General features: G+C 39.9%; 1 pseudogene; it reads left to right on the top strand.

Moving 5' to 3' along the window:
- The first annotated feature begins 30,211 nt into the window (after positions 1 to 30,211).
- Positions 30,212 to 61,162, top strand: LOC142145728 (fructose-bisphosphate aldolase C-like; annotated as a pseudogene).
- Positions 61,163 to 72,089: the final 10,927 nt, after the last annotated feature.

Below are 72,089 nucleotides of genomic sequence, written 5' to 3'. Positions count from 1 at the left end.
AAGACTCAGATCTCCATGCTCACAGGTTAGATAGATGAATCCTACCTGGATAACAGTCTAAATAGCAGTCCCCAAAGAGGGAATAGATCCCAAAATAAGCAGATAATACTGCATCAAAGAATGGAGAGCCCAAAAATCCTCCTCCCTGTGATCGCGGTATTATGTGAATAACTTTGCCTGCTAGCAATCTGGGGGGCGGACCAGGGAGAGAACTATTACAGCAGAAAGGTGGTGCAGCAAGGTGAGACACCAATGCGCGTTTCGCTTCAAAGCTTTTTCAAGGCAAAGCGGGAAACAGGAGGCGATTAATAGAGAACTCAACTATTAAAATATCCTCCCTTAACTCCTCTAAAAGCTGTAGCTGGCACAGGTCTCTACAGCGCCCCTGGAACTGTACAATGCTGTGCCAGAGGCTAAAACGCAGCCATATAAAGCAGCGCACCTTAGTGTATGCCTGCAGGTTCCTCTCATGAGATGTAACTGTCCATGGCTTCTGCCAGGCCTCGCAGCTCACATCTTGCAAAGGTGGTGGCTCTCATTTTGGAAAAGCTATACTTTCAAATAATCTGCTCTATGATAATCTGACTCCATCTTTTCCATACTTGTCTGAAAAATGTCAGCTTGTCATTCATTCCTCGGGTCCTAGCAACGGGGGCGTGACGAAACTATGTGAAGTGTATACCACTATTCGCAATTACAGGCACTTGCTAACAGGAATCTGGCCCTCTAGGTCTCAGCATGGCCATGCAGACATTGAGTATTCTTACCCTTGTAGTACTAGTGCTATTTTGATTAAAACTGCCCATCCTGGGACCTAGAGTGGACCAGTTAACTTTTACTTACATGGAATATTGTTATACCACTGTCACGGTTCCACACGAGGAGTCAAGCTGTAGAAGCGAATCCTAGGGTTCGTACAGTTTTGCACTACTTCTAGCAGGGCGCGGAGTCTAACAAGGAGATGGTGTTCACCAGGAACCGCCGCAAAGCAGTATGGTCTTAGCTGCGTCTGACTCGCAGGTCGCGGCCCCCACCAGGAGTACTGAACGGAAGTCCCTGGATGGCTTAAGGAGACAGAACTGAAGGCGAGTAGTAGCGGCCCTGATAGATAGCTAGCCAATCCGGAAAAGGAGGTGGAGCGTCAGCTCTGCAGTCTAGCCGGGTACCACACCGAGAGGGAGTGGAGGGGAACAGCCTAGAACAACTGTAGAGGGTCAGCTCTTTAGAAAACGGAGTAGTAGTAGTAGCTGTGGATGGAGCGTCAGCTCTGCAGGCACAGGAGAAATAGATGTAGCAGATGAAGCGTCAGCTCTTCAGACAATGGATATCACGGATGAAGCATCAGCTCTTTAGGCCAACGGATACCACGGATGAAACTTCAGCTCTTTAGGCAAACGGATACCACGGATGAAGTGTCAGCTCCTTAGGCAAACGGAAACCACGGATGAAGTGTCAGCTCTTTAGGCAAACGGATACCACAGATGAAGCATCAGCTCTTTAGGCAAATGGATACCACAGATGAAGCGTCAGCTCTTTAGGCAAATGAATACCACAGTTCAAGCGTCAGCTCTACAGGCACAGGAGAAATAAATGAAGCAGATGAAGCATCAGCTCTTCAGACAAACAGAGTAACAGATGTCACAGGACACACAGGGAAGCCACTTCTTATCGTCAGGAATGACTCAAAGAACAGGCACCTTAGGTATGGAGGAAGTGCCTTTTAAACTGAGCGCCATTAGGATTCACCAATGAGAGAAGAAGAGGGGTTTTAAAGTAGCCGGCGGGTCTGCGATTTCAAGATGGCGGCACTCAGGATGGAGCGGAGCGCCAGAGACAGGTAAGTCTGCCGGGTGTCGGGTGCACTGCCCGATCATCCGGCGTGTGACACCCACTCACACACTGTTTAGTTAGCGGATATATTATTTTCATATCATGGATGGACCACCTTATGTACGGGGGGGGGGGTAAGCTAGTAGCACATCACCCTAGGAAATGCAGGCCAGTGCAGACTAATCAAGGCTTGCTTGCCATTAGAGATGCTCACTGACCCCCGTGTTTGGTTTTGGTTTAGGTTTTGGATCTGGATTACCGTTGTGTTTTGGTTTTGGTTTTGCTAAACCGCCATTGCATGTTTTGGTTTTGGTTTTGTTTGGTTTTGTTTTGCTATTTTGTTCAAAAATCAATGTTTTTGGACATAAAATAACCACATTTAGTGCTCCACCTGTTTCTTGGATAAGTATTGTAGTTGTAAAGCTAATAAATTATCAAAAAAACAGCTTAATTCCTGGTAGGCCTTCATTAATTCGACACACAAACCAGATTGTCTTCCTCTCCATCTATGCATATTGGCAATGCAGCCATCGTCTTTGGATGTATATTACACCCTACACTTATAGTTAAATATGTAAAGAAATGAACAAAGGCAGTTTGGTTTCTGTCTCTATAGCCCCCCCCCCCCTCCATTTGTCAAAAATACCAAAAAATTCAGCCATTATAGACTGTACAATATTAATTGTAATGGAGAGAGCCAGTTTGGTTTCTGTCTCTCTAGGCTCCCCTCCACTTGTAGAAAATACAAAAAAAATTCAGCCGTTATAGACTGTACAATATTAATAAAAATGGACAAAGCCAGTTTGGGGTCACTGTGTGTATGACACCCTACCCTTAAGGAGAAATTGCCCAAACAGCAGCCTTTCAAGACGGTACGTGATATGGAAATGCCCCAAGTCCCTTTCCTCTTTGGGGGTTTATTTCACCCTACACTTAAATAGAAAGTTTTAAAAAGATGTTATCGTCATCATCTTCAGCTTCATCCTCACCCTCATCAGTGTGTACGTCATCATCACAGACTATCAACTCATCGCCGCTTGAATCCGCCATTAGAGAACAGTCAGTGCTTGGATGTCTTGGGTGGTGAAGGCCTTCCTCGTGAAAGATGTAGTTCATTTTTATAAACATAATTTTCTCCACATTTTTGGGAAATAACCTTCTATGGCGATCACTAAGTTCCCTGCTGTGCTGAACACTCGTTCAGAGTACACACTGGAGGGTGGGCAACTTAAGTATTGCAAAGCAAGTTTGTACATGGGTTTCCAAATGGCCTGCTTTTCTTCCCAGTAAGGAAAGGGACTGTCTGACATTTCCATATCAATTACCTCTTGAAAATAATCCTCCAAAATATTGTATTAGATAGATACTGCTGACAAATATGACTTTTGACAGCCAGAAAAATTACTGTAAAACACTGGGGAATATGGGACACCCCAAAAGCACTTGTAGTGCTAAATATTGTTTTAGATACTGCTGACAAATATGACTTTTGACAGCCACAAAAAAATTACTTCAAAACAATGGGGAAAAAGGGACACTAGGAGTGCCAGAAATAAAAAAAAAACCCTCCTCTATCCTACTTTTACTGCTGTAACAATTTGTATTAATATTAGAATTGTATAGAATAAAAACAATAATGTGTCCAATTATTGCTCTGTCCCTGCACTGATATAGCCTGTGACCTAACCCTGCTCTCTCCCTCTGTCAAATGGTGATGGATTGCTGTGGAGGCTGGTATTTATGCTTTTCAAATCTCACAAGAACTGAGCTCAGAAACACGAATACGTCACAATGATGTTTTGCCTTGATTTCGATCCCGAATGGGCGGGAGAGTACCGAGCCTGCTCGGCTCAGTACTCAGATAGGCAAAATTCGGATGGGTTCGGATCTCGGGGAACCGAGCCCGCCCATCTCTACTTCTCATTGCGGCAGGGGGACACTATGCTGTTGGAGGCAAAGCAAGTTGCTGATTATTAGTGAAATTGGCCGATCCAAATTTAGAATATACTGTTTGGAATATCCTTTTGGACAGTTGTTTAGGCTCTAGGAGGTATAATATTAAACTTTGTTGGACCTTTTTCTGTACGAATGTATTTTTTTTATTCATGGTAGGCTTTATTAATGGATACCTGCTGTCCTTATTACAAACTTACTGAGGATTTAAATTTTAAGCAACACAGAGGATATAGTGGTGCTATTGACAGTGAGTGAGATTGGAGGCCAGTTGGTGACTCTGGCATGAGGGACAATAACAATCCCTGTTTAGAACCTGTTTAGCTTTAGATATCATTGTGACATCCATGGGAGATTGCAGAAAGACAGTGGTTTACAACAGATAGTACAGAAAGAAATAGGTCAGAGAAAGCAATGTACATTTGGGTGTCCTGAGCATAGAGGTGGTATTGGAGGCCAAATGACCAAATTAGTACCCCAAGACAAGAGATGTATAATATTAAAGTACAACATTTAGGGGAAAAAAAAATAGCCTTGTCAGACTTCAAAAGAGTGAAGTCGAAGGGAGAATGTGCCAGAAAAGTCAGTATGATGTGCATACTGATAGATATGCAACATGTTCATAAACAAAACACAAACATTAACAGACACCAATAGTATAAAGTCCAAATGTACCTAGGCGAGATAATGGCTGTGTTAGGGGTGGGTCGCTGCCGGTATCAATTCGACCCACCCCAACCAGAGACTCCTCTGAAATGGCAATACTTGATCATTCCACAAGTGGCATTGAGATGAGGTCCTGTGGTGGTTCACCACCCATTCCTTGAGTGTGCCTCCTTGCCTCTATAAGTTCTTAAAAAAAATGTTGTTTATAGTCAGCCCAGGTGTACAAGAGAGAAAAATATATTAATTTAAATACTTTTAAAATAAAAACCAGGGAACATAACATTGTTATGTTACAATTAACACCCCAAAAAACACACTCACACACACACTGCTAAATGTGTGTTCCTTGGCCTGGGTCGCTAATTGCTTGAAAGTAAGCTGTAAATTTGTGCAAGTACTCTACACTACAATGTACATTTCCTAGGTACAAATCTGGCCTTCAAATACAAATTACTTACACTGGTAAAATATGTGACAAGGTAATAGTCATCAGTCTTGTACTATGTTTAGGGTAATTTCTATTTTTTTGGGGCAACCTAATAATTTTACAGTTTCTTTACTTCATTGGGCATCAGCCAACAAGGAGCGATGGCGTTCACTTGTTGAGTGATTTCTTCCCAATGCCGGCTTTGTTCTATGGCCGATATACGCCAGGTGTGCAAATGCAATTTATCAATGGTAATTTCCACCGAGATTTCTATTTCACTGCCGCTAAAATTATGTTGCCGCCAGCTCATGTTGCCCATGAGTGCTTTGCGCAGCATCAGACATCTTTTGCTATAATATAAAGAGAGTTGAAAAAATGTTAAAGCAACAACAAATGTAAAACATTTACATTGTTTGATCTCCCTAAATCTCATTTATTGCATGCTTTGCGCAAAACAAAGCATTCCTCAAGCTCCTACATAGTTTGCAAATACATGAACATTAGTATACAAATGCTTATGCATTTGAATTATAGACCTGTAACGTTTCCCAAAGTGGATTTTCAAAAGTCAGAGATTCACCTTTTTACAAGCACTACAAAGAAACATTTTACATTACATTGTAATCCACCCCCAGATAGTTTGAAAATTCCAAACTTATATATTGGCAAATGCAACATCACCAAATAGGAAAGGAGAGAATAACCTATACAGCATCAGTACAAAAATGTAAGCCAAAAAGTATTCAAACATTATCCATACAGGTGTATGTAATTGAAAATAATGCTATTCACTTCTCATCCATCAGTAACGGCCCTCAACCCCCTTCTGAAGACCTGATAAATGAAAGAAAAGCAGACAGATTCCATTCCTATAACTATTTCATCTGCATTGTTTATGGCACAGAGTACTCACCAATATACAAATCCTGGGCCTGAGCACCAAAAATCCAAATATAATATTTGGAATTAACGGGGAAAGAATCTAAGGAGAGGGCAAAAGAGAGGTGTAAGGATTATTTATATTGCTGTGGATATGTAACTTTTTTTGGGGGGGTCAAAAGATATTCATTAAAGACATTTAAAAGATTCATACAATGCTATAGAGTGTGTACACCTGGAATGTGTGTGGGAAACCCATAAGCAGAGTGTAGCTCTAAATGTGACACTTTCACCAGCATATATAGAAATAAACGACTCATGTAAAGTGACAAATTACACTTACATTGCTTGATGTATAAACAGTTAATTTCCTATTACTAACCAGCTATGTAATATCATGCACATATTGTTTTCACTTGCATGTTGCCTAAGTGGTTAAACAATCCACCTTTCAAGAGTGGAGACCTGAGTTCTAATCCACATCCCATGCCCTTATCTCTCTGGAATTTGTAAAGCCTCACCATGTTTGTGTGAATTTTCTATGTGTCTCTTATGCAAAAATACTCTTGGTTTAAGTTTGCACAATTTAGCCAAACAATTTTAACAAATTAAGCTGTTATGCTTCATATTATTATTAGCGCAATATAAGCCATTTTTTTTTACAAATAACAACTAACTGTTAGACACATCAACCACTTTACATTGCTATTTATTACAACTGTGTTAGTCATTAAAAAAGGTTGTTTTTAGAAAAAAAAAAATTGTTATCCAATATCTCTTAAGACATAGCAAATAGTACTCACAGCAATAATGTCTTCCAAGTGTACAAGAAACAGTGGTTAGTCAATCCACCTTCGAACAATGGAGTCAGGAGTTCGATTCCTGACTCACGCCCTTCCTCTGTGTGGAGGTTGTATGTACTCTCCTATGTATCGATTATGGAAGGATATGCTACACATTTTGTAACGGTAAGGATACAATATTTTTAGCATATATTATTTTTTTATTATTAATATGCATATTTATTTATGCCAACGAATTAAATGCATTTGTATCCACATGTGTTCAGTTCAACTCAATCACAAACACATTACACAATCTTTCATATAGGTTAATAAGAAGGCGTGTTGATTTAGCTCATTAAAAACATTGCGTAAAGGACTGAAGTTGGGCATGTATTTGAACTTTTCGTTGCTTATTGTTTTGCAAATTTGTTATCTCTCCGCTTGTTCTTAAAATACTCATCGCAATTTCTGCACAAGATAAGATTGCTAATGAATCAGGCCCTATATTATTAATAGGTGACAATAATTTAATCTTTTTTTATTCTCTCTGCATTCTCTTTTACTTTATATTCCACATATGTTTTGGACATATTCTACAGTGTATTATGTCTGTGAAAGAAGAGTGCACATAGACCCACATTCAACAAAAGACATTTCTTCAGATCTGCTTACACTTGAATATGAAGGTCGAAATTACATTAAAAAAAAACGCACAATGCGTTTGTTTTGCCTGCCTTAATGAATCAGGCCCATTGTTTCTAAAAAAGGAAAATAAATATAATTCTAACACAAGAAGAGTTAGTAGAACACTTAAAGAATGGGGTATTCAATAAGGCAATAAAGATAACTGGAACTGCCTATTCAGGCTTTGCATTCTGCTTTAAGTCTTCCATTAGAAAATTGGATAGAGGCCCAGCTGTCTGCGCAATGGATAACTTAATATTTTATGAGTATTATTTGACAAAAATCCATATTTATCCATTACATGAGTCACTTAGGAGGGCTTAGAATTCTCATCTTTAAAGACAGATTGAGTTGCAAAAATATAAGTGCACAAAACTTGCCATGTTAGGTTTCCATTTGTATCATTACATTAATTGCTTATTTCTTTCACAGGCTTTATAATAGTCTTCAAACACTGGTATTAAACTAAAAAATGGTTTGTGTATGTGGAACACCATTGACAATTATTATGACATATATCCAAATTAAAAACAAAACATAAGTAGTTGAGAGATTCCTATATTTCTTTCTTAATAGATGAGCAGTATCTTCCCCTAGGGATGTGTATTTTTAAAAATTGAGGAGTTGGAAATACCGTAAGTGGGTATTGTTTTGAGCACATTCCCAGAACAATAAATCGCTATTTAGATGTAGGGGGGCCTTAGCTTTTCATTGCTGGATGTGTGTGCTTCAGGTTCACTATAACTACTACTAATTTAAGGTGATTTTCTGTTTTCGGCATTGGTTTCATTTTTTTCATGAAAGATAGGGCTTTCTTCTAGTACCATGTAAGAGTAAATATATTTTCAATTTATTGGTATAATGTGGGGTAAGCGCTGCAATTTTTAAAAATAAACTCTTCCACGATTATTCCCTATCCTTAATTAGTTTAACAAAATTAATTCACTCCAATAAATATACCTCACATTTTATTTTGTAATATCTATCATCACACTGACACATAGAAAAAAAATAGAATCAATACAAAAACTCTGTTTAACAATGTCCGTGTTGTAATATGTTAACCACATGTACATGCATTGTGCACATTCTTAAATTATGTCACGTAGAGTCATATATATATATATATATATATATATATTTAGATTATTCTTGCATTGTCATTCTCAACTCCCAGTAAATGAATGGTAAAAACCCTAAGGTTTCACTCCAAGAAATTGCGACAAATCTCTGAAGAAGAAAGGACATCGAAATGCACCCGGTTGTCAACCACAGAAGCTGCTTCTGTGTTATCTGCTGAAGGAACACATTCAAGCATTGCAAGTCATCACCCCAGAGTTCCACCATCAAAGGAGAAGTTTCTTGGTGGGTCAAGTTTCCTAGAAAATCTGTAAACCTGCTACTCAGGCTGATGCTTATTGCACCAATGCCCACAGGGAAAGGCTCCAAAACCCATAGAACCCAGAGCACCAGTAAAATATTTTAGTTCCCCACTGTTTTCTGCACACCAAACAAACAGCTATTGTAATGAGTCAAGAATTTAAGACAAACACACAAATTCTTCTTCTTCTTCTCCTCCTCAATCACCCTCACCAAATGATCTTTCTTTCTCTTGTGCGCGGGGGTCTAAAACATCTGAATAAGACCTATCAACAAACAGAAAATTGTTTAACTAATGAAGCATGTGTAAAGTTAACTGGCTTGCATAGGTTACAGAAATACACAGGAGAGCATTCCAAAGACTGGATTAAAAAAAAATAGCACCAACAAACGCAATGATGAAGGACACAGGCCAGCTGCCGGTCATTCAGTGCCAAAAACGAACCCATGAGGATACTGGAGATCAATAATAGGAGTCAATGAGTCAAGAACAAGATCAAAACAGGCCAAGGTCAGTAATGGGAAGCAGAAATGGATGTGGTGGTTGTAGGCATCATAATAATCTGACAATGTGTCAGCGGACATCTTAAAGAGTGTCTCCAGATCTGTTGTTTTGGACAGAAGTCCCTATGTCAACTCCTGAATGGTCACACCAGAGGTCAATGGAATGCACATAGTCACCCATGGACATGGCACTGTAAATTCTATGCCAACCCCAGAGGAATACTTTTTGCCCTCTATCATTACACTTTTGCCCCTTCATCATCTCACTGTGCCCCATCCTTCATCACAATGTGCCCCCTTCTTCATCACACTTTTGTCTCACCATCACACTGTACCACCTTCATCATACTGTGCCCTCTATCACACTCTGCTGTCTTTCATCATCACATTATGACCCCATTCCTCATCACACTATGCCCCCTTTCATCATCACACTATGTACCCCTCCATCACACTGTGCCCCTCCTTCATCATCACACTATGTCCCCTTCATACTCACACTGTACCCCTATCATCACTGTGTCCCCGACCTCATTACACTGTACCCCCTTCTTCCTCACACTGTGCCCTCCTTCAAACTATGACCCCTTCATCATCACATTATGACCTTCTACATCAAACTATGACCCCCTTCATCATCAAATTGTGCCCTCATCATCACAATGTGCACCCCTTCATCACACTGTGCTCCCCCTTCATCATAAAGTGCTTCCGTTCATCCCACTTCAACATCACAGCATGCCTCCTTCTTCATCACACTGTGCCACTCCTTCATTATCACACTATGACTCCCTTCATATTCATACTTTGTCCCCCCTTCATTACACTTTTGAACGTTCCTTCATCACACTGTGCCCTACTTTTTCACATTATAATCCCCTCTATCATCACACTTTGATCCCCTTCATACACACACTTTTCCCACATAAGCACACGGTGTCTCCGACTTCATCACATTGCACTCCCTTCTTCATCACACCATGCTCTGCTTCATCAAACTATGGACAAGTAGGGAAGGTAAGTGGATCACCTATCAGGCATGGCAAACTCACCACCTTGCTTATCCCATATATCGCATTCTGCCGACCTTGTACCTGAATTACATTGTTTGCCATAATTTTTTATATGAATCTTCATAAATTTCCATGGCCTTTACATTCAGATCTGTATGCTTGTTGACTTTTCTTTACTACTTTGTCTAGACGTGTATTCAACACTGGATCATATTTTCAAAGTAGAATAAGCAATTTTAGAAAATTCCCATGGTTTAGCAGTGAATCATCAAATGCATACACAGCTTCAGGCTTACTTCCCCTGTAGCTCAATCCTCATTTACCAATGAATTTGGCTGATTGATTATTGTTGAAGGCCTGGCTAAACTACAGTACTCTTTTCTCCTCCTCTATTGACATTGGCTGTTATGTTGTTGAAGGCTCACTAGTGCCAGTAACTTTAAAAGGTTTGGTCAAATTTCCGCTTCTGCATTTATTTCTCTTATAGTTTTTCTGCCCCACATTGGAATTTTCTTTTTCTCTCCATCTGCAAAGTTTAATATAAATATTCCTTTGTTAGCTGGACAACCCCCATTCTCTTCTCTTGGAAGGCTTGTCTATTTTGGGAGAATTATATATATCCTTTATCTATATAGTCTTCAGAACGGACTGAAACTTAGGGGTATATTTACTATACAGTGGTTCCGCTTTGATATTATTTTTTAAAACTGCACTTTTATTAAAGACAAAGCCCATCGTTGTTGCAGACGAAACGCTATCGATTTTCTACACTGGGATCGCTGTTTCAGTTATCTGATTTTGGACTCATTTTATATTCACAATAGTACCATTTTTTTTCCCTCCAGGATTTATGTGCCATAATTGATCTAATTGGATCTTGCTACCAAAGCTGATATCAATCACTACAGTTTTTCGCATGTGAAGACCGACTTACCTTTGCTAATACTAACGTCACTGATGGTGAGGAAACATACTGCTGTGCTTCTGGGTAATGTTCTCTGACGGTTATGTACAGAGTGCAGAGTCATAAGCAGGGAGCTGCAGCATTGTTACCACTGAGACAATTAAGTGAGTTAAATAATTTATTTCCTATGGAAGTCCTTTGCCAGTGACATTTCATCAGGATCTGGACGTGGATTACCACTAATATACCAGCATTACTTTAATTGCTATATATCTTTCAACTTATGGGCTGATTTGCTGGATATCTTTGAGGGATTTTATAGTGATTATACCTTTATAGCAAATACCATATATTTACTAGTTACATTAACATATACTGTACATCAATTTAGTCCGTTCATAGACATCATTTGTGATTTCAGTTATACAGCTTTTAGTCCCAGTGTTTTTTAAATGTTTGGTTTCAATTATCAATTTAGCAATTTATGAGGCCTATGTATTATATTTATTGAGATATTATAAAATATATTTTTCTATATACTATCATCTCTGATTTTTGTATCCTGCCATGGTCTCTTTTGATTTTTCAAGTTAAGGCCACACCTAAATATTACTAATCAGTGCTGCTTTTTCTTTTTGGTCTGTGGTTGTTTTTGATTAAGGGCTAGCAGTTGGCCCTGCTTTGCAGCTGCAATTTGTTTTTATTTGGTGTAATGCAGCCCAGAGAAGGATTCCTTTTTTTTTTTTTGTTCATTTATCAGCCCATGTGGCTACAAACGAATGTCAACAGCCGTGGCAATTGTGATGTGGTGTCTACAATCACATGTTAGAGGATGGTACAGGCACTGCAGCTGTGGTATCTGTAGCACTATAACCCAGAAGATGACAGTTGCAGCAAAATCCTTCTCTTCTCTCCTCTATGGATTGAATGGGAAGCAGTGAATAGAAAAATCATCTCTCCTCCACTGATCCTTAAAGAGGAAAGATCATTCTCCTGTCACTGAACCAAATTGTGGAGAGCATAAGATTGAAGAGATGAGAACTGAAGGTGACAGTGTGGAGAGAAGAGCTGAGGAAATGGAAGCTAGAAACACAGCAGGGAGATGAACAGGACATCAAGGGTATGGGGAGTAAAAGAGGAAAAGAGAGAGAGAGAGAGAGAGAGAGAGCAAGCGAGGTTAGGAAACAAGATCAGGAGGGCAAAAGAATGAAGCTGTTTTTGGACTCTATTGCTCTCTCCTACGTATTATTGCGAATTTCATTACCTGCTGGTTTCTTGTCTTTGTCTGGAAAGTGGAGGCCTGGCTGGAAAATGTATAGGTAAATGACATATTGAGTGCCAAGCTATAAGTGAACACCGTACATAACACAGATCACGCAATATATAACACATACAGTTATGGCCAAAAGTTTTGAGTATGACATAAGTATTGGTTTTAACAAAGTTTGCTGCTTCCCCGTTTTTAGACCTTTTTGCCAGATGTTGCTATGGTATACTGACATTACAAGCATTTCATGAGTGTTAAAGGCTTTTATTGACAATTACATTAAGTTTTCGCAAAGAGTCAATATTTGCAGTATTGACCCTTCTTTTTGAAGACCTCTGTAATTCGCCCTGGCATGCTGTCAATCAACTTCTGGGCCACATACTGACTGATGGCCGCCCATTCTTACCTAATCAATGCTTGAAGGTTGTTAGAATTTGTGGGTTTTTGTTTGTCCACCCGCCTATTGAGGATTGACCACAAGTTCTCAATAGGATTAAGGTCTGAGGAGTTTCCTGGTCATGGACCCAAAATTTTGATGTTTTGATCACCGAGCCACTTAGTTATCACTTTTGCGTTATAGCAAGATGCTCCATCATGCTGGAAAAGGCGTTGTTCGTCACCAAACTGTTCATGAATGGTTGGGAGAAGTTGCTCTTGGAGGATGTTTTGGCGCCATTCTATACTCATGGCTTTGTTTTTAGGCAAAATTGTAAGTGAGCCCACTCCCTTGGCTGAGAAGCAACCCCACACATGAATGGTCTCAGGATGCTTTACTGTTGGCATGACACAGGACTGATGGTAGCGCTCACCTTTCCTTCTCCGGACAAGCGTTTTTCCAAATGCCCCAAATACTCTGAAAGGGGATTCATCAGAGAAAATGACTTTACCTCAGTAGTATAATCCCTGTACATTTTGCAGAAACTTTGTGAAAACCAATATTTGTGTCATTCTCAAAGTTTGGGCCATGACTGTACATTATAATATAACATACATTTATTACACACAGCTTGTATAAGCTCATAGGTAAGATCTATGGTTGCTGGATGACAAATAGGGGAGGGCTGACAACTTTTAGCCTGGGGAGCAAACACAAGAAAGTGACCCAGGCTCTTTTACCAGTACACCAGTAAAAACTGTGCAGATTTTGTTTGTTTAATGTTGGTGAGGTTATCATAGCCAATTAAATACAAGACACATTATTTTGTCATAGAGCTATAATCAACTAAAACATCTACCAGGCCCATCTGTTCAGCATTCTATTGACTTTACAATAAAGAGAGATTTATAGAGACCTATATACAATGAAGACAGCATCCTTGTTGCCGCCACCCAAAGCAGAGAGCATCCTTGTCACCACTACCCAATACAGAGAGCGTCATTGTGAGAGCCACCCAATACAAAGCTCATCCTTGTGACAGCAAACCCAATACAGAGATCATACTTGTGACAAAGTAAAACATTTTAAGACCAAATCTATGGTAACCCTAAGTGCGCAGGTAGAATAAATTTTTACAGACACTGTTGTGACAACATAGAACCAGGGAGGACATCTATGTAATGTGGTGCACAGGCAAATGCAGAAAAATAGTGCAGTAGCCAATAGCAATGAATCAGACATTTGCTTTTATTTTCTAAACAGTACTAAATAAATAACAGTGAGAACTATCAAAGTCCAAGGATGTATGAATTTCCTAACCTACAATTGTATTGGGATACAATGCACATTAATAAAGATTACATTATTTTAATATGTTTAATCCACATTGACATTTTGTGCTATTATTATAGCACAAAATGTAGAACCTTGAAGTAGATAAGAACCTTGAAGTAGATAAGATATGAGTATTGAAAAACTTATTAAGAATATATTAATAGATTAATACAGTCACTGCAGTTAATACTGCAATGTTATGTATTTATTGATTTTATTTATTTAATATTTAATTATTGATTACATTTTGTTGCTAACAGGCTAGGCACTAGTGCTGTGGATCTGGATTCCATGGTGCCGCTGACATTCATCTGGGTGTAATAACTAGGGATGAGCGCACTCGGATTTATGAAATCCGAGCCCACCCGAACGTTGCGGATCCGAGTCGGATCCGAGACAGATCCGGGTATTGGCGCCAAATTCAAAAGTGAAACTGAGGCTCTGACTCATAATCCCGTTGTCGGATCTCGCGATACTCGGATCCTATAAATTCCCCGCTAGTCGCCGCCATCTTCACTCGGGCATTGATCAGGGTAGAGGGAGGGTGTGTTAGGTGGTCCTCTGTGCTGTTTAGTTCTGTGCTGTTTAGTTCTGTGCTGTTTAGTGCTGTGCTGTGCTGTGCTGTGCTGTGCTGTGTTCTGCAGTATCAGTCCAGTGGTGCTGTGTGCTGTGCTCTGTCCTTCTGAGTTCCGTAGTGCTGCTGGGTCCTGTGCCGTGTCCTGTTCAGTCCAGTGGTGCTGTGTCCTGTGCTCTGTGCTTCTAAGGGCATAGTTTTTTCCCCACTATTCCCAAGTTTTTTAAAAATTAAAAAAAAGTAAAAAAAAATAAAAAATTTTTTTTAAAAAAAAAATATATAATAATTATAACCAAATTTGCAAAACCAATCCAGCAGTATAAGTCCATTGGTACTGCAATATTACCAAGTTCACACATTCTGCAGTATCTTGTGCTACATATAATGGAGACCAAAAATTTGGAGGATAAAGTAGGGAAAGATCAAGACCCACTTCCTCCTAATGCTGAAGCTGCTGCCACTAGTCATGACATAGACGATGAAATGCCATCAACGTCGTCTTCCAAGCCCGATGCCCAATCTCGTAGTACCGGGCATGTAAAATCCAAAAAGCCCAAGTTAAGAAAAAGTAGCAAAAAGAGAAACTTTAAATCATCTGAGGAGAAACGTAAAGTTGCCAATATGCCATTTACGACACGGAGTGGCAAGGAACGGCTTAGGCCCTGGCCCGTGTTCATGACTAGTGGTTCAGCTTCACCCACGGATCTTAGCCCTCCTCCTCCTCCCCCCCCCTACAAAAAATTGAAGAGAGTTATGCTGTCAGCAACAAAACAGCAAACAACTCTGCCTTCTAAAGAGAAATTATCACAAATCCCCAAGGCGAGTCCAAGGGTGTTGGTGGTTGTCAAGCCTGACCTTCCCATCACTGTACGGGAAGAGGTGGCTCGGGAGGAGGCTATTGATGATGTAGCTGGCGCTGTGGAGGAACTTGATGATGAGGATGGTGATGTGGTTATTGTAAATGAGGCACCAGGGGGGGAAACAGCTGATGTCCATGGGATGAAAAAGCCCATCGTCATGCCTGGTCAGAAGACCAAAAAATGCACCTCTTCGGTCTGGAGTTATTTTTATCCAAATCCAGACAACCAATGTATGGCCATATGTAGCTTATGTAAAGCTCAAATAAGCAGGGGTAAGGATCTTGCCCACCTAGGAACATCCTCCCTTATACGTCACCTGAATAACCTTCATAGTTCAGTGGTTAGTTCAGGAACTGGGGCTAGGACCCTCATCGGTACAGGGACACCTAAATCCCGTGGTGCAGTTGGATACACACCAGCAACACCCTCCTCGTCAACTTCCTCCACAATCTCCATCAGATTCAGTCCTGCAGCCCAAGTCAGCAGCCAGACTGAGTCCTCCTCAATACGGGATTCATCCGAGGAATCCTGCAGCGGTACGCCTACTACTGCCACTGCTGCTGTTGCTGCTGTTAGTCGGTCATCTTCCCAGAGGGGAAGTCGTAAGACCGCTAAGTCTTTCACAAAACAATTGACCGTCCAACAGTCGTTTGCCATGACCACAAAATACGATAGTAGTCACCCTATTGCAAAGCGTATAACTGCGGCTGTAACTGCAATGTTGGTGTTAGACGTGCGCCCGGTGTCCGCCATCAGTGGAGTGGGATTTAGAGGGTTGATGGAGGTATTGTGTCCCCGGTACCAAATCCCCTCGAGATTCCACTTCACTAGGCAGGCGATACCAAAAATGTACAGAGAAGTACGATCAAGTGTCCTCAGTGCTCTTAAAAATGCGGTTGTACCCACTGTCCACTTAACCACGGACATGTGGACAAGTGGTTCTGGGCAAACGAAGGACTATATGACTGTGACAGCCCACTGGGTAGATGCATCCCCTTCCGCAGCAACAGCAACAGCTGCATCAGTAGCAGCATCTACAAAATGGCTGCTCATGCAAAGGCAGGCAACATTGTGCATTACAGGCTTTAATAAGAGGCACAACGCTGACAACATATTAGAGAAAATGAGGGAAATTATCTCCCAGTGGCTTACCCCACTTAGACTCTCATGGGGATTTGTGGTGTCAGACAATGCCAGTAACATTGTGCGGGCATTAAATATGGGCAATTTCCAGCACGTCCCATGTTTTGCCCACACCATTAATTTGGTGGTGCAGCATTACCTCAAGAGTGACAGGGGTGTGCAGGAGATGCTTGCGGTGGCGCGCAAAATTGCTGGACACTTTCGGCATTCAGCCAGTGCCTACCGCAGACTAGAGGCACATCAAAAAAGCATGAACCTGCCCTGCCATCACCTCAAACAAGAGGTTGTGACGCGCTGGAACTCCACCCTCTATATGCTGCAGAGGATGGAGGAGCAGCAAAAGGCCATTCAGGCCTACACAGCCACCTACGACATAGGCAAAGGAGTGGGGATGCGCCTCAGTCAAGCGCAGTGGAGACTGATTTCCGTGTTGTGCAAGGTTCTGCAGCCATTTGAACTTGCCACACGAGAAGTCAGTTCCGACACTGCCAGCTTGAGTCAGGTCATTCCCCTGATCAGGCTGTTGCAGAAGCAGCTGGAGAAAGTGAGGGAGGAGCTGGTAAGCCATTGCGATTACACCAAGCATGTAGCTCTTGTGGATGTAGCCCTTCGTACGCTTTGCCAGGATCCGAGGGTGGTCACTCTTTTAAAGTCAGAGGAATACATTCTGGCCACCGTGCTCGATCCTCGGTTTAAAGCGTATGTTGTGTCTCTGTTTCCGGCGGACACAAGTCTACAGCGGTGCAAAGACCTGCTGGTCAGGAGATTGTCCTCTGAAGAGGACCGTGACATGCCAACAGCTCCACCCTCATTTTCTTCCACATCTATGGCTGCGAGGAAAAAGCTCAGTTTTCCCAAAAGAGGCACTGGCGGGGATGCTGATAACATCTGGTCCGGACTGAAGGACCTGCCAACCATTGCAGACATGTCTACTCTCGCTGCATTGGATGCTGTCACAATAGAAAAAATTGTGGATGATTACTTTGCTGACACCATCCAAGTAGACATGTCAGACAGTCCATATTGTTACTGGCAGGAAAAAAAGGCAGTTTGGAAGCCCCTGTACAAACTGGCTCTATTTTACCTGAGTTGTCCCCCCTCCAGTGTGTACTCGGAAAGAGTTTTTAGTGCAGCGGGGAACCTGGTCAGTGAGCGGCGAAGGAGGTTGCTTCCTCATAACGTTGAAAAAATGATGTTTATAAAAATGAATAATCAATTCCTCAATGAAGTACAGCACTGCCCTCCAGATACTACAGAGGGACCTGTGGTTGTGGAGTCCAGCGGGGACGAATTGATAATGTGTGATGAGGAGGAAGTACACACTGTAGGGGGAGAGGAATCAGAGGTTGAGGATGAGGACGACATCTTGCCTCAGTAGAGCCTGTTTAGTCTGTACAGGGAGAGATGAATAGCTTTTTTGGTGTGGGGGCCCAAACAAACCAATCATTTCAGCCAAAGTTGTTTGGTAGGCCCTGTCGCTGAAATGATTGGTTTGTTAAAGTGTGCATGTCCTATTTCAACAACATAAGGGTGGGTGTGAGGGCCCAAGGACAATTCCATCTTGGAACTTTTTTTTTTGCACTATATGACCAATCAACAGTCGTTTGCCATGTTCAAAAAGTAAAACCAAATGTAAAAAAATTCAAGAAATTAAACCAAAAGTAAAATGCCGTGTCATAATTTAAAACAAGAGGTATTGACGTGCTCTAAAACTACTGTATTGTTGTTTATATTTTATAAACACTACACTTGAAAGCTTGAGTCTTTCAATAGAAAAGTAACTGTCCATTGCACGAATATTTGCAACAGGGACAATTTTAGGGTTAAGAAAGTCAACTAATAACACTTCGACGCTGTCTGTCTTTATAAACACTACACTTGGAAGTTGGAGGAGGTATTGTGGCCCCGGCACCAAATTTACTACCGGGGCCACTCCACTGTGCAGTCCATATTTAGGTGTATCAGATATTAAACAACGGTGACAGTTGATGCCCAATTTTTTAATTATATTGTGGCCTCGGTACCAAATTGTGTACCGGGGCCACCACACTACGCAGTCCAGATACTTGTTTGGTGGAATTCAGACCAGTTGAGGGTTTTATTATTATATTGTGTGGACCACTCTATCTATAACACACTACAACTCTATACCACTCTATTTCATACTTTAATTCTATTTCATACTTTAATTCTATTTCATACTTTAATTCTATTACTAATTAATTACCATAAAGAGGAACAAAATAAACCAATTTTACCAAAAGTATAATATGACTTATACTTACAAACACTACACTTGAAAGATCGTGCCTTTAAATGAAAAAGTCAGTCTTCATTGCACGACTATGTGCAACAGGGACAGTTTTTTGGGTTTACAAAGTCAAACAATAACACTTTGACCCTGTCTGTCTGGGATCTCAATGACGAATTGTCTGTACCATGTTTGGAGGAGGTATTGTGGCCCCGGTATCAAATTGGGTACCGGGGCCACCCCACTATGCAGTCCAGATACTTGTTTGGTGGAATTCAGACACGTGGAGGGTTTTTTAATTATATTGTGGCCTCGGTACCAAATTGTGTACCGGGGCCACCACACTACGCAGTCAAGATAGATAGATGCGTATTGCGTATCATAGATAAAGTACATTCTGTGGTGTGGGGCAAATTGAAAAATATTCAAAATGCACTGACATTATCAAAAACAAGAGGTTGTCACACGCTAAAACTCCAACATGTATATGATGGAGAGGATGGAGGAGCAGCCGTATGTGTAGTGTAATGCAGATCTGTTGAAGGTTTTTTATATATTTTATTGTGGTGCCCAGTGCCCACTCCTCTACGCAGTCCAGGTACAATTATTGGTGCGAATCATAAAAGTTCAGGGTTTTTAAGATATTGTGGTGACCCACTCCTCTACGCAGTCCAGGTACAAATATTGGTGCGAATCATAAAAGTTCAGGGTTTTTAAGATATTGTGGTGACCCACTCCTCTACACAGTCCAGGTACAATTATTGGTGCGAATCATAAAAGTTCAGGGTTTTTAATTTATATTGTGGTGACCCACTCCTCTACGCAGTCCAGGTACAATTATTGGTGCGAATCATAAAAGTTCAGGGTTTTTAATATATTGTGGTGACCCACTCCTCTACGCAGTCCAGGTACAATTATTGGTGCGAATCATAAAAGTTCAGGGTTTTTAATATATTGTGGTGACCCACTCCTCTACGCAGTCCAGGTACAATTATTGGTGCGAATCATAAAAGTTCAGGGTTTTTAAGATATTGTGGTGACCCACTCCTCTACGCAGTCCAGGTACAATTATTGGTGCGAATCATAAAAGTTCAGGGTTTTTAATATATTGTGGTGACCCACTCCTCTACGCAGTCCAGGTACAATTATTGGTGCGAATCATAAAAGTTCAGGGTTTTTAAGATATTGTGGTGACCCACTCCTCTACGCAGTCCAGGTACAATTATTGGTGCGAATCATAAAAGTTCAGGGTTTTTAATATATTGTGGTGACCCACTCCTCTACGCAGTCCAGGTACAATTATTGGTGCGATTCATAAAAGTTCAGGGTTTTTAATTTATATTGTGGTGACCCACTCCTCTACGCAGTCCAGGTACAATTATTGGTGCGAATCATAAAAGTTCAGGGTTTTTAAGATATTGTGGTGACCCACTCCTCTACGCAGTCCAGGTACAATTATTGGTGCAAATCATAAAAGTTCAGGGTTTTTAATATATTGTGGTGACCCACTCCTCTACGCAGTCCAGGTACAATTATTGGTGCGAATCATAAAAGTTCAGGGTTTTTAAGATATTGTGGTGACCCACTCCTCTACGCAGTCCAGGTACAATTATTGGTGCGATTCATAAAAGTTCAGGGTTTTTAATTTATATTGTGGTGACCCACTCCTCTACGCAGTCCAGGTACAATTATTGGTGCGAATCATAAAAGTTCAGGGTTTTTAATATATTGTGGTGACCCACTCCTCTACGCAGTCCAGGTACATTTATTGGTGCGATTCATAAAAGTTCGGGGTTTTTAAGATATTGTGGTGACCCACTCCTCTACGCAGTCCAGGTACATTTATTGGTGCGAATCATAAAAGTTCAGGGTTTTTAATATATATTGTGGTGACCCACTCCTCTACGCAGTCCAGGTACATTTATTGGTGCGAATCATAAAAGTTCAGGGTTTTTAATATATATTGTGGTGACCCACTCCTCTACTCAGTCCAGAAAGATACCTTGTTGCAACGTTTTGGACTAATAACTATATTGTGAGGTGTTCAGAATACACTGTAAATTAGTGGAAATGCTTGTTATTGAATGTTATTGAGGTTAATAATAGCCTAGGAGTGAAAATAAGCCCAAAAACTTGATTTTTAAACTTTTTATGTTTTTTTCAAAAAAAATCCGAATCCAATACCTTAAATCCGAACCGAGACCTTTCGTCAAGTGTTTTGCGAGACAAATCCGAACCTCAAAAATAACGAAAATCCGGATCCAAAACACAAAACACGAGACCTCAAAAGTCGCCGGTGCACATCCCTAGTAATAACACAGTCACAAAGTCTTATGAGAGCCTCCACAGCTCCCACTCAGCAACAGGCAGCCTCATAATTCACTGTCAGATGCTCTCCACTGATAGGTCCACCCAGGGCCGGATTTCCCGCTAGGCATCCTAGGCAACTGCCTAGGGCCCAGCGGTACCCAGGGGGCCCTGCCAGTGCCATCGGTGAGCGGGGTAGGCAAGGCAGAGGGGCGCTCCCCTCCGCCTGCCATCCCCCTCTGGCCGCAGGCACAATAGAGGCTTCAAATGGATGCAACATCAAAGAAAAAAAAAATAATTCAGCTGACCGCGCGTCGGGTCCCGGCAGTCTCCTCTCGTCTCCCACTGAAAATGACGGCGGGCGTGATGACATCATCACGCCCACCGTCATTTTCAGTGAGAATTCGGCGAGGAGCACAGCCGGACCAGAGGAGGAGGAGCAGCGGCAGCGCGCCATCGAAAAAAGAAGAAAACAAGAACAGAACAGGCAATTAAAAGGTAAGTTAACTAACTGAGGGCCCATGCTTGTTCAGTGAGGGGCACGAGAAATGTGGAACAGCCAGGCATTAAGGACACAGAGGGGCATGTTGACAGCTATGTAAAAGGGGCATGTTGACAGCTATGTAAAAGGGGCATGTTGACAGCTATGTAAAAGGGGCATGTTGACAGCTATGTAAAAGGGGCATGATGACAGCTATGTAAAAGGGGCATGATGACAGCTATGTAAAAGGGGCATGTTGACAGCTATGTAAAAGGGGCATGATGACAAATGTAAAAGGGGCATGTTGACAGCTATGTAAAAGGGGCATGTTGACAGCTATGTAAAAGGGGCATGATGACAGCTATGTAAAAGGGGCATGATGACAGCTATGTAAAAGGGGCATGTTGACGGCTATGTAAAAGGGGCATGATGACGGCTATGTAAAAGGGGCATGTTGACGGCTATGTAAAAGGGGCATGTTGACGGCTATGTAAAAGGGGCATGTTGACAGCTATGTAAAAGGGGCATGATGACAGCTATGTAAAAGGGGCATGATGACAGCTATGTAAAAGGGGCATGATGACAGCTATGTAAAAGGGGCATGATGACAAATGTAAAAGGGGCATGATGACAGCTATGTAAAAGGGGCATGATGACAGCTATGTAAAAGGGGCATGATGACAAATGTAAAAGGGGCATGTTGACAGCTATGTAAAAGGGGCATGTTGACAGCTATGTAAAAGAGGCATGATGACAGCTATGTAAAAGGGGCATGATGACAAATGTAAAAGGGGCATGATGACAGCTATGTAAAAGGGGCATGATGACAAATGTAAAAGCGGCATGATGACAGCTATGTAAAAGGGGCATGATGACAGCTATGTAAAAGGGGCATGATGATAAATGTGTAAAAGGGGCATGATGACAAATGTGTAAAAGGGGCATGATGACAAATGTGTAAAAGGGCTATGATGACAAATGTGTAAAACGGCTATGATGACAAATGTGTAAAAGGGGCATGATGACAAATATGGAACAGAGTTGCATGATGACAAATATGGAATAGGCATTAAGGGCAGAGAGGGGCATGATGACAGAAATGTGGAACAGGCAGTGTGAAGTGAAATAAACAAGGGGTGCAAAAATATGGAGGGCACAGTGTGATGGTGAAGGGTGCACAGTGTGATGATAAAAGGGCAAAAGCATGATGGAGGGCACAGTGTGATGATGAAGGGGGTACAATGTACTAAATGGGAAACAGTGTGAAGGAGGAGCAAAAGTGATGTGTTGGGGATATTTTTTTCTCTTCTGTACTTTAACTTATTTGGCAAAATACATTTTTTGTAGGAGGGAGCTGGGAGAGCTTGCGCAGGCTCAGTGTGCTTGGACTGGGCGTGCAGGGACTGAAGTGACATCATACGGAGGATCAAGGTACAGTGCGCAGAGTTGGACCAATAATATCAACCTGCAGGGACTGAAATAACCTTTCTTTTCATCAGCAAATGTGAGTAATGAAAAGTAATCATTATAAATGCTGTAATTATCTCTATTGTAATAATGTCCACTCTTCAGTCTGTGACAGAAGCTCTGGGCAAATGGTAAATGGCAGGTACATAAGTCCCAGGTTCCTGTCGTTTGTAATTTTAATCAGACTGATCAAGAGATGCACCTGGGAGGTGCCTGTGAAAAGGGAGCTGGGATATGCAACCAGTGTCTCAGACCTGGGAAGGAGATGAGTTGCCTCCTCAGACACTCTGCTGTAGTGAGCAATAATATGTTGTAGCTCTGAGAGAGGGTCTTGCTAAATGTATTATCTAGTAGCCAGATGGCTAGGATATTGTATATATTTTGTTTTGTTTACAAGCTGGTGAATAAACTGGCTGTGGTTGTTATCCTGAAATGTCTGGACTTGAGTGGTTACTGCTGCTGTTGACCAAGGAGATAGTACCTGTTCCCCTGATTACATTACAAGTCTTTATATAGTGCAAAATCATAGGGGGAGCATGTCTTCTCTGGGAGTGTGTGTTACACACAGTAGTAAATTATATTTACAATCCCATGCAAATGATTTGGTTAAGTGTGTATAAGGTTGCTGACCTCTGCATGTGATATGATCACTGACTTTACACCTACTGGGTTAAATCTTGTATAAATATCACATGCAAATGGATAAAATTCTACCATACATTAAAGTATTGACACGTGACATGATGGATACTACAAGAATATGCAAACACAAATGGGAGGTTCAAACATGTCCATATGCTTATTGCTTTTTCTGCATGGGAAAGACAGTAGGTTATAAATAGACCTATGTGGCAGAGCTTCCTTCAGTTTGGATATGGTTCATAGTCCTTTTTTACGATTATATGTATTTCTGTATCTGTAGAGAAATCTGTATGTGAAAGAACAAATAATGTATTTATGTTTCAAGGTGGTGATTGGTCTTTTTTAGGGGCTTGTAGTTAGTCAACAGCTGCAGTCAGCTGGTAGAGAAAGTGCAGAACTGATTTTGGAAATGATAATATGTTTAACATAGTTGATTAGTGTTGTCCAAAAACCTTCAGTATGTAATTTCTTGTTTATTTAGGAATGAATGTTGCCATGCCAATTTTATTTGGGGGCAATTGTGTAGGATTATTGACTTTTCTGTTTTTGTTTGGATGTAGCTTAATACACAATGATGACATTTTCAGCAGGAAAATAGAATGTAAGGTATCGTATAGGTAATACAATTGCTATTAACTTTTCTTATTCTGTAGAAAAACGTCAAAATTTGAATAGAAGATTGTTTGCATTGTGTTTTATGTCAAGTGTATAGTTACAAAAAAAGCTTGGGGTAAGAATTCTTAGCATTTAAAGCTATATACAACATTATTTGCACTCTGTTTTATGTAAGGATTTAATTAAAAGCTATTATTTATTGGTATAACATTGTCTGCACTATCTTTTTTAGTACCTATTAAAAGTTAATATTGTTTCACGGAGGGGGGCACTAAACCAGTATCTTGCCTAGGGCCCTATGAGGTCTAAATCCGGCTCTGGGTCCACCCCATGTCAAGGAATTCGACAGCTGATCGAAAATAGAATGCTACCAACTCCTTTGATCACAACACCACTCCTTTGTCCAACTCCAACCAACAACCACCACCATCCCTACCCCGGCTGTCAAAAAAAATTAAACACAAACAAACAAAAATATAGTGATAGATGAAGTGGCCTACGACCAATCCACCCTGCGCCTTTCAATATTTCATTTTGTGGCAGTTGTTCCTCCATTGAGGAAATAAGTTCTCGTCGTGGTGTTCAGGGTTTCTTATTTTGCCAAACAGTATCCTGAGGATTATTTTCAGTTCTTAAAGAAAGAAGAAAGGAAGATTTTTTCTACAACTACCTGAGGAATATTTTTGGGGGTTTATTTTGTTTGGAATGTTCTGATTTTTATTATGTACTTAGATCCAATCATTAAGGATTAAAAGCTTACAAGACTGGGTCCCTTCCAGATGTTGGTAAGTATATCTGTTTTTTTATTTTTAATAAAATTATGTGGTATGAATAAGTGTGTGATTTATTTTTATTTTATATTGTTTGTTTTAATTTTTATTAAAATAATGTGGTATTAAAGAGGTGTGTGTTTTATTTAAATTTTAGTTTGTGGTACTACATGGCCCAACGGGCCCTGGGTGTCAGGGCATGCTGGCACTTGTGGTTCTCGAAGTGCCAGCATGCAGTGGCTGCCATGAGTATGCTGGTGCTTCTAGTTCTACAAGCACTAGCATGCCCAGACTGTTATGGGCAGCCTGGGTTGGCTGGAACCTGTAGTTCCACAAGCTAAAATGGTGTTTATTTTATTTTTTTCTTATTTTTGCACTTTTTACCTAGTGATGGTTATCGTAAAGTTGTGGGGACCCCGTGCTCCCCCCTCCCCCGCTTAATTTTGTGACTACAAGCAGTAGGCTGGCAGCACAAGGGTTAACAATGTTAGGAGATGGGGGCACGTGTTTTTTTTTTTCTTACTTCTATTTTTTACCACTGTATAGAGCCTGCTTGTCCGTTGGCTGTATTGGCGCCAGACACGCCAGCACTGCAGGCGCTGACAGATAGGTATCCTGCAGTGTCCTGTGTAGTAGAATAGAGCAGCGCGGCACCCAAATTCATAAGCACACATATCTTTCGAACTCCGCCTTGATGAATTCGGGAGTACACAAACCCTAGATACATGCGTATAATACTGAACGCGGGTTGCACTCAGAATGCGTACCTTGATGAATCAGTCCCATAATGTGTTAAGAAGAGAGGAGGAGATAGCACTATGGAACAAAAACGAATTACTAGTATAAAATATGTATAATCAAAATCAATCTCATCCTAGAACCACTAAAAGTCCCTTATCCAACTCACAACCAGGGCTCGATGAGTGTAGTACCTATTAACGGTACTGACTACCCCGACACAGAAGTGATAGTTAGGGATTAGCTAGGGATATTAGGGTTAGGAGTTAGAGTTAACAATAATCCTAACCTTAACCCTAACCCTAACCTTAACCCCTAAAATAGCACTTACATGACATAAATGACAGGTGGGTCCGTCCATAGCACCTTTAAGGCAAGTCGCAGTTGCTGATGACGTCATTTTCTCCAGCCGGCAACACAGCGAGTCGTGATCTGAAGTAATCTGCATTCCTGTAAGTAGGTTTTATTGCAGGACGGTGTACTATTCAGTCGGACTCCTCATGTTGTTGTCTTCTGTGTCGAGGTAGTCTGTACCATGAAACTGACCATCGGGCTTGACTTGCTTGGCAATAGTGACCCAACCAAGCATTCATCAAAATATGCACCAATCTAACAGGGGAATGAAGACTTAAGCAAATACATAGCCTCTTCTCAAAGGTGTATAAAAGGAGGGAGAATAATATAGCTATCAGTGACCGTGACAATAACCATTTAGTGTGTCAATGCATTAACCATTAATCCAATCACGGTATAATAAATTCATTAATATCCACTGCCAGATTAAATCAAATTTCCTAAAAGCATTCAACTCAATAATTGTATTTCTTCCAGTTGGAAACAAAGACCCAAAATGAAATATCTAGTAAGCTTTTCTCTTTTATATATATATATATATATATATATATATATATATATATATATATATATATATATATATATATATATATATATATAATATTGTATTTCCTGTTTTTCTCTTCTTGGCCTTTACAGGTTTTGGGTTGGTAATTCCTCTGTTAGGAAGCAGCATTTATTTAAAACAAAGAGAAATCTTCATTAGTATGTTTTGACCAGTGTTCCTACTTTCTTTATTTGGTTTTGATTGTCCTCTATTTCTTTTCTACTAAAATAAACATGTATACATACATTCATCTTGCATTGTGCTTATGACAATTACATAATGCTTTCTATACTGTCAAACACTCTACATTAATGCAAACAGTATTATTCATCCACTAAGCATACTGCACTCTCCATACATCTCACTTGCTCTCTATCTAAACTCCAAACTGACTCTTTTTAATTGCTACCTCCCTGACCTCAAGGGGTCAACAATTCAGAGTTCCATGTATATATAATTCTAATAACCTTCTTACCACCTCTCTAACTTGATTAGTTTCTATATGTGAATTGACAATATAATTTGAAGATGCCATTATGCAATAGGATAGTGGCCATCTCACATGTTTTTCAAGTTGCAAAAAGTCTTGCAGTCTTTCCTCTCTATCAACTTCAATGTTCCTAGGAATTTGTCCTCAATATTGTATTACTTCAGTATATTTTTGTAAACCTATTTCACTTTTCTAGCCATATCTTTGTTAGCCTGATAACCAGCATTAATGAAATACCATTCTATAGTGTTCTTCTTGGTTATTCACAATGTCACTAGCTTCTCAAATGTTCATCAATTCTTTCTGACAGGATCCATTTAGCTTTTTGCTCTTTTTTTCAGGAAGTAGTATCCAGAACCATGTACATAGGGAGTCTTTCGTCACACCCAAGTGTCAAATAGAATGGGGTGTATCCTATAGAAAAGTGCACATTACTGTTGTAAATATATGTAAGTTCAGGCAGCAGATTTGGCAAATATTCTGGGCTTTTTACCTGTAAGTAGTGCTCTCAGGATGTTTTAATGTTCTATTCACGCTTTCACAGAAGCCATTTTGTTTGTGGGGGGTAGAGAAAAAAATGTAACATTGCTCCATCACAGTCAGAAATCAATCAGGATTTTCTCTGGATACCTGTACTTCTGTATAATTGTTTTCTGAAATTTTTCTGTTGTTGTTTTGCAAATCATATATTAAAATCAGTGTAGCTACAGTATATTTGTAATACTGATCTACAATACTTCTGCACACATACAGTGTCTCACCCTTTGACAACAGAAACCAATTTTTTGGTCACCATTATCGATTCTCTGGCATTGGTAGGATTGCCATATAGTCTCGCCCCCTTGGTCCAATCCTGGCTATGCACTAAATTTGTTTTGATTCCGACGATCCTTAATTAGCACAGAGTTGTGATCCTTTTCTCCAATTACATCATTATCAAGGACAAATCGATGGTGACTGTAAAGTGCTCTCATTGTTGTATTTCTCTTTTTAACATTGTGTTGGGATGCTGATTCATTGCACCATACATACATTAATAAAAATAAGAACTCTTTAAAGAAAGCTGTTAATATGCATATAAATCTAAACAGTATAAATGAAGCATCATTTATACTATGCTGGCATATTACGAAGCCTCTAAAAATTTTGTTATTTATTAAATATCCTGTTTTGTTTAAAGTACCACAATACAATTAGTAAAACTTGTATTGTTAACGTTTTAATAATAATTATCTATAATAGATGTAATCAAATCTAAATTCAAAATTGGAAACATTGTAATTAAATCATAGGTTTACTGTATTGTTGATGGTGGTATGAACCTTGACGCATAAAAATAGCATAAGAAACTTTTAATAAAAGAGAACAACCATTAAAATATAATTGTCCATTATGTTGGTTGAAACAACACATGCTGTGATATTGTGTCAATATTGTTCAATAATGTCTACAATATAACATTTTCTTGTGACCATTATTAGAGCATAGTATAAAAAACTATTTTTCATTTTAAGGGGGAGATCTATTAAGGGTCAATTTTTATCAAGTCCCCTATTTTTATTGATTTACGCAGTGATTTGTATATCACCTAATTTACTAAAGGTAAATCATCATAGAAAAAGGCTTAGAGTTAGGTATAATACTATCTTCATCATGTAAATCTCCACTTTTTCAATCCACCACAGGAATTACAATCAAAAAAGCATTGTGAAGTTTGTGATTTCAGCATTGTGAAGTTTGGAGCAGTGGAAATCTATTTAAAGGCGATCTGCAAATTTGCAGTTAAAATCTCCAAAAATGATCTCGCTGTTTTCAGAAAATCGAAATTGCCTAAAAACCAATAAGATGAGTGAAGGTTTTTTTAGATTCAGTAAAATCTATATTGAAAGAATACTGTCTGTGAGAGTCAGCATGCAGCTGGACCCCCCCTGGCCTGACTCAAAAAACGGTATATATTCTAATCTTTTCTATTTTTCAATACTTTTCTATTTTGGAAGGGTCAATCAGTAAAATCTATATTTAAAGAAGGCTGTTTGTGAAGGTCACCAGGCCCAGTACCTGGCAGTAGTACTACTGTCATGACCTCAACTAGTAAAAAAAAAGGTCCTCAACCATTTGGAAATGTGAGGATGGGAATCCATGATTGCAAAGAAACATCCTTGTGTGCGGCAGCTACTGCAGCTGAGGGGGGGAAATCTATTCAGAAGTGGAGAAAGACGAGTAAGTATTTTACGCAATTATCTGTGAAGCAAGCATTTACAAGAATAAACCAGTATGACATGCTGCATCCTGTAATACAGCAGATCACGAAAGCCATGACAGCTATGTTAGCATTGGATGGGCGCCCAATTTCCGCCATCAATGCAATAGGTTTAAGACAGTTAGTTGAGGTCAGGTGTCCACGCTATAAAATTCTATCTCAATTCCATTTCTCCAAAACATCAATTGCTCAGCTGTACTGGGAGGTTAAGCAAATAGTCATTCAATCCCTAGAAACTGCCATTGAACCAACAGTCCACTTAACTACGGATATGTGGACAAGCAGTCTTGGTCAAAGCAAAGACTTTATGACTGTGACAGCCCACTGGGTAGGTGTATTGCCATCAGCAGCAGCAGTGCGGGTAACTTCACCTTCATTCTCCTCATCCTTTCTGCATAGTAGATCTTTAGTAATTTGTAAAAAAAAATATTAAACTGTTATCTATTCTGTCCAGTTCATTTACCAGCAACCAAAACATTCTCTTTTGTGAGGTCCCAAACAAATCAAGTACTTCAGTGACAAAAGTGGCAGTTCCTGACGCTGAATTGCTTGATTTGTTAAACTATGTGCATGTCCTTTTTATCATATGGGTGGGAGGTCTCAAGGATAATTTTTCTTGCACTATTTTACATTTTAGCCTTGGTCTATCAGCTTGTGGACAACAGTCGACAATTCAGGTGTCAACAGAATTAACAGGTCGCCAATTGACATGGTGGACAGTAAGATTAGGTAGACTATTCAAATGTCGACAGTATTTTTATAGATATAGAGATAGGGATATTGTTAAGGACAGATCTAGGGACAGGTGTAGGGACAGAGATAGGGACTGGTCTATGGTTAGAGACAAGTCTAGGGATAGGGACAGGTTTAGAGTTAGGTATAATACTTTCTACATTTGTATTGTCAACCTAATGAATATTGTCTACATATCAAATGTTGTTCTAATAAATCTATTGATGGGCCTGATTCAATAAGGAAAGTTAAGCAAAAAATTGAGTAAGTTTTCTTACTCAAGTTTTCTGGACTAAACAAAGTTACAAGGCAAGGGGTGCAAATTTCTTATTTTGCACATAAGGAAAATACTGTTTTTCATGTACCACACAAATACTTGATAGCTTATTTATACACTGGAATTTAAAGTTGATCTAGGACATGCCCTACCCCAAATGCAAATCTGCATCACATTTTAAATTTACCTCCCCCTCCAATGCAACATGATTTTGTCTTATTTACTTTTGCTTAGCTTTCCTTAATGAATCAGGATTGATGTCATTATATTGTTGACTTTATACCCTTATCTATTCTGTTGCCCACCAATCATATTATGTCCATCCTGTAGCTGTCGAAAACATGTATGTATCACACCAGTGGCCCCAAGTACAATGCCATCTTGGACCATTTAACATTGTGCCCTTATTGTCTCATCATCTGTAAAATAATGTCTACTGATGCAGATACTGTCTGTCTAATGAGCTCTGATACTGCTGTCCCCTCTCCAATATATTTGCTGCTGACACTCTCCAATGTATTGCTGCTGACTCTCTCCAATGTGTCATACATACTGCCTAACAGGTATCTACTTGGTGTATCTTCTATATAGAAAATGTAAGTGATGTAGACATCTTCAATGAGGATGATGATCAGTGACCACTGTTATCCAAATGCCCAAGATTCATTTGTTAACATTCCTATCTAATCTCCAGTTGAACAACTAATAGCTAAAATGTTGGGTTTTGTGGGGACCAAACAAATTAAGCACTAAAGCCACAAAAAGACTGTTGCTAGGATGCTTGGTTTGTTAGGTGCATGTCCTTTTTAACATATGAATGAGAGGCCCCAAGGAAAATGCCATCTTGCACAATTTTGGCCCCTCCATTTTCCCCCAAGAATCTTCTGAAGCCTTTGTTACATTCTTGCACCAAAAATAACTTTTGTAACTTATTGTAATGCCTGTTTCAGTATGTTTCCTGTGCTGCCAACTGACAACTTGACTGCTGGTTGGTTGACCAATATGCCAAATTCTGTTTCTTAATTTCTCAGAATGTGGACTTTCAAATTCAATTGCTTTGTCTTGTCAAGATAGATGTTTGGCATCAATGTGAGTTACATACTTATTTGTGTGAGAAGGCCAACTATTGCCCAATCTGAACTGTCTGGTTTACATATTACCTAGCCTATCAGTTTCATCCTTTAAAAGCTATAAAAATATTTAAAAATATTTTTATATACATTCCATATTGATATACATGACATATATTATACATGCAATATTTGTATACTTGCAAATATATATGAGTGATGAGTCCTCTTGTTTGATTCACTAGAGCAGCATAACACAAACCATAAAAGGCACTTATAGTAAGACAAGGTGTTTGAAAGCTCGACTCTTGGCTCCTGATGAATACTCGACCCAACGATAAGTGCATAATACATAAATAGGTAAAGTGCAGGCCACCTTCGTCTATTTAGTTTTACCAATGTCTGTATTATCTATATTAATTAACTGTTCTACTTCTACAACTCTCCCTCCAATGACTGCTGCCTGTTTCTGTAGCATAAGTGTATATGATGGATGATCTGTTACTTTCTTTCTTGATTATGAAGTAGATCAGAGAGTAGAAAGGTATCATAAAAGTAATCCTCATTTAATGAAGGTACTTATGATTTTTAAAGTGCATTTTTGCAAGGCTGCCAGATCACCAATTAAGTCCCTAGTCTAGGGCTTGTATCTTTTATAAAACTGCCATGTATTTCTACGATATCTTTATGCCACTGCTCTGAAACTAATTGTAGCCTGCCAGACCGCTGTAGACTTTGGTCAAAATTGGTGAAAATCAGGACTGTTGTGAGGGGATCATTACAAAAGAGATTGGAAATTACTGAAAATTAATGTTAATTATTTAAATAGTAATGTAGGAGCAAAACAAAAACAGATCAAAATGACATTATTTCACCTACTTTTCACAATTTTACAATTTTAAATTAAATACAGATCAAAAACCAAAACCTTTTGCATGTGTTCAAAAAAACTGATAGCAAAGCCAAAATAAGAAGTTGGGGTAGAACCAACACTAGTTTCGAAAGCAAAACACGAGGGTCAGCGCACATCTCTAAAATATATATATATATATATATATACATATATATATATATATATATATATATATATATATATATATATATACATACATATACATTCTTTTCCACCGATATGCATCGATGCATTGTAAGGTGTTCTTGGAGTGAGTTGGTGGAGGGGCTTCCGCAGGGCAGCAATCAGAAATTGTGGGGCTCAGCACAAATGAAACAGGCAGGGCCCTCCTACCTGCTGCAACCCTCCCCCCCCCCCACACACACACATACTGCGTGAAAGATGGTACTGATCTTGCAAAGTGGAAATTTGTACTCAAGGTTAGTGAGCACACCCCCTTTTCCCTGGCTATCATGGAAAATGCCAACGGAAGCACTCGTTATGCGACCATCTGCCAGCTGAATGGTATTGTTTCTATTGTAGAGCCAGAGATCCTTCCTGATGGAGACCATGACCTGAAGTGCTGTCAGTATGTCACTGAGAAGGTTCTTGCTGCTGTGTACAAGACTCTAAGTGATCATCTTGTGAACCTGGAGGGCACACACTGAAACCTCACATGGTAACTTGCTGGTCATGCTTGCCCAAACAAATATACTGCTGGGGAGATTTCTGTGGAAACTGTAACTGCCCTTCATTGAACAATACCCCCTGCAGTCTCAGGAGTCACTTTCCTTTTGGTGGACACAGTGAGGAGGAAGCTACTATTAGCCTGAATGCAATCCGCAACTGTCCCTAGCAAGACCTTGGTCTCTCACTTTCTCTTATGGGCATACTCTGCAAGCCTCTGCTCTAAATGCTTGGCGCGGGAAGAAGGAAAATAAAGTGCTGCTTCTGAGGAGTTCTTGAAACGGACAGAGTCCAATGGACTTGCAGCCTGTGGAAAGTATGAGCACAGTGGTGATGAATTGGGACCAGCTGTCCACGTGAAGGATGGGATCCAGTACAGGTCTTGCAGTGTAATGTACTTAGTTATGTTAACTATTTTCCTACTAGATCTCTTATTTCTAAAGATCTCCTCCTCTAACAGGCCAAATGTTTAGAGTGAAAAGAAAAATGTGACACTTTCTCTTTACAATATGTTATCTAATTTATAATGAATATAAATGTCTCTGATAGTCAGTTGAAGGAAAGAAAGGACTTACAGAAAAGAAAGAAAAGTACTTACACAATCCAGAATGAAAAAAGTTGTTGATTCCTGCAGCCCCTCTTGATCGTTCTGTCAAGTCAGCAAATTGGAAAAAGTCATTTCAATTAAAATCGAGCAAACTTGGTTGTCTTTGTCTGAAAAGATGTGTAGAGCACGCTACGGCGTGGAAGGGCGTGCCCAGCCGCAACACGTGGCAACAACAGCATTTACGCTTTTACATACATTCGCACAAACACGCACATTTGTAAAATAGTACACATTAATCGTAGTTGCAACACATAGTTATTTATGTCGAAATATGGTAGTGTTTATGTGTAATATTATAAGTTATATGCATATTAATGATACATATGGTTCAGGTTAAAAGAAATGTGTCATGTCTAATATCATATTAATCTCCTTTACATCAGCAGCTGCTCGGTGCATTCGGTGAAGAGATCTCACATTGCATACTCTAGTTATTGATGTTAGGGAATAAACCTTTAATATGATATTAACTGTCAAATGCTAATGGACTGATTGTAATTGGAGTTTGGCGGAAAGAACAGAGCAGTTTGGCGGGAAGAACAGAGCTCATCCCCTGGAGAGACCCCCACGTTTGGATTCCTTAGATTGAATCAGCCTATGATGTGTAACCCCCTGGACCCTCCTGATGCCTGGACCAATAGAAGAAAGCTATACCATCTGCATTGTTTCACTGTATCTCTGCTTGCATATAAGCAGTAGCTCTCATGTAGTGTTCAGTCACCTTGACCACAGACTTCAGGACTGAATGACTGTACACTGGATCCAGAGCGCCTGCGATAAGTAACGGCTGTATTTACTATTATTTCACTTGAATTATTCTGCTACTTTTTGAGAATAAATAATTGTGCGTTGGAAACACAAATTGAGATTCGACAATCATTATTGGATAGCGACAAAATGCTCATAACAATTTGGGGGCTTGAGAGTTTGGAGGTTTCGTTGCCGGACGATACGCAAGACCAACGGATTTTGGTTTCTCAACAAGGGGTGGAGACGCGTCATATACGGGTAAGAACGCAATGTGTTCAAAACCTGAATTTTACTCTGTGTTGTGAAACCGAATGTCCGTTTTGCATTATCTAAGGTACGCTAACTGAATCTAAGGACAAAAGAGAAAACTGTTTCTTTCTACTGTCATTGTGCGTTTTAACTGTATTGCATTGCTTAGCGTAAGTGTACTTCCTGCTTTGCGTATGCGAACTTCCGGTAGATTTGCCACGTGGTTAAACAATCGTTTTGATAGTTGTTATACATGCATAGTATAATTACTTGTTAAAACCTCTGGGACATTATTACTATTGTTGGTAACTTTGATTTTCTGCGCAGAAAGGGTGTATGTCATGTGATTTGTTGACTTTAAATACACTAAGGTTTGATCTATTGTTGAATAGAGTGTCAGTTGCTGTCTGATGAGGCAGGTGCCCAACTGGTGTACGGTATACAAGGCAGGTATATCGGGGGCGGAAACTAAGCGAGTTTTCGCAACGTGCACCCAAGGGTAATTGCATCGCTTACTGATAAGCTTTAAGTGTTGCAATTGCAGGTAACAGGGAGGAATTACGTTGGTAAGGCTGGTAATTGACTTTACTGGATGCTACCAGTTGTAATAAACTCAACAGATTTTGTTGGAGAGTGAGGGGTAATCGAGGAGCTGATAACCCTTTAGTCCGCATTGATATTTCTGTATTAGGGGTCCTCGTTCAATACGAGAGGAAGCGAGTGGACGCGGCTTGTAGCAAATACGTTCACGGGCCAGTAAAATATCTCTAGCGGTAGATTGCAGGTAGCAGAGTGTTGAAATTAGTGGCAGGATATTGTGATATTTTTGGAACCCTATTTTTGTGGCAGGATATTGTGATATTACTGGGACCCTATTGTTCAACATGGGTGCTAAGCAGACGCTAGAGGTGGCTGAGGTACTGCCTAAGAAACGGCCTATTGGTTCAGCGAGATTTCTCATGTGTAAGAAATATGGTGCAAACGCAACTGCGTATTGCGACACGTGGGTCAAGATGACCAAAGATTGTGTTAGGCCTTTCCCAACAATAGGGAGTTTTAATGCAGAGGTACTAAATACTGTAAAGGATAAAGTATGGTTGAGTAAGTCAACGAAAGTGAGGAATAAACATAATGATTGTTTGAAATTGTGGCAAATGGAAGGTAGCACGTGGCAGAGCAGCGAATGCACAGCGGAAGTAGACGTGGCAAAAAGCACGCGCACAGCGGAAGTAGCCGTTGAGAACCGTGGAGAACTCAGCGCAAGCGTGCCCCCGCCACCCTATGTGGCGGGGGGGTAAATACAGCCGTTATTAAAAATAAAAAAAGGAAATTGCTAAGTTATGTCCTGTTTTAAGTCAGTTTAAAGCAAGTGTTTCTGAAGAAGAGGATGAACCCACTGTAATTTCAGCCATTGCCCATGCTGTTAATATGTTAGAGGTTCAGCGTAAGTATGGAAAGGAGCAATGGCTGAGATAGGTGAGAGTAGTGTGACCACTAGGAGAGATAATATTCAAAGTACTGAAGTAGCTAACCCTGAAGATAGTGAACCAGTGGGTACGTATCCAGTTCGCACAATATCAGTTCCCAATGGGAAGGCGGATAAGGATGGTGTAGTTCCTTTAAGAAATGTTACAATGCATTGTCCCTGGACTAGATCAGAATTACGTTCCATTATGATTGAATTCCCAGATCCTAGAAAAGAGTTGGCAAAGTGTCAGAAGTTTGTTAAAGACTTGGGAAATGCACACGAACCAACCGATAAGGATTGGCGTGTAGTCTTGAGGGCGTGTCTTCCTCCCAATACTAACATACAACAATTTATTAAAGATTGTTCGTTGGAGGAAGACGACACCTTGACAGATGAGATTAATCAAGAGAATATAGAACAGATTGTCAAATATTTAGCCATCTATTTTCCAGTAGTAGCGAATTGGAGTAAGATTTTCACCATAAAACAAAAAGATAGTGAAACAGCATCAGATTACTTTAGTAGAGCTATAGCAGCGATAACACGGTTCACTGGGATATCAAACATAGGTGAGGACCCACATCACAGGGAAGTAGCTGTAGGAGTACTAATGGATGGTCTTAGGGAAAATTTAAAAACCAGAGTACAAACCTCATTACCTAATTGGAGAGGCATCTCGGTAGATTCCCTTAGGGAGTCTGCTGTGGAGCATGATAAAAATATCTTTAGGAAAAAGGAAGAAAAGAGTGACAAGTAGATGACGGTGAGTATACAGGCATTAGAGGGAATGCATACACGACCACCAGCCTTTAACCCACATAACCGGAAACGCAGAATGTTGAGATGTAATAATTGCAAAGAAGAATGACATATGAGGAAAGATTGTACTAAGGGAAGATATAATCCTAATGAAGGGTCGCATAGATATCCTCCAAGGAGGGATTCACATAGACTAGGAGACTCACACCTGCCCGCGCATATTACAGCAGCAAATGCTGCGCGGGAAAGCAATAGACAGCGCTAGGGGTCAGGTCATACCTGTAGTCTACAGCCAGTGAGGTTAACTGAGAGTCTGAGAGAAGAACCAACAATGATAGTTGACATAGCTGGTAGGAAGCAAACTTTTCTTGTAGATACAGGGGCGGCCAGATCTGTGATAACCTCTCCTTTTAATCTACAGGTGACCAGTAAAACTATTCCAGCTATGGGGGTAACGGGAGGAGTGTTACATTATCCTCTAACTAAACCCACTGAAGTTTCTATCGGGCCCCTGCATACTAAGCATTCGTTTCTCTTAGCTGCAGCGGCACCTACTAACTTGCTAGGGAGAGACTTGTTATGTAAAATGGGATGTGTCATATACTGTACTTCAGATGGTGTGTTCTTAGACATACCAGAGAAGGTCCCGCATGAGGTACAGGATATATTGGACACCCCTCAAAGGTTAATGTTACACTCTACTGTTATAGAACAAAGTCCATCTCAAGTAAAGGGGATGTTGCTGGAAATACCAGGTTCACTATGGACCAGAGATGGACAGGAAACTGGACTAATGGCAAACGTAGCCCCTGTCATGGTAAATCTAAAAAGTGGTAGGATAGCTCCAAAAATTCCACAGTATCCATTAAAACCGGAGGTGGAATTAGTAGTATATCCAGCACAGCAAATAGTCCCATTTTCCCTGTGAAGAAGAGTGGGGGGAGGGGCTATAGATTAGTCCAGGACTTAAGGGGAATTAATAAAGTTGTTCAGAGCCAATTCCCCGTATTGCCGAATCCAGCTGTCATCCTCATGCAAATTCCACCGTCTGCTAGTCATTTTACTGTCATTGACCTATGTTCTGCTTTCTTCTCAGTCCCTCTTCACCCTGACTGCCAATACCTTTTTGCATTCTTCTACCGGGGAGTGCAATACACATGGACCAGACTGCCCCAGGGGTTCATTGACAGCTCCAGTATTTTCTCCCAAGCCTTACATGACTGTTTGCAATCCTTTCAACCCTGCAATGGGTCTGTTCTAATTCAATATGTGGACGATTTTTTTCTGTACTCTGATTCTTTTATGTCATGTTTACATGATACTAAATTGTTGTTGCTCCATCTCTCACAAACAGGGCACAAGGTGGCAAAGGATAAATTACAGCCATGTCAGACTAAGGTCAAATACTTAGGACACTGCCTCACCAAGGTGCTAAGACACCTGACAACTGACAGGATTGAGGCTATACAACACATGACTCTGCCGCAGAGCCAGAAGCATATTCATACCTTCCTGGGGATGTGTGGATACTCTAGATCCTGGATCCCAGGTTTTTCTATTCTGGCATTACCATTGCAGGAACTAGTCTCTTCCTCAAAACCAGAACGTGTGGTACACACAGAAGAGTCAGAGCAGGCGTTCTTTAATCTAAAAGATAGTCTGACTAGAGCACCTGCATTGGGAATACCTGATTATGAAAAACCTTTTGAGCTGTACTGTACGGAAGCTGATGGTTGTGCAGCAGGTGTCCTCACACAGAAACATGGTGACGCTAGCAGACTGGTAGCATACTACAGTGCACAATTGGACACTGTGGCAAGATCACTCCCAACATGTCTCAGAAGTGTATCAGCAACTGCTCTTCTGGTAAGTAAGAGCGAGGACGTAATATTAGGACATAGTTCAACTGTCTATACACCCCATGCTGTATCAGCTCTGTTAAATTCAGCTCAAACCAGACATGTTTCTTCAGCTAGATTCACAAAGTGGGAACTAGCTCTGATGACACCCTCAAACATCACCATCAAACGATGTAGCACCTTAAATCCAGCTACATACCTTCCATATGTGTCTCTAGAGACACAAAGGGTGGGAGGTGAGGAGACCCTGGGTGATGATGAATTTGGCAAGAGTACTGATACGCATGATTGTATGGAACACCTGAACCAGACCTTTACTGCAAGGCCCGACATACGTGACACCCCCTTAGAAAATGTAGATTTTACGTTTTATACAGACGGGAGTTGTCATAGACAGACAGAGACGGGAGAGCTATGTACTGGTTACGCTGTTGTAGAGGATCAGGATGTGGTAGAAGCTGAACCCCTTGGCCCACCTCACTCAGCCCAAGTGGCGGAACTAGTAAAATTAAGGAGAGCGTGTGAGTTGGCAGAGGGTAAATCAGCCAATATATATACGGACTCTAGGTACGCCTTTGGGGTAGTGCATGATTTTGGGGCCCTTTGGCGTCTAAGAAACTTTACGACAGCAGCAGGTACGCCAGTGGCACACTCACAACACATAAAAGGACTTCTGACAGCGATACAGTTACCCAGAATAGTTGCCGTCATAAAGTGCAAAGCCAATACCTTTGAAGAAGACCCGGGGGTAAATGTATGAACATGCGGGTTCTTCAACACCCACGTGTTCAGCGTGTTCGGCGATTAAATTTCAAGCGGCGCTGCATTGTAAAGGGAAACTTGAAATTTAACCTATGACTGTATCGACCGAGACTATGATGGTTTTTCAGACATTAGACATGCAGAAATTAATTGAAATGCAAGATTTGTGTTCCCTGCAGGAAAAAGCGGTCTGGAAGGCGAAGGGATGTGGTCAAGAGTCCTCAGGACTCTGGAGGGATGGACAAAGTAAGCCTGTAGCTCCTCGAACAAATTATCCATCACATGGTCTGACTCACCTGGGTAAAGAAGGTATGTGCAAACTGGTGAGAGCATACTGGTGTGCTCCTGGATTTTCCTCTCAAGCTGGTAAGAAAGCAATGTCATGTCTTGTTTGAGGAAAAATGTCGGGAAAACTATTCCAACTGAGCCATCCCACATCCCTCCTACAGACAGACCTTTTTTTTAGGTAATACAAATTGACTATATCCAATTACCACCGTGCAGGAATCTAAAGTATGTGTTAGTGTGTATTGATGTGTTTTCCGGTTGGTTAGAAGCATATCCACCAGCCACTTATACTGCTGTGTTCACTGAAAAGAAAATTGTACAAGATTTTGTGTGTAGGTTTGGTATCCCTAGAATCATTGAAAGTGATAGGGGTACCCACTTTACTGGCAATATCTTCCAAAATATGTGTAAACTTATGGGAATCAGTAGCAGACTTCACACCCCTTACCGACCACAAGCCAATGGTAAGGTGGAAAGAGTAAATGGTACTATTAAGAAAAGCTTGGAAAGGTAATGGCTGAAACTGGGTTGGCGTGTCCTGAAGCTTTGCCACTAGTCCTCCATAGCATCCGAACCACTCCTTGACCTCCTCTTAATCTGTCCCCCTTTGAGATACTGTTCGGCCGACAACCTCATTTGATTGTGAGTCCGCAAGACGACTTAAAGTGTAATAATGAAGTGACTGTGCAATATCTTATAAAAATAAGCAGACAGCTGAAACAACAACAACAAAACTCAAAATGCTGTCACCTGGTATGCCAGAAATGAACTGTCATGATGTTGAACCTGGGGACTATGTTATGATCCGCAAATTTCTACGTTCAGGTTGTTTAACAGACCGTTGGGAAGGCCCGTACCAAGTGCTGCAGACCAGTACCACATCACTGAAGGTTGCAGAGAGAGAAACTTGGGTCCATTCCACCCACTGCAGGAGAGTAAGTAACCCGGAGAAGGTGCGAGATAAAACTGAGACCAATGACACAGATCTGTCACTCGTTAATCTGTTCCGGGAGACCTAAAGCCTGCAGTCAAGACACCTGAACCAGAGACGTTGCATCAGAACTATCTCAGCGATGGAGTGGCGGTTTTTATTTTTCTTTTGTTCCAGGGTTTTCCTTGTTTTTACTTTTTCTAGGACATTCTATTTTTGTGAAGGAGGATGGAGGACAGAGGAAGGTTCTGGCTGTGATGCGGATGAAATGGAGATCGAGGAAAAATTACTAGAATACTCAGAGCAGCCCATTATCAAGCTTGGTCCAGGGGTTATGAAAAGGTCTGCTAGCTCAGGAACTCGGAGACAGTGTGAGGGGCTATTGTCTGATGAGTATTGTATCTGCAAGTTCTGTGACTCCCTAGTTGAAGAGAGATGCATCCAGCGATGCCAGTCCACCAGTAATCTGAATGTGGGCGGGCATCCTCTGGAGGATTATCACTCCTTGGTGGGTAAGGTCCTAAACCAAACCAAGTGCTAGGTGTGCTCTCACGTGCCGCAGGGGCAGCATAACATAGGACTTGTGCCATTCCCTTTAAACATCTCCGAAGTACTCGAATTGAGGGGTGGGAGGCCCATAGAGGGGAGGTACAATAACACTAGGTCCCCTAGTCTAACGCTTCGACAATACTCTGTAGACAGATCTTTGCTGTGCCTAAATATCTCTTATGCAAAGCGTCTGGAGAATTGGGAAGCTGACCCATCAGATCAGACAATGGCTCGCCACGCTCATTTTAGAGGGAGACTTACAAGGTCACCAATAGGCAGGAATGTTGATGGAAGTCACAAACTAGGGCGTATAACCAAACATAAGAAAGTATCCATTGGAAAAGTCCCTGTAGATAATTGTAAGAATGTCATCCATGCTGACACGTGTCTTGAGCAAATGGAGACACTAGGCTTGGGTAGTTTTATCAAAACTCTATGTGATATAATTAATGTGCATACTGTTCCTTATGTTCTCCCTGATGATGTGTACTTTGTTTGTGGGAGAAAAGCTTATTCCTGGGTGACTCCGAGTTCCAAGGGTTTGTGATTCTTAGCTAAACTGGTTCCTGAAATCATGTCTATTACTCATGAGGAAATGGTTGGTATTCACAAGACTACATCACCACCATATATACACACACAGTATGAACACCGTGGCAAGAGAAATATGATTCCTGGGGAGCAACCCAAAGCTACAAAATTGATTAGTGGATTTCAAGTTATGGTTGCTCTAGATCTCACCAGGACCGCTTGGGGAACGTTAAACTTTAAATATATCCAAGACCTAGCTAAATTAATAGACAATATCACTGAGATGTATGATGACACTTTCAGGTATACTGGAAGGGAGCTACAAGCGTACAAGAAGGAGTTGGTGCAACATAGACTGGTACAAAATTATCTCACCTCTATTACTGGCGGGTACTGTGTGACACTGGCCACCCAGTTTTGTGTCAAATGTTGCACGTACATCACCAATAATACGAATGACCCTAAGGTTATAGACCGAAAGATGGATGAAATTCTGCAACTGAAATGGGAATTTTGAAGGAACCATAATTCTTCGTTATATGAGGTCGGGGAAAAGGTGGCAGGTTGGTTCTCGTGGTTGAACCCTGTGAAATGGTTCTCTGGTCTGAGGGAGTGGGTACAGGAAATGGTTGCTAGTGTAGGTAAGCTCCTTCTCCTTATACTGGGTGTCATCTTAGCAATTGCTTTATGTGTCAAATGTGTTCCTACTGTGTTGAAGTGTGGAAAACAGTCTTCTGGGAGTAACACTGAGAAAGAGACTGAAAGGGTGGTGAGAGATACCGAGATCATGGTCTGTGAAGATGTATTGTATAATCCTGAACTTGAAACAGTGATTAGGTGATAGTTTATTACACTATCAAAGGGTGGAGCTGTCAAGTCTGCAAATTGGATAAACTCATTTCAATTAAAATCGAGCAAACTTGGTTGTCTTTGTCTGAAAAGATGCGTAGAGCACGCTACGGCGTGGAAGGGCGTGCCCAGCCGCAACACGTGGCAACAACAGCATTTACGCTTTTACATACATTCGCACAAACATGCACATTTGTAAAATAGTACACATTAATTGTAGTTGCAACACATAGTTATTTATGTCAAGATATAGTAGTGTTTATGTGTAATATTATAAGTTATATGCATATTAGTGATACATATGGTTTAGGTTAAAAGAAATGTGTCATGTCTAATATCATATTAATCCCCTTTACATCAGCAGCTGTTTGGTGCATTCGGCGAAAAGATCGCACATTGCATACTCTATATATATATATATATATATATATATATATATATATATATATATATATATATATATATATATATATATATACAGTGTATATATATATATATATATATATATATATATATATATATATATATATTGCAATATAGTACTGAAGCCAAGGGCCACCATCACTGGGGTAAGGGGGGTACTGGTGTATGAGGCCCGGGCTCACCAGTTGGCCCACTGGTGATGTTAGGGAATAAACCTTTAATATGATATTAACTGTCAAATGCTAATGGACTCATTGTAATTGGAGTTTGGCGGGAAGAACAGAGCAGTTTGGCGGCAAGAACAGAGCTCATCCCCCGGAGAGACCCCCACGTTTGGATTCCTTAGATTGAATCAGCCTATGATGTGTAACCCCCTGGACCCTCCTGATGTCTGGACGATTAGAAGCAAGCTATACCATCTGCATTGTTTCACTGTATCTCTGTTTGCATATCAGCAGTAGCTTTCATGTAGTGTTCAGTCACCTTGACCACAGACTTCAGGACTGAATGACTGTTCACTGGATCCAGAGCGCCTGCGATAAGTAACGGCTGTATTTACTATTATTTTACTTGAATTATTCTGCAACTTTTTGAGAATAAATAATTGTGCGTTGGAAACACAAATTGAGATTCGACAATCGTTATTGGATAACGACAAAACGCTCATATCAGTTCCTTCTTCCAACAGCGGCGACGGGTTGATTAGTGTGACGTGAGGTCACACCATCAACTGACAGGGAGAGGGGGTGGATCACATGATTACATGGGCGGAGCTATCTTTCCCCTGCAGTTTATTTCCGATTACTGCCATGTCCTCCCTGGATCCCCGTTGCTACTGTGAGCCTGACAATGACAGTCTGCTGTCAAATGTCGATGGGAGATGAATGATAGTGTTTGACTACTGCTTGTCACTGTCAGGCTCACCGCAGCAGCGGGGACGTCAGGGAGGACACAGCAGCGGTGGCCAGTGGGCCAACTGGTGAGCCTGGGCCTCATACACCAGTACCCCCCTTACCCCAGTGATGGTGGCCCTTGGCTTCAGTACTATATTGCAATATATATATATATATATATATATATATATATATATATATATATAAATAGAAACACCTCCACTTAACTATCAACTCCCTCCAAAACACCTTAAAATGCATCTAGGTAGAAAAGTAATACTGACGTTTTTTACTGCATTAAATGTGACAAAAGTATAAAAAATTATCTGGTCTAAATAGCTGAATCACCAGTCCGGGTATATAAAGGTTAATTTTTTTTATGTTTGAAATGTAATAAATGTAGTGGGCACTCTTTTGGGCCTCAACAAAACTTGGTCCCCCAATTAGACAAAATGACAATATAATCATTGCAACTCCTAATCACATTCAATTCCTATATTTCTGTACAAAGCTGAGTAAATATTACATTAGGCACCTAATTTTATAAAGTCTCTGTAGTCCCATTATTCACAATCCAGTAGTAAATCAATTGGCACAGATAATTGAATCGCAGCTGAAAATAATGTGTTTTTTTAATAAGACACACACTGTCATATAAGGATATGACAAATATAATACTGTACATGGAAATTAAGGCTGATAGACAGAGAATGTGCGGTCACTGACATTTTATCTAAGGGAAAAGGAGATTTTTTTTTTATATCAACATATTTATTTTATCCATAGTAAATCACTCTATGTTAATAACATACCCAAACACATCTACACAGACTGCATATCTCAGTATGTGTTTCACTCTTTCATTGTCCTTGCTATAAACAACTATATAAATATATAAACAGTATATATTTAATCTACCATTAGAACTAGAACTATCTACAATTTAATTTTAATATAAATACAGGCTTAACAGCCAAATTTGGATGAGGTTCCCATTCTGCTCTCCTGTGCACGCAGAGGGGTCTGGCGATGCTCATTAAAGACCACTTCGAGTTACACTCCATGGTCCATGGAAAAGTAAGGCAAAAAAAAGGAGTAAATGTTCTCCGGGACAAAACATGTTACAATGCAAGGGGTGCAAATTAGTTTATTATTTTTCACATAAGATAAATACTGGCTGTTTATTCATGTAGCATACAAATATTTGCTAGCTTTATTATTACACTGAAATTTAAAGTTGATCTAGGAAATGCCCCACCTCAACTATAAATCTGTTCCCACATTTTAAATTTCCCCCTCCAATGTGACATGGTTTTGCCCAGGTGCAAAGTTATTTCTGTTTTATGCTTTACTTTTCTTAATGACTCAGGTCGCATGTCTTTAAACCACTGAATAAACACTGTAACAGAACTGAAAATAAGTTAGCTTGTACTATAATATTCTAACTCATATTGTACATTGCTTTATATGTATCCTTTACTTGGCATCAGACATGGACCTGTATAGTATTAAATGCATTCCCACACTTTATAGCTATTCGCAGCCCTCCACTTAGCGAAGTGATGGCTGCCTCCAGCTAGGACCTACTCAAAGCGGTTTTATATCTTGTACACAGGCAATTAAAGTTGAGTATAGGACATGAACCAGAACAATTATGACTCCATATGTACTCCACCCCAGCACTTGTCCCTGCATGCATATGAAAAACTAATACAATAGGTGACCTAATTCTAGTCAAACCTTACTACAAATTATATTTTTAAACATAATTTTGTTCTGAATTCTGGCTCTGAGTTTCAAGGAAGTCACCTCAAAAGGACATTTTAAAATATGTCCTCTTTATTCTTTTTTTTCTCTAGTGAGAATTTTGCAAAGTGGTAGAAAGAGTGGCCTAAGGCAGAAGAAAATATAAATCTGGGATTGCATTTAACTGATACCTTGGGGTTTCAAATCCCAAGAGTAAATTGATTTTTAAAACCCATTTCTAAAAATAATTTGTACGGTCTGCTCATTTAAATATATAGATTCTGCAAAATAGTTGACTTATGCTTTAAAGGGCAAGTAATTCATAATATTAAAATAAAATTGTTTTGAATAAATAAAAGTTAAAAATGTATTGTTTTGTTAACTTGTTTTCTACTGACACCTGTTACAGTGTTTTGTAATACAAATACAAATATATATATATATATATATATATATAGAAACTATGTTGCTCCTGTAAAGAACAATGATGTAATATACATTTAAAGATTTTCATTTCAGTGCTGAACCTAAAATATTTTAAATTAAAAATTATATTTACACACTGTGCAAAAATAATTTTCCAACTTATGCTAACTTAACTAATATGTTAAACCTGTAAAAGTATTTTGAGTGAATAATGCACAAATGTCATCTAGTTGAATTATAGTAATAATAGAAGTCACTGGATAGAACTAAATAAAGCATTAACAACTCTACGTTCTAAAAGGCTATTCTAATAATAGTAGTAATTACATAGGACTAAATAAAGCTGTAACGTGTCTAACTTAAAGTGTGTTTAAAACATTTAAAACTTTGCAACAAGTGAAGCAAGTTAAGTTGAGACTAAACCTGCAATTTTAAATGGCAGAATCCAAATGTATATTGAAGAAGCATTTATAAAGCATATACTCCGCCCTATAAATTGGCAATAATAAGCAATGAACTAGGTGCCTAATCTAAAAGTCAAGCCACTTTTCTTTATGTGACAGTTATATTGAAATTAATTGATTACTCAATCTGATACTTGTGATAAGATCAAAACCAGTGAGATGAAATAAAAAAAAAAAGCTTATGCATGTAAAAGCTTTGAAATCAATGGGGACATTCATTTCAATGTTGTTACAACAGGCCTGCTAATAATGCCAGTGAAATGAATGAGCACATTTAAATCAATGTAAAAAGCTCCATCTATGGAGTTTTCCATTACTACTCAGATGACTTAGCTGTATAGTAGTCTGATATTTGGAAATTCCTCTGGATTAACCTGGTCAGGTAAATTCCAAATGATCCTGCATTTTTCCCCATACTCCCAGAGCTCCCCAACTGCAGTTTTTGTTTTCTTCAATTAACTAGTTATTTTATGTTTAACATTTTCATTATGCTCCATTTTGAAAGCTTGTCACTATTTCATTAATATCATTGTAGCTGGAGCTTTCAATATTCAGCACAATTGCTCAACATTAACAATTGAATAAACTCAATTACATATTTAAAATTCTTTCTTGTCACGATAAACAGCCAATTAACACTGCTGGGGCGTCAGGCAACGCACACACAAAAATATGCAGGGTCATTTGAAATAGATCAGATAACTGCATCCTGGAGTCCAAATGTCTGACAATTCTATAACCTTCCAATTTGGCTTGTAATCGAAATATCCAGAGATTTTCTTAATATGTTAAATTAATTTTAATACACCCATTCATTTTGATCAATTTTCTATATGTAGCCCATACATTGAAAAGAATGGAAGCTTCTCTGAGACTTTTAAACATTGCTGATTAATTCAACTTTTCTTTTAAATTGATGGAAATCGCAAAACAACACTGCTTCAAAGATTAGACGAATGGGACAAAACATATTTTTTTTTTTTTGGATGATTCTTTATGATTTTGTTAAATTTAAAAAAAATTTTTTAACTGTTTTGTAGAAACATGACTGGATAAGACATTACCTGGCAGTACTGTACATTTGGAAGGGTATTGTATTTTTTGGAAGGATAGAAAATGGGGAAGAGTATACTCTATATTAAATGTTGTTTAGCATCTAGGTAGCAGTCAGATATCTCTGTGTAAAATTAAACTGTATAAGCTTTGGGCCTCATGCAGAGTTGGAAGCATAGAGTTAATTTGCGCAGAGTAAAATACACATTCCCCAACTGTGCGTGTGCACAGAAAAAATCATACTTGCGTCTGTATGCAGAGTCAATCACGACTTGCCTATAAAACTCCTAATGCTTAGAGATGCGGGCCATGAGAGGAAAGGGGCATGCAAGCATAGGCCAACTACATTAAGAGCATGTTCAAGTAAATGTTAACTATCTTAACCTGGATGCAGACACATATATGCTTTTCAGGTTTAGGTTAAGGCAGAAGAAATCTCAGATTTCTCCTGTGTAAGCCCCTTGATGAATTAAGAGAAGAGCTGCGACAGCCATTCTCTGGAGGAAACTGATGTTTTCTCTGGATTTTTGGTAATCACATAAATAGATTGAGTACATTACATTATTTTATTAGATGTTTAGCATACACTCTTGAATTTTGCACCATCTGGTGAAGATTGAGCCTCTTATAGCTTAATGGATTGTATGCTGCATCTTCCAGTTGAACTTAGTAGAAAAGTACAATTTTAGGTTTACATAGCTTCACTCACAAAAGTGACACATGTAATAAAGCCATGTGTCAGGGTGTTTCTCCACTGGTAAAAGCTACAAACTGATAATGATGATGCCATGCCTGATTGGCTGAATACACAGCACATGGCTGGTTTGTCCTGGGCGAGTGTATTTATTCCTTAGGGAATTCAGCCCTGTACTGAACAGACTTGGGATGATTAGTACTATGGCAAAGGGACTACATACTGGCATAGCCTTGTGCTGGTAATGCCAATTTTGGGGGCACCCCACATTTTTCTTTCCCCCTTGACAAAGCCAACTCAAGTAAAATGCGCATTAGCGTTCACCAACCTATCTACTCGGCTCCCCATAGATAAAATTTTTGTCTGATACATAGGATTGTATGTATAAGTAGGATATAGAATCTGCCATCATAGCAGGAGTGCCACTTGATATTTATTTGAGTGAATGGAATAGATAACAAGTGAAATAAACCATTCTCATTTGCACTCTGTAATATTAACAAGGTCTATACAAGTGGTGGAGTAATCGAGTGAAAGGTCTGCTGAGGCTGAGTGGAGGGGAAAAAAATTGGTTTATTAAATGTGAATGTTATTAATTTAATGTTGGAGTTGGTGACAGTGGAGATGTCTGTTTATTAATTGTGAATGCTATTAATTTAGTGTTGGAGTTAGTTGGGGATAAGGAGGCTTATTTATTAAACATAAACACTAATGTCAGGTTGGTTTGAAATAAGGAGGCCTCATTTTTAAAGGCAGGTGCTATTTAATTTAATGTTGGGGGAAAACAAGCAAATTTCAATGTTATTGATTAAATTCTGGGGCTAATTGGGTGCAAGGAGGTCTAATGTTTTTTTAAAAAACAAATAATTTCATGTCGGGCTGGTTAGGGTTAGGATGACCTAGTGTTTAGTCTTTGCTCGACTTTTCAGGAGGTGAATAGTAACTATCTCTTTTTCAAACAGTTCCAGGATCCGGCCAAGCAGCAGTTGAGTTTAAGACACCGGCATCAGCGAAAAATAGGAATGTCCCCTCTGGTAGTGTGTTCCCATGAGTCAGGGGTCACCAGTGCTCTGTCTTGCCCAGGGCACCAAAATTGTCATGGTTATAGACATCGTAGGGGGCACCAGTTGGTATTTACGCAACTGAACAGGAAGGAGCGCAGTCTAACGCACCCCCGGTCTTCACTAAGGACCCCCGCAAGGAGGTACGGTCTTCGCTGCGTAGGATGCGCAGGTCGCAGTTCTCCAAGTCAGTCGGTGGAGTTGTAGACAGAAATAGTCAGACGATCCGGGTCAAGCCAAACATTACACAGGGAGAACCTGAAGAAGTGTCAAGGATGAGCAGAAAGTCAATACCAAAACGGACTGTGCAGTACCAAATCGGGATCCATTTGAACAAGCCAGAAGTCAGCAAAATACAAAGGAGTATACAAACAGGAAGCGCTGGAGCTGGTGTGAACCAATACTCTGGCACCCTAATGGTGCCAGAGTGTTACTTATTCAGAGGTGAGAAGAAGCTCACTGGGCAAAATCACAAACCATACTTTGAGCAGCTGGCACCGAAGATTCGGGTAGCTCCGTGAGAGTAGGAAACACAGGATTTTTACTGTAAAGGATAAAGAAGGGGGACAGACCGGTAGATTCGTGTTGATGGTTGTTGTGAAAACACTCCGCTCAAGGTAAGAACTCACTCTGAGAGGATTGCTGCTCGGAGCAGTAGCACCGAAGATAATATTCTAGGTCTTGGTTGACTCGTTCGGTCTGCTGGTGATACCCAGAAGAAAATTTCAGGTTAATCCCTAAATGTTTACAGAACAATCTCCAGAATTTAGAGACAAACTGCACCACGCGGTCCGAAAGGATTTCCAGAGGAAACAACCGTGAAACCGAAAGATGTTCTTTATAAAAAGCAGTGCTAAAGTAGAAGCGAATGGTAGTGCCTTCAAAAGGAATAAAGTGAGTAAACCTGGAAAAACGGTCAACTACAACCCAGATAGAATAGTAACCATGGCTGTTGGGAAGCTCAGTCATAAAATCAATGGAAACACTAGTCCAAGGAGACTCCGGTACAGGGAGAGGAAGAAGGAGACCCGGAGGTAAACGTCTGGGGGTCTTATGTATGGAACAAGCTTTGCAGGCAAGAATATATTTCTTAACATCAACGAAAAGAAAAGGCCACCAGTAGAGACGGGAGAAGAGAGCCACCATCTTCTTGATATCGGCATGTACAGCAAACATGGACTTGTGAGCCCATGCCAAGACCTTGTTGCACAAGTAGGTGGTGACAAAAGATCTGCCAATAGGAGGAGTTTTGACAGAGGATTTGGTCCAGGCTAAAACTTTAGATGGGCTAATAGTGGGCTTGAATACCGGAGAAGAATCAGAGTCAGAGGACTCGAAATACCTAGAAAGGGCATTAGCCGCAAAGTTCTTGGTGCCTGGGTGGAAAGTCAATATCAATTGGAACCCAGCTGAAAAACAATGACCATCGAGTCTGTCTAGGGTTTAAGCATTGAGCTGACTGTAGGTAGGTTACATTTTTATGTTCAGTAAATACTGTAATGGGAAAGAGAGCCCCTTCCAACAGGTACCGCCATTCTTCAAGGGCAGCTTTGATGGACAACAGTTCCTTATCGCGGATACAGTAATTGGCTTCATTAGGAGAATTTTTTTTAGACAGAAATGCACAAGTTTTGAGCTTACCGGAGGAATCCTTTTGAGAAAGCACCGCCGCTACTCCTATCAAAGAAGCATCAACTTCCATAAAGAAGGGTTTCTTTTGATCCGGCTAACACAGAACAGGGGCGGAAGAGAAGGCCTGTTTCAAGGACTTAAGTGCAAGGATAGCCTCCTGAGGCCAAGATCTGACCCATCCTCCCTTATGGGTAAGAGAGGTGATGGGAAAAATAAGACTGGAGAAATTCTTGATAAATTGTCGGTAATAATTGGTAAAACCAATGAAGTGTTGGGTAGTTTTCAAACTGACGGGTTGGAGCCAATTAAGAATAGCCTCTTCTTTGCCCAGATCTATCTGCAGACCTGTGCGAGAGATCAGATATCCAAGAAAGGGTACCTGAGACTGTTCAAAAAGACATTTCTCTAGTTTACAGTATAAATGGTTCTTCCATAGGCGACGGTGTACTTCCTTAACGTGGTTACGATGGGATGGGAGGTCTGGAGAAAAAATCAAAATATCATCCAAGTAAATGACTGCTGTTTGGTATAAAAGGTCCAGGAAGATCTCATTAACGAACTCTTCGAAAACTGCCGGTGCATTACAGAGCCTGAAGGGCATTACAAGGTATTCGTAGTGACCATCACTGGTGTTAAATTCAGTCTTCCATTCTTCCCCTTGGCAAATTCTGATAAAATTATAGCCACCTCTTAAGTCCAACTTGGTGACAATCTGTGCCCCACAGTGACGGACAAAGAATTCTGGAATGAGAGGAAGTGGATAGCAATTTTTTTATCGTAATTTGCGTTTAGTTGACGGTAGTTGATGCATGGTCTAAGGATACAATTCTTTTTCTTTACTAAGAGGAAGCCAGCCGCTGAGGAGGATTTCCGAATAAAACTTCGTTTGAGGTTCTCCTTTACATACTCATACATAGCTTGGGTCTCGGGTAAGGATAGAGGGTATACCTTGCCTCTGGAAATGTTTTTACCTGGAATCAGATCTATAGGACAATCTCAGGGCTGGTGAGGAGGCAGAATCTCAGATGCAGCCTTACTGAAGACATCAAGGAATTCAGAGTATGGCTCAGGCAGAACCTCAAGAGAGGATGTGGTGAGACATGGAATAGCGGTCAGGTTGAGACTCGATTACCATCAACAGCAGTTAATGATATGGGCTGTGGCAAAGACTGAGTGGGCAAATGGCGTTTAGAGATCAAAGTTTCGGATATGAAGTGTCCAGCGGATTCCGAATCCACAAAAACTTGCAATGATTGGGGTCCTTTATGGGAAAGAAGGATGATGGGCATCTTTGCGGAGAGGGAGAAGAGGACTGGGATCCTAGGTTGACCTCCCTAATATCACCTAGGAAGTGGCGTTTCCTGGCCTCTTGAGAGAAGATGAAGAGAAGATGCCCGGAATTTCCACAGTATAAGCACAGACGATTCTTGATATGCCTATCCCATTCTTCAGGGGTTAAGAGGGAGCGACCTATCTGCATGGGCTCTTCCGTGGAAACAACTGGAGACTGGAAGTGAGGAGCCAGACGAGACAATGGGAGACGAGAACAGTCACTCTCCTGTGTGTTCTCCATGGCAAATGTCTACCTTGACACAGAGTGATATCATGTCATCGAGGTTAGTAGGCAACTCGCGGGATGCCAGATCATCCTTTAAGCGATCATTCAGACCCTGTCAGAAGGTGGCTAAGACCTCAAGACCTCGTTATTTCAATGGAGCAGCAGCAAGGGTCTGGAAATGTACCACATACTGGCCAGCCATAAGAGATCTCTGTGATTTAAAAGACCTGAAGCGCCAGAGGACACCCGGCCTGGTTCATCGAAGACCTTGCAAAAACTTCCGATGAACACGGTAGCATTCTGAATTATAGGATCATCATGTTCCCAGAAATTCTCTGGGACCAGTTCAAATTGGATGGAGAAATGGTTGAGTAAGCCACGGCACTTCTTAGGGTCGCAAACAAATTTTTTGGGAGGTGGTATACAAAGACCCTGGGTTCCGGTAGTGCTAGTAGTCGTGGTAGCAGCTGAGGTGGTTGCCGTACTCACTATTGCCACAGGGTGGGATAGCAAGGAGCATTGGAGAGAGTCCAGGTGGGATACCACCCTTTCAATGCACTATAGGAGCTGCACCTGTTGGTCTCTTGCTGATCTATACTTTGAGCCAAATGCAGCAGAAGCTCCTGAGCGGATGGTTCTTTCTGTCTGTTCATGGCCAAAGTATTTTATCAGGGTTACATACACCATAGGGGGTAACGGCTCATATTTACGCAACTGAACAGGAAGGCGCAGAGACTAACACACCCCCAGTCTTCACCAGGGACCCCCGCAAGGAGCTATGGTCTTCTCTGCATGTGATGCTCAGGTCGCGGTTCTCCAAGTCAGTTACCAGCGCGATGGAGTTGTAGAGAGGAATAGTCAGACAATCCAGGTCAAACAGTAGCACAGAACACAGGCAGAACCAGAAGAATTGTCAAGGATGAGCAGAAGGTCAATACCAAAATGGACTGTGCAGTACCCAATCGGGATCCAGGATAATGAGCCAAGAAACAAGCCAGAAATCAGCAAAACACAAAGGAGCATACAAACAGGAAGTGCTGGAGCAGGTGTGAACCAATACTCTGGCACCCTAATGGTGCCAGAGTGTTACTTATAAAGAGGGGAGAAGAAGCTGATTCAGCGGTCAGAACCAGCTGACCACCAACAGGAAGCCCAGCAGCATCTTTGCACATGTGCATGCAACGGGACGCACCGATCGGCGGAGAACAGGTGACCATCTACTGCACTTAGGAGTGCGGGGACTGCGCCTGACAAAAATGTTTAGTTACGGCTCTGCTTTATATACATATGCATTATGCATATCCAGCAGTGTGCATACAGCAACTATCTTATTACCTTTCTTCAGATCCACTTAAACTTGAAAACAGTCATATCTGCATGCAATTTCTGTACAATTTAAAAAAAAACATAAATTGAGTTCACTTTGCATTCACTGATTAAACAGGCCCCTAGTGTGGTTGGCTCTTTATTAGTTTCTAACTGCTCCACAGTCGATAAATTGTGACAGATCACATGGAGACTGCTGTTACTTGCAGTAAATAGGTTAAGGCAGGAGAAATCTCAGATTTCTCCTGTGTAAGCTCCTTGATGAATTAAGAGAAGAGCTGCGACAGCCATTCTCTGGAGGAAACTGATGTTTTCTCTGGATTTTTGGTAATCACAGCTTCATAAATAGATTGAGTACATTACATTATTTTATTAGATGTTTAGCATACACTCTTGAATTTTGCACTAGCTGGAACCTCCTATATCTTTAATGGATTGTATGCTGCATCTTCCAGTTGAGCTTAGTAGAAAAATACAATTTTAGGTTGACATAACTTCATACACAAAAGTGACACATGTAATAAAGCCAGTCCTTCTGTCCCCTTACTTTTGATTAATTTTATTTATAAATGAGGCTAAACTGCTCTGTATTTTAGGAGAAGATGGGAATTTATAATTTTAGCAATATTTGTACCTTGTAGTTTCAATTTGCTTTCACATTGTGTTAAAATATAATAATAATAATAATAATAATAATAATAATAAAAAAGCAAAATAATATTTGTAATTAGTATAAAAGTTTTTTAACTTTTGAGTTAGTTTTCACATGTCGATTTGCCAAACCGGTCCCAGCATCTTTAGTTATAGTTATTAGTGGGCTACCACAGGTATCAGTATAGGACCCTATACTTTTAATTTTATTTAATAATGACCTAGTAGACATCATTTATGCAGATGACACTTAACTATGTACAGTTATAAACTGTACATAGTTGCTGTTATAAACTATGTACAGTTATAACAGCATTCTATCTTGCAATTGTCCCATTCTTAGATCACTTTGTTGAACAAATAGCCTTCACTTATGCCATTGTCTATCGATTCCTGCACTGTTATTAATTCAAACCACTCCAATCTATGAGTACATTTAGGGCACATACACAATTGTTACAAAAGAAGATTATTACTCTTTCACCTTTGTGGTGATCGAACCTGGACAGCCATTTATTATAAGGATTATTTTAATGCACTTTTGAAACACACAGTACTCATATTAATATATTATATAGAGAAAGAGATTTATTTGATAGTTTGCATCTCATAACATAAGGGAAAGATGCAGCAGTGCGTGAGGTGCTAATATGCTGGGGGATTTCCTACGCTGTCATGGGAAACCCCCTACAGTATAAATATACATTGCGTCTGTTTATTTCTCATTTAGCGTCACATGTTCTTCCATAGAAGAACAAAGTCCATTTGTTTGCTATTGGTTTCTTGTTTTGTCAAGCCTGTTCCAGTGAATTTACTTTATTACCCTACACCCAGGGGTGTAGGAAGAGTCCTAGTTCTTTCAGCTGGGATAGACAAGGAGGCCCGCTTAATTTTTTGCAGACCACACTCCTTAGGGAATCCAACCCCGTGCTGAACAGCCTGGGGCTGGTTTGTTAATGTGGCAGAGAGGACCCCCCACAGCGTGTTTCCCTGCTAGAGTGCCACCCACCCCAGCTGGTTTGCCTAGTGCTGGTTTTCATGAAATCGGGGGTACCTCACGATTTCTTCCCCCCAATTTTAGGAAGCCAGCAGTAGGCTGGCAGCACTAGGGTTAATATTGTTTATAGCGGCAACCCGATGCTTCTTTTTTTAAAAATAAATCTATTTTTAACTGTACACAGCCGCTCTTAATGTCAACAGTGGGATTGGTGGCTTTTTCACTGTTGGCAATTACACTCCTAGTATTTTATATGTGTTGGGATTTCTTTCATAAAGGTATTTAGGCTGTTGGTATTTCTTGCTTGTCACTGTTTACAACATTATGTATTTCCTATTTGTCAGTATTTTAAGTGGTGTCATTTTTGTGTCAGTATTCTTTGTGTCTGTATTATTTGCATTGGAAAAAATTATTACCACCCACCTAATATGTTTAAATATAACTCTGAAGTCACACAAATATCTTTCTAATGAGCTTTTCATACATAAATATTTTCATTATCAGCCTAGAAAGGGATTCTTCCCTGTAAGGCAATGGTACTCCTACGGAGGTGGATATGGCCAAATTAATTGATAAATGGTGTCTACAGCTATGATTATTAGAATACATTTTTGGAGTGGTGGTTGATTAATATGATTACCATTCAAGACTTAAGAATTTTAAGAATTTCTTTTTTTCTACAGACTACATTTGCAAATGTCTTGTTGGGGCTTTGATTTATTTTCTGCAGAATCATCTCAGATAATCCATATAAAAATAAGTTGAACTTGATGGACGTTTGATTTTTTATACTTGTTAACTATGTGCCATCTAATAACTGTCTGCCAACAGGTAAAATTATGTGTTATAATGGATTTATTCTGTAGTGGAGTTTTATTTAATTTTCTAAAAACATTGCTTCCTCCAGTTGCATAGTGACTACTATACCCAAAATGCTAATTGCTTGAACTGGGCAGCACTCTGGCTCTCTACTCCACATCAAACCTCACTGAAGAGGAGTGGCATAGGAGAGGCAGCCGAGATGTCCAGAATCACTATGAAAAATGAGAGCTGTTCATCATGGCAGTACCTTACGCTATATGTGGACTTCTTTAGTATAATTGTATCCAAACACTGTACAATCAGCAGTTTGAAAGGTGATCTCAACAGTAATCACATCCAACTCTTAGGGGGTTATTCAATTGTCGGACGAAACAGCGAAAATCCATTATCGTTATTATGATAATAGTGCGTGGAAAAAACGTTACTACGGTAATTTTCTCGCTGGATTTCAGCTCGCGGCTCCCTGAGCCGCTAGCTGAAATCAAGCTAACTACTACCGTAATAACGGTAGTAGTTTTTACGCGGCGGGGTTTCATAACAATTGAATACCCCCCTTAATCTCAGCAACACAGCTCCTAATTATAAAGTTTCACTTTCACTTCAAAGATTGTAACAAGGTAGCAGTCATAGAGTTAATTCTCTGACGACTTTCAGGAATTTTTAAAAAGGAAAATACTGACTTTTACTAAATATTTTATCTAGGGAGGAAACCAATAAAATGTACAATTAGCTTTTTCCTGCAGACCTTTTTAATTAATCAGTGGCTGTGTTAGTCTGTGGATTCAGTGTCTCAGTATGTCACATGTCAAACATAATAGAGACTCTATAAAACAATTCAAAAAAACTAACAATGACAGTACTTTTAATTCTCATGTTGAGAAAACGTTAAATAAAATATATTGTAACAAACATTTTATTTCATTGAATACTTCTATATAAGGAGACCTGACACATATATCTATATCATCAGACTCATAAAATGAATAACTTCCGATGAGCTTATATGTTATCTTTGATTACAGGATTAACAGGATAGACAAAACTATTACACCCAGTTAGAATTACAATTAGGTAAAAGTACTCACTTCCCTAAATTTAAACTTATACTAATAAAATATTTAAGCAATTTATGAAAAGGCAAAAATCTGTATCATGATCATAAAAAATGTTATACAACTCTTAAGATATAGAAATAATGCATAGTAATCTCAATACAGAGAACTGAAAGATTATGACATCAAAATATATGTCAGACTTACAAGTGTATTTCATAATGTGATCCTAATATTCTGCCTCATTCAATTAATATCATTATAAGCAGGAGAGATCAGTTCTTTCACTGTGCTTGTATACCATCTAAGCAGTTGTTTTTCTTTATAAATTAAAGGACATTGTATTGCATGCATACATATGTTTGCTAGAGAAATTTAATACGGGTGATTTTATGGATCAATAAATGTATATTTAAATGTCAATACCGTTCGCAAAAAGATCTGCCACATTCATCTTTAGTCAGTGATGTTCCACATTTTCTCCACATCTGTTAAATTTTGTTGATTTGGAAGTCAGGGAGAGAGCCTCCTATCCCCATTGGAACAAACTGCTATTTCTAATTTTATTCTGTATTAGGAAACATTTTCTTTTTCCACAGACATATTGATTATAACTAAAGCATGAAACCTTAAAACATTGTTTTGTTTAACAATGATCTAAAGCGTTGGAGTATGGGGGAAGTGAGAGAGTTGCTAAGTTCAGGATATATCTTTAATATTTGGCAGTAGAGGGTAAATTCTAGTATCTCAGTATACCTTGGTTGTAAAAAAACAACTGTGTTTACAGAAAATCAACAATCATTTTTAGGCTTTCATCTTTTTATATTTAATTTATTTATACTTTTTTTGGGGGGAGGGGGGGTTGATATTTCTTCGCCTACGGAAATAGACTGATGCACGGGGTGACCTGATTCGTGTCTTGAGGTCATTGCAAGGTGTGCCACCAGCCTATTTGTGACTGAGAGCCACCTAATTGTAGGACAAAAATTAAAATGAAAAGGGGGTAGGGGCAGGTGGCGGCGTGCCTCCTTGTCAGTCTGGGCCCCTTACACCTGTATCCCCTGTATACCCTGATGGTGGCTCTGAATCTACAAGCTGCTTCTGTACATTTCCTAGATCATCATAGTAGTAATACAGATTATACAACTTAGTATAGGTCAGAATGAGATAACAATTTAACAGTTTACTGTACATGATGTATGATATTTTATAACACTTGCTGTCATGTAGTTCCACTAAAATAGATAAGTTACCATTGGAGTTGTATCATGTGATCACTTTGATCTTGCCAATTGTTGTATTTTTTTTTATATTTTATTTTCCCTAAGCTGATTGCATTTTTGAATGTTAGCAATTGTATTAGATGTACATATTTGTCTGTATTTGTCTGTAGAGTGACTAATTTAGGTCAAGGGTAATTAGTGGCGCTATATAAATAAATGATGATGATGACGATGATGAAAGGTTAGAGCTAATACTTAAGTGAATTAAGCACCAATTATATTTCTTTTTCTAATCAAAATACAATATTGACGTCCAGAGATAGCTTTTATTCACCAAGTCAATTTGTTGGCCCCCTTTGGCACAATTGTTGATAATTATGCATATTGTCCCAGGATACAGGATTCACATAATAAACAATAATCAGTATTTAAGATATCTTGCTTATTGCTTTAAGTAACATATACATTAGATAATTATTCACTTAAGTCTAAAATATTATCTCCTTTTGGTGATATTTTTTATTATCCAGCTTACATATTGTATGCAGGAAGCACAAAACTAAGTGATTAAAACATTAAAATGTATAAATGTGACATTTGATGTGTCCTTACCCTTGGGGCATTTTAAGACATAAACTAGGCTCAAACAAGCAATGTTTTAGGATAAAAAGTTAATATTATATTTAATTTAGGGAGGGTGGGTTCAAAAGTGATAGTAAGCTGGAGTTTGAAGTGACATAATTCTTTTTTCAGAATAAGTTTATTAAACAGTCACTTCCCTACATAGGGAATTTGTTTTTATTCATTTTTATGTGCATGGCTATCATATTTTTTATAGTTTTCATTTTACACATAAATTGTGTTTGCAGATTTGCAAATTATTTTTATAGACTTACAGATTTTATTATTTTTATTACAATAAGTTTTAGACAGTATTTAAATAAATAGTAGATAATAATTAACCCTACTCACATTATTTCACTTGTCAGCAACATCAAAGAGACAGTGACAACGCAGAGGTTCCGACGGGACGTCAGAAGAAGTAGAGCACAACTATTTTTGCTTGAATTCATTGCACCAAGAAGACTGTAGTAAATCATTAGATATGAAATTGCTATGTTTGATTTGAACTAATGCAAGGTGGTGGCCAGTTCATACATGTATACCTGAAAGTTTAAAACAAATTAATTTAAGACATAAAACCATCAATTTAAAACAAATTATTTTAAGACATAAAACCATCAATTTAAAACAAACTTGATGGTAGATAAGAAAAAAAAACAAATAGCCAATTTATTTATGTCATTTTTAGTATTATTAATGGTTAGTCGATATATTTGAGATTCTTCAACAGGTCCATCATCCAAGATAAAAATTGGATGTCCTTTTATGCTGCTATGTCACTTTTGTACTTGAATAGTAACCTACCATTTTATGCACGTGTCTATGATACTTTGATACATTTACATCAGTGAAATAAAACACTATGGTGATATTATTTTACAGAAGCATATATTGAATTATGCATGCTGCTTGCTGTACATTTTATGGGCAAGGTATATTCATGATTTTGTGACACAAAACATGGACCACTTCTTTTCATACATCTATCTTTAAAACAATAAGAGTTGAAAAAAGTTTAAGAATTTATTGTTTTTTCTTGAAAACTACTAATGCACACACAATTTTTTGAAACACCATTCCATTAATTGGCAATAAATTACTGTCCATACGCTCCAGTAATTTTCTTTGCTCATGCGTTTGTTTACTTTTGTACCATAAGCCAATTTTAAATATGAAACTATCTGTTTGTTTTGTCCATCGATAAGGTCTCATTGGAAGCACCTGAATTTAGCCACAAAATTGGATATTTTTTTACAGGGACCTTTGTTGAGGTAGGAATGGCTTCTTCCTCAGCCACTTCACTTGTGTCCCTTCCTTCAGATGGTGCAGGTTGTTGGCTATTATAGTAACCAGTTAATCTCACTTTGTGGCGAGGCTTTTCAGATTGCTTATTTAGCCAGCATGCTGCCATGATGGTCCTATAAATGGAAACATATGTGTGCCCTGGCAGCCATGGGAATGCTGGTGCTTGTAGTACCAGCATACCCATGGCAGGAAGACCTCATGCTATATTTTCCCCTGCTATAGTGCCACCAGACCCCCGGACAAAGCCTAGGGCTGGTACTAGTAAAATCTGTGGTCCTGCGAAGCTCCAAAATTCAGCGTATCCAGGTTGGAACACGACATCGCTGCCGATGGCTCCGTCACTCCCCCCCAGGGGTGAAGAAAGGCGAGTCACCCAGAAAGTTAGAAGGAGCCCCCGCCTCACTACAAGACCCGAAGACCAGCCTGCCACCTGAGGCCACGAACTTCTGAGAAGTACATTAGGTGCAGTTGGCAAACACCTAGGTTAAGGTTTGCCTTAACGCAGTGAGTAAATATTTGAAAGTTTCTACCGCTCAATGCACCTTCATGATTAGATTCGAGCTATCCCCACCACCTGCACCCCAGTTTAGTACCGCTAGTTTTGGTAGCTCATGGTGAAGTCCCATATGCCCATGTTCCTGAAAACGGGAATTCTCTTCTACTGTTCACAATAAAATGTTACTTTTATAATGTGTTTTTTGTATTTGTCGTTTGCTTGTCTCCTCTCCACCCCTTTCTCCCCTTCTGTTTTTTCCTCTGCTCCTTCCCAAGTGACTACCATCCTTGATGCTCAAAGTACTCTGCCCCATCATTGCTTGATGTCAATACACCTGCCAGAGGTTGATACCCTGCTTCAACATAAACTTCCTCCAGAATTATCATCTACTGGATAACTTGCACATTTCTTCTCTTAATGCCAGGGGCCTTAACATTCCTGAAAAACGTTCACGCATGTTAAAAACCCTCCACACTCAAAAAATTAACATTGCATTCATTCAAGAAACACATTTTGAACATCACTCCGCACCATCTTTACGTTCCCCCCACTACCCTATGGGCTTTTTTAATGATAACCCTGCAGGTAAATCCAAAGGGGTGGAGATTCTTTTCTCCAAAAGGTTACATTTCACAGACAATACAGTAACCAAAATCGGGGTGGGTAGAGGTCTTTTGGTAAAGGGCAAATTACTTGGCCCAACCTTTACTTTTGTTAATATCTACACCCCAAACCAGGGTAAGTCGCTTTCTTATCATGTACACTAGACTTGATCGATGAACACAAAGAAGGTGTTCTCATAGTCGGTGGAGATCTTAATTGGGGCATGGACCCCCAAGTGGACATGGCCCAATTAAGAATGGAATGGGAAATAGGCTGCCACTGAGAGAAGCCAGGAAAACCAGGCGTATTTTTCATGAGCACCAGTTCATTGACTCTTGGCGCCTCCTACACCCCAAAGATAGAGACTATACTTATTATTCTGTTCCACATTCTTGCTATTCCAGAATTTAATACTTTTTTTATTGAGCATAGACACTTGGACCTTCTTCTAGATTTCCATATAGAGCAAATATTGGGATCTGAACATGCTCCCATATATCTCTCAATGGCTTTGGCTGGACCACCCCCCAGGCAGTGGACCTGGCAGCTTAACGATCAAATATTACAAGACCAATATTGCAAATCTCAGCTTGAAGAAACCCTGGATGACTATGTCGCCTTAAATGATAATGGTGAGACTTCTAAGATTAAAATCTGGGAGGCCCACAAGTCCGCAATTAGAGGAAAGTGTATACAATTGGGATCATTCTTTAAAAAACAAAGGGAGGCTCATAGGAAATCCCTCCTCTCCCAAATTCAATCTTTGGAGACTATACATAAAAGTTCCCTGTCTCCAGACATCTATGTAGAACTAGAAACTGCTCGAACAGCTTTAAATAAGCTATTAGATGATAGCACAAAACTGGCTTTCAGAAAATGTAAAAATAGATTTCTCAGGTGAGAAAACAAACCGGGGAGACTTCTTGCTAGGTCCCTCCATAAACAATGCATCCAGACCTACATTCCATCAGTTAGAGACGAGAGGGGTACCCAGTGTTTTAAAGATAAAAATATTGCTAAAGCGTTTCATAGTTATTATTCGGGCCTATATATCCTCGAGTCCCATATCCCCTTCCTAATGGGAACGGGATATACCAAGGCCATCAGGGAATACCTGAAAGAAAGAAATTTCCCTAGGCTTACTAAGGAATGGAGGAGATGTTGCAGCAACTTAGGTGGAGCCATTAAGTTGTCACCATTGGGGAAGAGCCTGGGTCCGGATTGTTTTTTGGTTTCATACTACAAAACCTTTAAAAATAGATTGTCCCCCATCACTTTAACAAAGTATCCAACAAAGCGTTTTTCTCCGGTCATGTGCTGGAGGCTCACATCACCATCATCCCTAAGGAAGGAAAGGACCCATCTCAGTGCTCGAGTTATCGCCCAATCTCCCTTCTAAATATAGATGTAAAGTTATTCACTAAGCTCATTGCAAATCACATGAATCTGCTCCTTATCTGCTCCTTCCAAATTTAATCCGTTCCGATCAAGTGAGATTTGTCCCTAACAGAGAGGCACATGATAACATGACCAAAATGATTGATATCATTCATTTTCTATCACAGATCAAAACTCATGGCACTTCTCCTCTCTACTGATGCCTTTGATAGAATTAATTGACGATTCATGCTAGGGGTACTGGAGCACTTGGGTATGGACCTGTCTGTTTGAATAGAATTCTTTCCCTATATAAATCTCCAGTGCAAAAATTAGGATTAATGGGACAATTTCTGACCCAGTTTCGATCTCAAACGGTACACGTCAGGGCTGCCCCTCTCACCTTTAGTATATATTCTCTGTATGGAGGCATTAGTTAGGGCGATTTGTCAGAACACGGACTTAGGGGGCATCAGGGTTGGAAATAGGGAGGTCAAATTGGCATTATTCGCCGATGTTTTACTGGCAGTTGTCACCAACCCTATGGTTTCCCTTCCAAATTTGATTTCCGAATTTGAGAAGTTCGGACACATATCTAACTTCAAAATCAATTACTCAAAATCAGTTGCCCTCAACATCTCCCTTCCAGAGCATACAATGAAGTCCTTGAGAACCTCCTTTCCCTTTAAATGGCATCCAACCTTTGTAAGATACCTGGGAATTACACTTTCAGGCGACACTTCCAAGCTTTATGATTTAAACTATTATCCTCTCTTAACTAAAACAAGCAGGGATCTGCAATCCTGGTCTAAACTACATCTCTCCTGGTTAAGAAGAGTAGGCACCATTAAAATAACTATCCTCCTAAGATATTGTATGTTCTCCAAACGGTTCCATGCAGAGTACCCACTCGCTTTTTTGTAGATCTACAACGTATGATCAGGGACTTTGTATGGGGGGGCGGCAGAGGGCTGAGGTTCAAGCATGAGATACTCTGTGGACGTAGGCACCAAGGAGGCCTACAATTACCACTTTCTTGGTGTTACTAGCAAGCATCTATGCTCACTAGAGTTCTGGAATAGACGAGATAGGGAAACCACAAACAGTGGATTTCCATAGAGAGCCATGGGCTGTCGACCCCATTGAACCTATTGCCATGACTCCCACACTTACCTAAACTCACCCATCCCACTATTGGCCCCACTCTAGATTTCTGGAAAAGGATTAGGTTGAGTCAAAACATCTCCACAATTATCTCATCTCTGACCTCATTTTTGGGCAACGCGGACTTCCCACCTCGGCTCCAGCTTAAACAGTTTGCTGTTTGGACATTAAAAGGTATTCAAAGACTGGGTAATCTAATCAAGGATGGTAACATACGAGAGTTTCGCGAACTCCAAATTGAAGTCTTCATTCCAGCAAGCGAACATTGGAGATACATACAACTCCGCTCCCTTCTTCACAGAGTACCCTATCACACTCTTTGAAACTCTTTGTACTCTCAAAAACATACTATATCTAGTATTTACAAAATACTCATTGAAGATAAATTTACCCACAAACCCCGCTTCATGGAGGCCTAGGAGAGAGACCTTTTGGATCTCACTGGGACAATCCAGTGGCCGAAAGTTTTCACAGCTAATCACGCATCCTGACAAGTTACAACTATATTTGAAATCCAATACAAATTTTTAACAAGATGGCACAGATGCCCCACATTATTAAATGCATTCTCGCCAAGAATATCTCCTTTTTGTTAGAGATGTAATTCTTATGTTGGTTTCCAGTTCCACATATGGTGGTCATGTCCTAAGATCTTCTCCCTTTGAAACAAAGTTATTTACCTTTCTGAAAAGATCACGAGGACAGAGGTGCCGACAGGCCCTGGTTCCTGGCTTTTGTCCCTATCTGATATCCCCATCTCCTCATATAAAAAGTTGAATAACGCAGCAAGTCTTTGATTCCAAGTCTCCCTCTGTGTCTGAGTGGTTTACTCGCATTGATTTTATCCCTCTCTGCCTCTGACCGGACCTCTGAGTTTATTGCTACTTGGTTTAGTTGGTTGGAAGTTAAAGAAACAGACAAATTTCGTACAAGATTGCTTCTCCAACATCCTCCACACTGATAGCGTAACTTCTGAGAAGACATCGTAGTGCTCCCCTTTTCCAGTGCCCTTCTTAAATGGTACTGTTCTCCTATAGCCCTATTAGCCACTTCCTAGAGCTCTACCTTTGTTGACGATGTGAAATGTCAGCCTTCAATTTTTATTTTATTTTTTAAGCACCTATCTACCCCCCTTCCCTTTCACTCCCTTGTCTGTCTGTATTTTTCCCAATGATTGTTTATGCTCTTATACACACTGAAAACTTTCTAAAGTTGCTGCCTCGTTGTAAGCTCTATGCTAACTATTATTGTTAATTAATATTAAACAACCACTACTAAGGCGCTATATGATCCTAAATGCAGCCAAAATCCTAAACTCAGGTAATACAATCTGAAATGGTCAATAGTAACAAAACAATTTTTATTTTCTGTAGGACCAGACCATCACTTCTGTATCTGAAACTTGTCTCTCCTTCCTATTGCCAGTTCACCGGTTGTCTTTCCTTGGGCCACTTTTGCATCGGTTGGAGGATTTTAATAAGGTGGAAAAGTGGTGATATTCCAAAGATCTGTTTGACATCCAGAGGATTCCGCTGGATATCCTATATGCTGAGAACATCAGGATCTCTGGTAGGAATCCATTTGTATTATTTCCCACGGAAGGTGATGGGAAGAGCTCAATCACTTTGAAAGAGAATACATCTATGTCACAGAAATAATCACCCTACTATAAGAACGGAATTGTGATTAGGGATTGCTGTTAACCATTTGTTTTCTATGGGAACTTTTATGCGCTGAATGTCCTAATGTTTTGTTACTATTATTGTTAATTGCTGTTCATTAATTTTTTGGGCAATGTATAAATAAAAAATAAATTAAAAAAAGAAAATCAGTGGGACCCCTCGCTTTTTGTCTCCCAGATCTTTCTACCATCAGTGTAGACTGGCAGCACTAGGGTTGTTCTGTTTTGGGGGAACATACACTATATAGACAAAAGTATTTGGCTATGCCTGCTAATTATTGAATTGAGGTGTTCCAATCAGACCCCTTGCCAGAGGAGCCAAATTCAAAGGTTAGGCACACAATACTTTGCCAGATCATTCCTTGTTAGCCAAGAGCAGGGCTTTCCTATCTTATTTTCTTTATATGCTCTGTGTCTTCATGCTGCCTTTCTGAATGAAACCAGGGGACTCGTAAATATTTATGTGGGAGGGAGGGTGGAAAAAATCATTGCCCCAGAGTAAGCTTCGTCCAACCCTGGGGACTGCCCGAGACTTGCAGCAGAGGCAATCCCCAAGAAGGGGTGTACTCACTCTGATGCCAGGGCAACCGGGACGCCTCACACTGCCACTGCGCCCTGGCTAGTGTTAGGCAGCCAAGGCTTTCAGTTGTAATTAAATTATTGCTGCCTTCTGAGTATCCACTCAGAGGGGCGTGCTTTTGGCCCCATTTCTCCTATCTCCGTGCTACTGGTTCCTGCTCATAAGTTTTTACTACGTTGTGTTAAGTCCTGGGGGCATCCATGTACCTATGAGTGCATCCAACTCTATGAGAAAGGCAGCTGTAATAGCTGAAAATCTCTCCTACTGGTTCTAAAAGCTTATGACAGTTACTAGGAAGCTGTAACATCAAACAAGAATATATCCTGCGACCAGTGGTGCAATAGCAATCTGACCTTCCTCTATTTGGTTTTGCTATTAGTTGTTAGCTGACTCACATTGCACTCTCCACCCACCATTTTTGTTTAAATAAAAACTGTGACCTTTTGCCAAATTTACATTGGTGTCCATGTTGTTATTCATTTTGTTCAATTACAGTAAAAGTAAGTATGAATATGTGAAGGAGGTTTTGGTGCAATGAAATAGAGATGTTAACACTATGCAGTTTATTATTTGAATTGAATCAGAGAAAGCAAATGCAATGATGGAAAAGTTACAAAATCCTTCATTAAGATAGCACACTGCAGACTTTGGTGAAAATTGGTGACAATTGGGACCATTGTGAAGGGATCATTACAAAATAGACTGGAAATGACTGGAAATTAATGTCAATGTTATAAATAGTAATATAGGAGCAAAAACAGCTTAAAATTACATTATTTTACCTATTTTTCACAATTTTCAATTAAATGCAGATCTAAAACCAAAACCTTTTTATGATTTTTAGGCAAGACCGGTAGCAAAGCCGACACATGAACGTGGTTTAGAACCGAAACCAGATCCAAAATTAAAACACAAGTGTCAGCCCACATCTCTATTTTTAATTCCTTCTTCCCATATATGTGTCCATTCTTCTGTAGTACTGCAATACACTTTGCTTTGTTGATTTATCATTACACATCCATATTGATATTGATAATTGGCTACTTGAGGAAGCTGATTGGGCAACCTTTTGTGATTCTGTTGTCTAGAAACAGCAAGACTTCTGGATCAAGATGATCTTGGAAAGTGTTATTTATATTTTCATCATCAAAATCTACCTCCTTACTTAAAGGATTTTTAATGTCTGCAAGACAGTTCACATTTAGCGTTTGGAAATGCACTGTACTAAAGACTTCTTAGATAGTATCTGCAAATCACATTTTTTTTCTCAGAACTTGCACTGTGGAAATGTTTCCATATTCTAGAAACTAATTACACATTTTGCTGAGGGTAAAAAAAGAACACATCATTGAATGGCTGATTTGCATATATGAACACTAAAATACAACTTTTTACCAATTAAGTAATGGATGTAAGTGATTGGCCTCTCCTGAGTTAATTGTGAATAACCTCAATCCCCTGCAGATCTCATCACACTGCTCAGGTTGAATGATCACTCACGAAATATAAGATTTGTGGGAATTCAATTATGAATTTTACAGGTTATAACAATATCTATGAATGTAGCTAAAATATAGTTCATTATACTGAATTCAGAGAAAACTAAACAATATCAATATAACATTATACTCACAGCTCCTTTTTGCTGTTTCTGTACTTTTGGATCTCAAGCACACAGGGCCAGGAGAATGCAAGTTCCAACTTTGAAAGCCTTCACACTTATTCAGTCTACTGGTTCCTAAGGCTTTTGAAGAAGCATGGCAATAGGCTCATTGTTTCTTATCAGTACAGCACAGGGGCGGATCTAGAAATTTTTTCTACCCCGGGCGATATAGGGGGGGGGGCGATTTAAGCCCCGCCCCCTTTCTAACTTCTAAGGCTGCCGGCGGCTGCACAGTATGTGCAGGTCCGTTAGGCAGTGATAATGTGCTGTCCCGCTGCTCTGATTGGGTCTAAAACACAATCAGAGCAGCCGGGCAGCACATTATCACTGCCTAATGGATCTCGCCCCGATCGCCCCCCCCCCTGGATCCGCCACTGGTACAGCAACAAAACGGCTGCTAAATAAAAAAAAAACAATGATAGTCTATGAATAAGGAAGTTACAAAATCTGTGAAAGGGGCAGTGGCCCCTGGTTACAGAATGACTATTCCTTTTACATTTCAATGCTGTTCCGAACTACCTGTCTTTAGTGTGCAAAAATTTTAATGATTATCTGAATCTATGTGCAATAACATCTTGTCTTAAAAAATATTACTATTATAAAATTAATTATCATTCTAAAGAATTTTTGGATAAAAAAAATGTAAAATCTGCAGATTCCTACCTCCCCATTTTTTTAATTCTAGGCTCTCACGTCTCTCTGTGTAGTCTTACGTAAATTGTGGTGTGCACCTGAAACAAGGCCTGCATTGTCCTAAAAAATACGTTAACCATACAAAATGTTCAATTAGTTATATTTTAGTTTTTTTAAAAAAAAAAAAGTTTGTATCTATGTCTGTGCTTTTCATATTTTTTTCAACTTTAAAAATTCCGACAGTTTATCTCATTTGACTTGAAGACTATGGGCCTGATTTATGATTGGACATAGGTCCAGCTGCAGCTTGCAAAAATCCACTTTGCTGCAGATTTACAGATTTAGATTGCAGGCTCTTATGCATGGAAAGACAGATTCAGGGAGTGCGAGTATTAGTTGAGTACAGTAGAGGTTTGCACATGTTACTGGAGCGTGTCCTCTGGTGATGCCACCTAGTTAGAAGTGACTACATCTTTAGATACATCTCTTGTGTACCTATTGTGGGTGCCTAAAGGCTTCTGTAAACGTATATGCTGATGATGATACCAGCAGAACATATCTATGCTTTTTAGAAAGATTAAATAAATAAATAAAAAATGGCATTCATTCCCATAAAATATTAAAATAAGTAAATAGCACCAGTGCTATAGCCATGGTTACTTACTGCTAAGACAGGGGAACAACAAGTGTGAGGTCTCCCTACAAATGTTGGAAACCAGAACCAGTCTATGCCAGGGTGGGCTGATCACACTATAACTGGGAGAATCATTATATTAGGTTCCCCCAGTCAGAATGAGCTTCAAATCCCTAGAAATAACAAACCCTGTGATGAATAGCAGGGGGGCTATTCAAGCCACCATAGGTGTGGTGTGTGTCAAGGTAATAATAGAATGTGAAATATAGATGAAGTGCTAGTCCCAGCAGTCATTGACTCCATACTTGTTGCCCCCCTACTTTAGCATTAACCAGCCCAGTCTATTTTAGGGTGAAGCTGAATGCTAGTTTTTTAAATTGTATTCACTTTTTTAGACAGTATAGATATGGCAGTATACATCATGAAGTGGATAATGATGACTAGAATATCTTTTTTCTAGTCCCATCTCTGAAGGTGGAGATAGAAGAAAGAAGAGCTTAGGGGAAGAAGAGATGATGGATCAAGAAAGAAGACATCGGCTGAGCCTTGAGGATGGAGGCAGCGGCCAGTACATCAGTCATATGGTGCCGTGCATGACAAAGAATATGGCAGTTGGTCTTAAAAGACAGCAGGGTGAAGGCAAAGGGTTTATAGTAATGGCTCCCCCTGCTTAAGACAAATACTGCCAGAATCAGGTAAGGCTTAAAAGCACCATTAAAACAGGCCTTTCATATTTATTCCTCAAATTCGGGTACTATGCCTGTGACACCATAGTTAGACACAAGGCTCGTGACACCAGAGTTGGACACAAGGCCCATGGGGAAGTTAGGTGGGTGTTAGACCTGGATGACTAGTTATTCAGGCTTTAGCCCTGTGGCCACCAGTATAAGGCCATATGCCTGTGGGTAACAGTGAACAGGCCATACACCTGTGAACATCAGTGACCAGGCCAGGAGTGGGTCCTAAAGTTAGGTATTAGGCCTATTCCCTTCTCCCTGTCTTTAGACAGAACCGTTTGCTCCTGTCTTTCCCTGAGACGTTACCCTGGTTTTTCCGTCTTCCCATCAGAATCCTTGTGCTTTTTATTTAAGATATTTATTTCATAGTTTTTTTTTGTATTTCATTTGCCCTCTGTTCCTAACACCCGTTAGGCACCAATTACAGGTAGACTTTTGGTATGCCCTCTTTCCATAGGTTGATCAGTCAAGCCCACATTAAAGGTAGGCTGAGGTGAGAAATTCCTGATTGTTTATTTGCTGTTTACTTTAACTCCTGCATAGCAAATTCAGCAGCTCTTTACAATTGGGATGAAACACATTCATAAAAAAACTGGGCAATACAGACAAATATATAGGTAAGAAAACACAGCTCGCAAGCTTCCAATCTATGCGACAATGGGAGATTGATACAAGAGGTTAAGTGCTACATAATGCACATTGGTCCAGGCAGATGGCAGATAAAAAGTGCTTAGTGGGCTACATGAGCCAGTCACAATGCAATGTTGGTGAAAGTTGTTGGCTTGTGTGAACTGTGCAAAAGGTGGTAATAGGGTAACCCAGGGAGATTAAAAGGATGGTTGGGGAATTTTATAAACTTGCCTGAAGAGGTGGGTTTTCTGAGAACACTAGAAGGTTTGAAGACTAGCTGAAAAGTCTTATTGTGCGAGGAAGGGTATTCCACAAAGTGTGTGCATGACAAAAAATGTCCTGTTACTGGGAATGGGAGCAGCTAACGAGTGTTGATGAAAGACACAGATCTTGATCAGAATGAAAGTGTCAAATTGGGAGATATTTTGTGAAGTGAGGAAAGAGATGTACAGTCATGGCCAAAAGTTTAAAAATGACACAAGTGTTGGTTTTCATGAAGTTTGCTGCTTCAGTGTTTTCAGATCTTTTTGGCAGATGTTCCTATGGTATATGGTAATTTTATACTATGGCATAAATTACAATCCTTTCATAAGTGTCAAAGGATTTTATTGACAATTGCATTAAGTTTATGCAAAGAGTCAATATTTGCAGTGCTGACCTTTTTAAAGACCTCTGCAGTTCGCCCTGGCATGCTGTCAATAAAGTTCTGAGCCACATACTGACTGAAAGCCGCCCATTCTTGCCTAATCAATGCTTGGAGCTTGTCAGAGTTTGTGGGTTATTGTTTGTCCACCTGCCTCTTGAGGATTGACCATAAGTTCTCAATGGGATTAAGGTCTGGGGAGTTTCCTGGCCATGGACCCAAAATGTTGATGTTTTGATCCCTGAGCCACTTAGTTATCACGTTTTCCTTATGGCAAAGTGCTCTATCATGCTGGAAAAGGCATTTTTCTTCAACAAACTGTTCTTGGATGGTTGGAAGAAGTTGATCTTGGAAGATGTCTTGGTACCATTATTTATTCATGGCTGTGCTCTTAGGCAAAATTGTGAGTGAGCCCACTCCCTCGGCTGAGAAGCACCCCTACACATGAATAGTCTCAGGATGCTTTACTGTTGGCATGACACAGGACTGATGGTAGCACTCACCTTTCCTTCTCCGGACAAGCGTTTTTCCAGATG

The sequence above is a fragment of the Mixophyes fleayi genome, chromosome 1 (genome assembly GCF_038048845.1).
Source record: "Mixophyes fleayi isolate aMixFle1 chromosome 1, aMixFle1.hap1, whole genome shotgun sequence".
Taxonomy (NCBI): domain Eukaryota; kingdom Metazoa; phylum Chordata; class Amphibia; order Anura; family Limnodynastidae; genus Mixophyes; species Mixophyes fleayi.
This window is presented reverse-complemented; position numbering and strand designations above follow the sequence as displayed.